The 60,920-nt window shown below is 35.4% G+C and overlaps 3 protein-coding genes and 2 long non-coding RNA genes across 9 annotated transcripts; all 5 read left to right on the top strand.

Moving 5' to 3' along the window:
* Window positions 1–3,860: 3,860 nt before the first annotated feature.
* On the top strand, window positions 3,861–17,956 carry pimr82 (Pim proto-oncogene, serine/threonine kinase, related 82). Of its 3 annotated transcripts, XM_073931695.1 has the most exons (15): window positions 6,615–6,892; window positions 9,697–9,818; window positions 10,694–10,777; window positions 10,898–10,952; window positions 11,052–11,127; window positions 11,201–11,377; window positions 11,721–11,937; window positions 13,429–13,508; window positions 15,587–15,850; window positions 16,150–16,244; window positions 16,329–16,379; window positions 16,460–16,835; window positions 16,955–17,131; window positions 17,350–17,438; window positions 17,593–17,956. In XM_073931695.1, the coding sequence occupies exons 9-15, from the start codon at window positions 15,601–15,603 to the stop codon at window positions 17,602–17,604; spliced, it is 1,050 nt and encodes a 349-aa protein (XP_073787796.1). In that variant the 5' UTR covers window positions 6,615–6,892; window positions 9,697–9,818; window positions 10,694–10,777; window positions 10,898–10,952; window positions 11,052–11,127; window positions 11,201–11,377; window positions 11,721–11,937; window positions 13,429–13,508; window positions 15,587–15,600; the 3' UTR covers window positions 17,605–17,956. The 3 variants fall into 3 exon arrangements, with proteins under 3 accessions (XP_073787797.1, XP_073787796.1, XP_073787795.1); XM_073931696.1 differs by lacking the exons at window positions 9,697–9,818; window positions 10,694–10,777; window positions 10,898–10,952; ... (1 more) ...; window positions 11,201–11,377; window positions 11,721–11,937 and having other exon boundaries at window positions 3,861–6,892; XM_073931694.1 differs by lacking the exons at window positions 6,615–6,892; window positions 9,697–9,818; window positions 10,694–10,777; ... (3 more) ...; window positions 11,721–11,937; window positions 13,429–13,508 and adding an exon at window positions 14,176–15,092.
* Window positions 17,957–27,454: 9,498 nt separating this feature from the next.
* On the top strand, window positions 27,455–31,533 carry pimr78 (Pim proto-oncogene, serine/threonine kinase, related 78). 3 transcript variants are annotated; one of them, XR_012395058.1, is made up of 8 exons: window positions 27,455–28,657; window positions 29,256–29,519; window positions 29,821–29,915; window positions 30,000–30,050; window positions 30,131–30,506; window positions 30,576–30,802; window positions 31,000–31,088; window positions 31,242–31,533. XR_012395058.1 is itself a non-coding variant. In XM_073931698.1 (8 exons), exons 1-8 carry the CDS (start codon window positions 28,465–28,467, stop codon window positions 31,251–31,253), a joined length of 1,257 nt encoding a protein of 418 aa, XP_073787799.1. In that variant the 5' UTR covers window positions 27,455–28,464; the 3' UTR covers window positions 31,254–31,533. The 3 variants fall into 3 exon arrangements, 2 of the variants coding, with proteins under 2 accessions (XP_073787799.1, XP_073787800.1); XM_073931698.1 differs by having other exon boundaries at window positions 30,626–30,802; XM_073931699.1 differs by having other exon boundaries at window positions 28,412–28,657; window positions 29,256–29,579; window positions 30,626–30,802.
* A 6,784-nt stretch (window positions 31,534–38,317) lies between these two features.
* Window positions 38,318–40,188, top strand: LOC137488514 (uncharacterized). Its single transcript, XR_011007580.2, has 3 exons — window positions 38,318–38,417; window positions 38,979–39,167; window positions 39,420–40,188. It is a non-coding gene; the product is annotated as an uncharacterized lncRNA (long non-coding RNA).
* A 6,213-nt stretch (window positions 40,189–46,401) lies between these two features.
* LOC137488559 (serine/threonine-protein kinase pim-2-like) lies at window positions 46,402–49,575 on the top strand. Its single transcript, XM_073931693.1, has 8 exons — window positions 46,402–46,697; window positions 47,292–47,555; window positions 47,853–47,947; window positions 48,029–48,079; window positions 48,160–48,535; window positions 48,655–48,831; window positions 49,029–49,117; window positions 49,271–49,575. The coding sequence occupies exons 1-8, from the start codon at window positions 46,505–46,507 to the stop codon at window positions 49,280–49,282; spliced, it is 1,257 nt and encodes a 418-aa protein (XP_073787794.1). The 5' UTR covers window positions 46,402–46,504; the 3' UTR covers window positions 49,283–49,575.
* A 5,905-nt stretch (window positions 49,576–55,480) lies between these two features.
* LOC141379089 (uncharacterized) lies at window positions 55,481–57,132 on the top strand. Its single transcript, XR_012395068.1, has 4 exons — window positions 55,481–55,531; window positions 56,144–56,182; window positions 56,508–56,594; window positions 56,700–57,132. It is a non-coding gene; the product is annotated as an uncharacterized lncRNA (long non-coding RNA).
* The last annotated feature ends 3,788 nt before the right edge of the window (window positions 57,133–60,920 follow it).

Raw genomic sequence — 60,920 nt, 5'->3', positions numbered from 1 at the left:
AAAAAAAAGTTCCTGTAAAGTCAAGATCTACTGGTCTGACATTTCCTCATCTATAAGATTGAATAAAAACGTAAGTTCAGACAGTATCAGTCAGAGGCCACTAGAGGACAGACACTAGCCATTCTGCTGGAAAAGCAAAGACAATTGGTTCATTTCAGAACAAGTGTTGAAACCGCATAAGGCCTAAATGACCTTTAACCTTTGATCGGTTTTCCCTCAAGACTCAGTTTTATTACTTGAATTTTTAAAATTTTTTTTGATTTTTTCCACACTGTTCTTAACCCTGGATTACCTAGTAAATTATAAGCAGTGTGAAAGAAAAAGCTAGATTTACCCAGCGCTGAGAATGACCCAGAGTTGACCTTTTCAAGTTTTAAAATCCAAGACACAATTAACAGATGTAAGACTGTGTCGCGGGACCAACGGGATTCAACTAAAATAAAGTGGACAGAGTTTGTCGGCCATGCTGCTTACAATCTCAAAACATCAACAATCACACTCTTACGTAACATCATTAACTGTGTCATACATATAGGCGTTATAACCTGATTAACTTAAGAAATAAACTAAGAAAATTTCTGTGTGTGTGTGTATATATGCGTGCGTGTGTGTGTTGAGACATTCTGAACGATATCTCAATATCTCAAGCATTCAAACATCAGACAGCTTCTAGGCTTTTCGCACACTTAACCCTCTACCGCATGGTGTTGCCATATGGCAACATGATATTTGTGTTCATTCCCCTGTCACTGTTTCTTTAAGACCAACATTGAATTGTTTTAGTTGGAAAGAGAAGACCTTAGTGTGGCCAATGATGTGCTTTGGTTAAGTTACATGACATGGGGCCCTATCATACACCCAGCGCAATGTGGCGCAAGGCGCGGCGCAGTAGTCTTTTAGTAGTTTCAGCTTGGCGCAGGAGTCGATTTGAGGCGTTGTGCTACGCTGTTTAAATAGCAAATGCATTAGCGCTTATATGTGCGCCCATAGGCGTTCTGGTCTAAAAAGGAAGGCGTTCTGAGGCGCACGGCTGGCGCGTTGCTATTTTGAGAAACTATAATAGATTTTTCATTAGACCAAAACAAACCCGGTCTAAACTCCGGCGCAGAGTTGCGCCTCGCTTACGCACTGCTTAATACGCACAAGAAAGCAATAGGCAAATATCTTTACATATGAAAAAAATTAATATTAAGGATATATAGGATATAATAAGAATAGATATAGGATATAAATATAAAGGATTAAAATATTACAAAACATTATTTTTTAGCCTACATAAATATGAAAAATCACTGCTTTATGTCTTCTTCATCTCGGGAGGCTTTTTCAGTTCATTCTTAACAATTTGCTTTTGTATAATGTTATTATTATTAGCAGTATTAATTATTATATCCATATTTATATTTGTTTTATTAAAAACAAGCTTAAATTTGCCCACCTGTCAGGTTTTAGACCATAAGGGGCACAGCATGTGTTTTAGGATATAACTCAGGTTTTTGAGCACATTTTGTTATTATTATTCATTTATTCACTTGCTGGAAATTAGAACTGAATTTAGAAATAGTTTTAAAACGAATATATTTGCGCTTAACAAGCAAAATTATTTATTTATAGACTAATTGATGTCTGTGTGTAAAGGTTTCTCTATTTAAGAGCGAATGTGAAAGTAGATCCATTATCTTTCATTCTCACGCAGTAGATGCTCTGTTTAACAGTTTTCGGTTTAAAAACTGTTAACTGTTAACTTTTTTAACTGTTTGCTAGTGAAATGCTCAGTTTTTCCACTTAGACTTACTTTGCGTCCTGTAAAAAGCGAATGCGCTCTTGGCGAGACGCAGCAGGCTCTTAAAGGGAATGGGAGATGAGACTCTAATTGGTTTATTCTCAAAACACACTTATAACTCATTAAGAAAATAAACTCAACCCTTTTAGACCATGTACCACATCGCAAAGCAGATTTTCCCGTCCTTAAATTAGCAAAAATGCGTTCTGACACACCCTGAAAGCATTTGCGCCCTGCGTTTTACGCTCTGCGCACGGACCGTCAAAATAGAGCCCATGCAGTGTTTTTCTGTGGCGTGATTTCTGGCAGACTGGCGTTCATTGTGAGTAGTTGCTGAATGCAAACGTAAACGTCAATAAAGACAAAGCATCAACTCATGTCAGATCAACAAAGAAATCTTTAACATCATCTCCAGTAAGTTACGATGACATATTCACTACTCATTTTTTTTTTTTATCAATTAAGTTTTCTGTAAATCGTTTAAATGTATGTGTTTCCAAGTGGCAACACTGTGGAATAGTGGAACGTGCAATATTGCAATGGGTTAGCTAGCTAGGTCAGCTGTGAACTTTTAAGTTGCAACAATAACAACATGAATGCTAGTAATATATTGTTGATTAGGTGTATGTTAATGACATTTGCATTATGGATAAAATCTAGTTTTAATGGCAATACTACTTTTGAATAGATATGAGAATGATGCAGACTGGACATTTGGTAAGAGCAGTGATGGAGACAGTTCGAGTAAGTTAGCTCTGAGGCAGATAAGACAGGCGTAGTAAAGTATAGTGTAATTTATAAACATTGTTAGCTAGTAGCTACTTTATTCTGATGTATCTGGATATACTAGACTTGTTATTTATTTGTTATAATATTTACTGGAGAAACTATTTATCTTTACTGTATGTTATATACATGACAATAACATATTAGCTTTTTAGTAATATTAATCAAAAAAAAATTTAATAAATGAAAGCTATTGGAATATCAGCTGTTGGAAAGTATGTACTGTATAAGGTGTCATTTATAAGTTAAGCTCCTTACCCAAGGCTGAGTGTACTCTCAGCAGTCTTATTAAAACTGCTTTAAAATGGTACAATATACATCCAAACTGGCAGCTTATGTACAAAGAAATTCACTTCAAAAGATAAAAAAGGCAAATAACTCAGGAAACAGTTGTTTCCAATCCTCCACTCAAAAGCTCTCCATGACCTCTGACCTGGCTGGTTAGATAAAATACTTTGTAAGAAGTCTACATTGCTGTTTTCTCAGTTATTTGCCAGGGCTTGAGATGAGACTAGAAAATTGAAGAATACTGAAGACGTCGATCAATGCTTGGAGTATGGATGGAAATTATACATCAAATATAAAGAAACAAGAGACAGATGGTAAGGGTGGATTCAGGAGCAAGTCAAAATAAGACAGGAAAATAAGACAAACAACATAAAAAGGTCTTTTAGTGGCGATACCTTCAATACTTCATTGACTGTTTCAAATGCCAGTAGCGGATCTGCTGGTGCTCTTTATAGTTAATTACAAACTTTGACATAGTTAATCAGTATGAGACAAAAATATTGAATAATACTCCAGTCTACACACTGGTCCAAAACTTCCAACTCATGTGTAATAGCAGCAAGAGCAGAGAGCTATTTTTTATATCATCACCTTGAAATTATAAGGTTGTATATGACATTTTTGTCAAAACTGAGTTATTCACATATTCTTATTAAATGACAACTTATCTACATTGTGGCATTTTATTTATAAATTCTCAACATTTTAAAGCTTTGTATTTAGAAAGCAAAAAAGGTTTATCTATAAAGTCGAACTCTAGCTTAACTCTATACGGTTCTTTGTCTTCTTCTTCATTCTTTTATATCACATTTTACCTGTTTTTATGTTTTTTTTTACTCATTTTATTATTTGTTTTTATTTTTATTTTACTTGTTTCTTTTATTCTTGTTTATGTAAAGCACTTTGAATTGCCACTTTGTATGAAATGTGCAATATAATCAAACTTGCCTTGCCTTGCCTTGAGCCAATCAGCATTTCCAATGCACGCATAAGAGCCAATCAGGATCAGCTATCTTTGCCATTTCGCCGGACTGCTTTGTTGACAATGTGAAAGACCAGAATGAAACACAAAATCAGAGTTGACTAAATAATGCAGCACCACATAAAATTGAGCAGAAACCTGAAACTTAAAATGTGTGTAAATATGATGATTTAGAGGCGTTTTTGACATTGAGATGAAATGTTACACATTGTTGAAAAAGAGACAGTTATTAAAAAATGTAGTATTTTCTTTTCGGCTTTGTCCATTCATTAATCTGGGATTGCCACAGGCGCGCACCCTACTTAATGATAGATGCGCACATCTACTTTAGTGAACAGAACCTGCATAGGCTGTGGATAACAGGTAATAAAGTTGTAAATAATAATCAGTTTGTGGCACAGAGTGATCGTTTAGGAGCTGCGCGCAAAATATGAACAGCACTTAGCAGTGAAAATGAAACCGAAATCGTGCACATCATTGAATTATAACACATTTTAGAGTTATGATTGCGACAAGCATTTGATATGTTTTTTCTTTCATAGCGAACACACAGTTGTGCATGAAAATAAATGTTTACAGTGTCAGTATAACTACTCTAGTCTATATAATGTTGATTTTACCAGTGAATAAATGGTCTAATAATTTTGTCAATGACAGATTGCAAGCATAGGCCTATAGCTCAAACATAATTCAACATCAGAATTATTATAAGTAGAATAGAATTATTAATAGAAACCAGTAGACCTACACACCATAATGTTGTTTTACCATGTTTGATAAAAAACAATAATAATTGCAGACTCATATTAACCTTTATTTTACATCTACAGAGTCGTGAGAAAATCGTGAACTTTATTTTAAGCAAAAAATCGTGATTCTCATTTTAGCCAAAATCATGCAGCTCCAGTTCACAGTATGTTAAAAGGTAAACTGAATTATATACATTCATTCTGCATGGTGCTAGTTCAAAGTTAATACGTTGACCTTAAAATTAAAGGGGATGGAAATGTTGTATATTTCGTGGCATTGTTATTTCACTACAGCACCCAGAATGCATTGTGATGTGTACCGAAAATGCCTGGTTGTTGTAGTTGTTATCGAAAAGAGCAAAGTAAAATGGAGAGCAGTCGAGCCAGCCTTTGTGTCATCTTATTCTTTATGCAACGTTCATTATCCACACGTATATATTAGTTTTAGAGGCATATAGATCTCTTTTTGATCTGTTTTATTTTTATGCAGTGCTTTAGCCTATATGTTCATTTCTATGGCCTAAAATGACAGGTTGAAGGGTTGGTCCTCTAATTGCACTTTATATTGAGAAAGCTATGTTCATCATGCTCACTTCATTATGTTGTGAACCACTTGAATTTAAAGTCAATAAAATAATGGCAACAATAAGAAAAGAAAACAAACGGCATCTTGTCATGGCATATATAGGCTTGTTGTGTCTAATATCAATATACCCAAGCTATTCACAGATATTGCCAGATAATCACTGTACCTCACCCATACTTTAAACAGACTGAGGGGGCTTTCACACCTAGACTTTTGTTTTGGAAACTGTCTCGTTTGCCCAGTTAGCGCTGTTCGTTTGGCATATGTGAATTCAGCAATCACGCTCGGATCTGCGCCAAATCAATCGCTTTGAGATTGCTTGAATGAGGTGGTCCCAGCTGAAATTAAACGAACTCTGGAGCAGATAGATTGTAGTGAGAAAACGATACAATCCAAGCCCGTTTATATCACATTGTTTTATGGATATGTAAAAGGCATACGGCTATATGAAGAGGAAATTATGAGTAGGGGGGGAGGTCATAAACCGTGCAACTCTGACCAATGTCAGGAGTTTACTCACATATGACTTGTTTTAGCTCTTTTGGTCTGTTTAGAAACTTTGCAGTTTTAAAGCGAACCGCACCAAGAGCAGTGCAACAATGTAACAATTGTAATGTCTGTTTTGGAACAACTGAATCGATTCACAGGTGTGAAAGCACCCTCAGATCATTTGTGATTCTGACTGTCATCCTTTCTTGCATTGTCTTGAGCCTTCACGTTGCAAATTATATATTGTTAGTAGCCTGCATTGGTCACAGTCATAATGCTACATCATATTGCTTTCTAATGGATGTAAAATGCTCTGCAGTACATTTAGTTAATTTACAATTAAAAGTTTTAAATCTACAGTTATTTTGGTGAAAGTAACTAAAAAGTAATATAAGAGTCATGTAAAATATTACAATTCAGAAACACTAATGTTATAAGTTAAAGGATTACTTTAAAATAACAGTAACAAGTAATGTGTAATGTGATTGTTTGGAAGTAACTTGCATAACACTGTTTGTTAGCATGGTTCTAGTTTGAATTAGTGTGTTATTAGCATGATTTAAGCATGGATTAGCATGCTATTAGCATGATTCTAGTACAAATTAGCATGTTATTACCATGGTTCTAGCATGGATTAACATGTAATTAGCATGATTAGAGCATGGGTTAGCATGATTCTAGTATGAATTAGCATGTTTTAGCATGATTCTAGTATGAATTTGCATGTTTTAGCGTGATTATAGCATGAATTAGCATGTTATTATCATGAATCTAGGATGGATTACCATGTTATTAACATGATTCTAGCGAGGATTTTCATGTTGTTAGCATGATTGCAGTGTGAATTAGTGTAGGGCAATGGTCACCAAACTTGTTCCTGGAGGGCCGGTGTTCTGCAGTTATTAGCTTCAACCCTAATCAAACACACCTGAACAAGCTAATCAAGGTCTTATAGGTATACTTGAAACATCCAGGCAGGTGTGTTGAGGTAAGTTGGAGCTAAATCCTGCAGGGACACCGGCCCTCCCGGACCAGGATTGGTGACCCCTGGTGTAGGGTTTTCATGTCTATACGTCATGTCTATGTGCAATATGTTGTTGACATCCATCCATGAAAGAATAATCCAGATTTAACTTCTTAATATTATTTATTTGTTCGCTTTCATCACAACGCACTGGTAAAACATCAGCGTCCCAAGGGGGAAGGAAATCACATAAAAGTACTCGGAAGTAAGTTCAACATTCACAACCGGAGTCAAAATAAAAGTCCCGTTTGTTAACACTTGCGCACAACGAACTTTTGCACATTTTTGGCTTACAACAGTAAGTAATTACAAACTTTTAGTTTGGATGTCATTATTATGTCATTACATTATAATTATTATGTAACAACATCGTATTTGCCTTGTTATAACAATGTAATTAGATGGATTACAGTAGGGCAGAGCGGAGCAAAAAGTAACACTTGGTCAAACAATAAACAAAGTATTGGGGTTAGACAAACCATTTATTTTTACCAACAAATCACAAGCCTCTCCTACAAATGAGCTCAGAAATTATGATCGCCGAACCTATGGTTTCTGTGCAGTGTTGCCAAAAGTGCCAGAAGTAAAAATGTTACTATTTACCCCACCTGCGGGGCAAGTTGTAACAGACAGAAGGTTAGTTGTAACACATGCTTAAAAAGACAGATTACACACAATTTAAATCCAGTTTACTTTAAATAGTAGCCCCTTTCACACATACAGAGCTTTCCCGAAAATTGCCGGCAATTTTCCGGAAAGGTTGTATGTGTGAACAGGTCCTTTGTGAAAATACCGGTAAATTCGTTCTGGCTATTTTCCAGAAAGAGAAGTTGTAACATTACCGGCAATTTGCCGGAAGGCTGCGCTGTGTGAATGCAGAAGGAAGATTCCCGTAATAAGCGCGTGCACGTCTAGAACGTGCTGACGTGAGACGTCTGCTTTAGCCAATCACAACAGTCAGACGCATTTACGTCCGCGCGGTTTCTGAGGATAAAAGCCTTTGAATATTTTTCCAGACACATTTAGCTGCTAGAAGTTAGTCAGATCACGTTTATATGTTCTTCTTAATGCCAACTGTGTAAATAATCATCGATGAGATGCTTATGATAAGTCGTTGTTTGTTTACCTTCAAGCTTTGCGTGTGCCTGTGATACAGCCTATGAGCGCCTGCACACGCACATATTATGAACATCTCGACATGCGAAAGTGATCCTGCGAAAGTTGTTCACAATATTAATCATCCACAGAGTTTGTAATTTAGTCAAATGTTTACAAATACAAGCGCAGCCGTTTAAAGCTCATTTGTGGTGAATGATGTCAGAATTTACCGGTATTTTGGAATGGATGTGTGAATGCTCTTTTCCGGAAAATTTCCGTAACGTCCTCGCCTGTGTGAACAGCGCTTTTTTGAATATACCGGTAAAGTCGTTCCGGAAATTTTCCGGATATTTACCGGTATCACTGTGTGAAAGGGGCTAGTATCTATATTTTCTCAGTACCTAGCTCAATTTATTTTTATTCTACATAGCACAGTATGTTTATTTATTTATTGGATAAATACATTTGAATTTATTTGGATTATTATCCATTATTATACAATGCCTTTATTTGGAGTATTAGCAATAAAATATTTTTTGTCTATCAAAAAAAAAAAATCTATTAAAAATCATTTTATTAAAAAAGTCAAAATAAAAAAATATTGTGTTAGTTTAATTGGTGTTCAACAGTGTGTGGCTTAATTTTAACACCCTGTTACAACTAACACCACTGTGTCATGTTTTCCTCAAAACTAGCTAGCAGTCACTGTGTGTTTCTTACATCTTTCAAAATGGTTTTATCTTTTAGCCTAGAAGACGGTGATCACAACAATACAAGATTTCACGTTCATACTTTCACAGATTTTTTTTAATTAAAAAATATTGACTATAATAAAAAATACCTTTATGCTGCAAAAATGGTTTCTCTTGTGTTTCTCATCCAAACTTCACCGAACTTATTCAATAATAGCCAGGAAGACATCTGCTGACACTGTGGGGAAAACCTCGGAAGTATGCCATGATCAAGCCTGAGCAAATACCTTAAAACTCTGTGTTACACTTAACCCCACATTACTTTGTGCCCTGCGCTCCCCTATTGTAAATGTCTTCTTGTATACTTCATGTACAGTACAGTACACTCTCAGAAAAAAAGGTACAATGAGGGTACAATTTTGTTCCTAGAGGGAACAAAATCTAAAATTGTACCTTTAAAGGTCATATATTGGTCCTTGGGGTACAATTTTGTACCCAAACGGGCTATAAAGGTACAAATGCCCAGATTTAGGTTTGAAAGGTACATTTTTGTACCTTTTATAGCACATTTGGATACAAAATTGTACCGTAAAGGACCAATTTGGCACCTTTAAAGGTACAATTATATATTTTGTTTCCCTATAGGAACAAAATTGTACCCTCAGCTCATGATAAGATCAAGACACTATATAACACTAATTTAAATGTATTAATACTAAACATTAATACTAAAATACATAATTTAAAAATATAATAAATAAATAAATTGATTGAATTAAATATTTTAATAATTTTTTTCATGTATTTAAATTACATTTTTTCTCAAAAATGTTAATAATTTAATTTATAATTGAAGGTAATTTTAATTATTAAAAACGTAAATACTGGTCTTTGCTTACTGTTTAAGACCCTATAGTATATGGGATGTAGAATAAGAACCATGCAGAGTGACAGCATCTTCATACAGGTGGTGATGTTGCTGTGTCTTTAAGAATTTGGCTTGTTGAGACGTTATAGTAGTGTTTGTGAGGCGGTCTGTCGAGTATGCTGGCTGTGTACACAGAACTTCGCACGCTTTTCAAAGAAAAGTCTATTTTGGAGACCACACTTTTCAGCTAAGAATGTATTAATGATATATTTTCAGTCTCATTTTTACATGTGAAGCCGTGTTCTGTTGATTTTGTCTGACTCTCGGGTCTCGGCTTTCCCCTGCTTTAAGTGCTCCGGACTGCCTGGTGTACGTTGGCCTGCAGGATGGAGCTTGCTAAGATGTCTGCAGCTTATTAAAGAAGTTAATACAATGTGATATCGAACTCACCGAGGGACATAACGTTGTAGACGGTGAGTACTATATGCTGTTAGTTTTCTCGGTGTAAAAGTTCCCTTTATCGCCTACGTTACATATTTGCGCCTTATATCTTACGTTACGTTACTGCTTTATTAAAAAGTGTTGCCACGGCGGAATATAATCGCAACCCAGATAGCAAAATACACTCGGGCCAGTTGCGGCTAGATTCTCGCCTGCCTGAGTCCATCTGCTGTAACGTTAACGTTAACTCGGGCCAGATGCGGCGGCAGAAGCGAGCCGACGCTGCCGTATCAGTGCACCTGAATCGGGCCATGAGTAATGTGCGGTGTGGCCCGGAGCTTGCGCGACTAAAGTCTTCATATACCTTGATATAAAACCTTTTGTTAATAATACTGGAAATTTGTAATTATCGATAATGTTTTATATTTTGAGGCCATTTTCTAGCCACGGTTGACCGCGGAAATGTAATTTTAGACGGTTATATAAGTTACACCGCCATTTTGTGAAGAAAAATCATAATTTTGTCACCGGCAAAGCGACTGATTATGTAAACATGGCTAGTTACAAACGTGGCGTGAGTATGCTTGTACATATCTACGTTTCAGTGTCTAAGTTACATTAATGTTGAGGAGTGTCCACAAACTCTCATGTCCAGAGTTGTTGGTGCTTTACTATCGTTTAACGTTATACTTATGTTAATGTAGAATTATTAACATACCACGTTGTATAAATCGACGTTTTAAGTTATACTTTGTTCTTTAATGTAATAATTTGTCTCATCTGTTCTGAAACTAGTACCTTGAGCTATTTTACCTATTTTATTAATATCTCAAAATAAATAAATAAATAGTTATTGCTTTATCTGATTGCTTTCCAGAAGTTTTTGAAGTTTCCAATTGTCTTTCAGGACAAGATTGAACAACAGAATGCAGCCTAACAGCATCAGACCAATGAAGGCATGTCATATGAAAGCATGGCTCAGTTACAAGATGTAAGTATGTCTCATTATCTATACCATGGTTTTAATGGCTTACATACTATTTTAAATTTGTAGGTTTTTACTTACAAACAAAAACAAATGTACACCCACGTGTTTAAAATAATTTTCTAGGTTTTCATCGAAAGATGAGAGATCAACTGAAGAATGCTATGGACCTGACTCTGAGGTACTCTTTCTAAACTTTCTCCACTTGATTAATATTATTAAATTCTAGCTTTGTATGGATTCCTTCATATTTGTTTGTATGCCACATCTTATGTTCCAGGAATTGATTTTACAGCAGCACTTCTCATGTTGCCAGCCTTGTGAAGCGAGACACTTCAACATTTTGTTGTGCTCGGGTGCGTATGTTGTTTCTGTTTAGTATATGCTGTGATAAATGCATTTTATAATGCTTGATATTCTTTATATTAGGATGACGCAGTGGGTAGTGCTGTCACCTTACAGCAAGAAGGTTGCTGGTTCGAGCCTCGGCTGGGTCAGTTGGCATTTGTGTGAGGAGTTTGCATATTCTTCCAGTGTTCGTGAGGGTTTCCTCCAAGTGCTCCGGTTTCCCCACAAGTCCAAAGACATGCGCTATAGCTGAATTTGGTAAGCTTATTTGTCTGTAGTGTATAAATGTGTGTGTGAATAAATGTGTCTGGATGTTTCGTAATACTGGGTTGCAGCTAGAAGGGCATCTGCTGCATAAAACATATGCTGGATAAGTTGGTGGTTCATTCCACTGTGGCGACCCCAGATTAATAAAGGGACTAAGCCGAAAAGAAATTGAATGAATGAATGAAATTTATATTAGTCTTTTAATCTGTGATACTTTTTTTTTTTTTTTTTAATCAGTGAATATTAATTATTTTACTTTCTATGCATGTTGATTTTCTCTTCATCAGTGATAAAGTGACTGATATTAATGTAATTATTGCTTTGTCATTTACAGTGAACCATCTTCACCACATCCAACAGTTCAAGTACAGGAGGACACCACCGACTGGACAACTGTGTTAACAAGACGAGTCACGGCAGTCTTCAGAGTTGATGGGATTGCGATTGGCCGGGCTAATGAAGTGGACGAATATACATTTTTGACATATCCATCTTATTGGAAGAACACCTTGATGTTTCTGCAGTGGAATGTTTTGAATGAACAGTTGACGGTACGAGCCTCGATCTACTCCAGTTACCAGAGTGATCAACCTTGTTTTTTGTTTCTCTACATGCTCTTGGGATAATCACAATCATCAAGTTAATCCAGCACATTGCTGTCATTCATGCATAAAGAAAGTTTTTAAATAACTTGTGGTCCTAATGACTATCAAAGAACATTTTCCAGATATGAGTGCCTTACATGTCATGTTTATCAAAAGCTTAAACACATATTGTGTTACAACAAATTACAACTCCACTTGAAGATGATGAGGAGTAATCTACTGATGTTGAGGAAGAGGCTACTGATGTTTTTGGTTTTCTGCACTGTTGAAGCAATTTATAGAGAAACGTTGCCTTCATTCTGAAATTCAGAGAAAATGTTGATGACAAATTATTTATAATGACCGAGTATTCTGACTAATGACAAATACTTTGGACTTTATAAAGTGCAGTACTTGATGTAGCCTGTGTAATGTGTTTATAAATCTTAAACAGTATTCTTGTGGTCTTTGTATTAAGTGTAGATTATTTAGTTTCTATTTGTTATCTAAATTGTTTTTTTTACTGTTTTATATGTCTGCTTTATACTTGCTGTGTAATTTTATTTCTTAACACATTCAATTGTGAGTTGTAATGAAATATTTCTACATTAATAAATAAAAATGGACATCTGTGAACTTAAAAAATATATTTATTTATTTGTGCATGCAGTCACCAAAAGATCAAAATGCCTGGGTCAGTACCCTGAAAATACTATATAATATAAAAAAGTACATTTTTGTACCTTCAGTGTCTAAAATTTTGTTCCTTGGGGGTACAAAATTGTCCCTTTAAAGGGTAAAAATGTAGAAGGTACAATTTTGTACCTTTAAATAGAGGTACAAATTTGTACCCTTAAGGGTATCACCCCAGTGACGGGCCATTTGTACCCTAAAAGGTACAATTTTGTACCTTTTTTTCTGAGAGCGTATGTTTTATATTGTGTGTTGAAGAGTACAATTGCAAAGAAACATAGAAATGACTAAAACTAGAGATTTTAGTAGTTTTCAGAAATCGTGATTTTACATTCAGTATTGAAGATTTCAAATGCAAAAATGTTGAAATATAAGACTTTTAGAGATGGTAGCAATCAAGAGATATAGTATCATATTCCAACTCATTATGTGCTGTGAATGATTTTTACAGCGTTAAAGGGATTATCTTCAAGACAATACTTTCTGTATAAAACTTAAAATCAAAGAGAAACAAAAGTTACATGTTTTATGTTTAGTAGACGTGAATGAGTCGACAGAGAAGCTGACCTAAACTTGCTCAGAGAAACGCTGTTGCTGTCAAACATGGTTTACTACACTATAAGCCAGTTTAATGGTGAAGGGATTGATCCAATAGGCCTATTGATTAGCATTTTGTAGTATTTTCAAAATATTTTATTATATATAATATTTTATTTTTAAATATTTGAGCTCTCACACAGCTCTCCCACCTTCTACTTACAACAGGGGTTGAGGAGGTTATCAAGCCATCCAGCTTGAAAGACGGAGAGGAAAAGACAAAAGTCTCTGCACAGGCCTGCCCTGAGGTAAAAGTGACACTCATCTGAGAGGTCAAATATTTCATACACAAAACATTTTAAAGACATAAATGCAAACAAACTATTTTAAACACTGCTTGGTGACTACAGCTGACAATGCTTGATTAAAAGTTTTGAATGAGCACATGACACTATTCAGGCATTATTCATTTAGTAGTTATGATGAAATGTTTGCTACTGGAAATAAACACATTTTGTAGTATTCTTGGAATTTTATCAAAACATGATCTTATTTAAAACTGTTAACATTAAATGTAATTAAATACATGACCAGCACTTGAGCATTACTTAGGGTCTGTCAGTAGTGATCACCTGCCTGATTTTTGTCAAAAGGTGGAGGTTGTACAAAATTTGATAGAGGTGGTCACCTCCCTCCTACTTGTCTTTGCAGGAAAAACATTGAGTTATTGTAATAAGATGTGAGTGTTTCCAACAATAATAGAAAATAGTGAAAGCTATATATATTTCACATATACACGTTACAGGATTAATATGAATTCTTCTCTCCAACAAAGATGACACTAAATATAGTCTTAATGCTTATACATATAAAATATCTTAGCAATTCCATGCAAATGTCAACCTTGCCATGAAAAATTTAAGTTTTTACCACAATACGGAACCCGTTTCTGTTGTTTTTTTTTTTTTTAAGCAAGTATTTTACAGAACTTTAAAAATGCTCAAAAATGTCTCTGTCAGCTTTTTCAAACAATTATATTTGATTTACCAAAGTCACACAAGTGGCAATTTCACATCGGTCACATCCATAACGACACTTTTTCCTCATAAAGGCAAAAATATTACATAAAATAAAATCAGTCATTTTTGTTTTATAGAGAGCCAACTCTTATCATTTTGATGATTATTACTTATTTTGGGTCGTGCAGTTTAATTCACAGAATTTCTACAAAGTATTTTCATTTAAAGTACAAAACATGTTTATAGAACGATATTTTTCTGATCCCATAACTCTGTGGTCAGTTGTTCTGGAAAATATAAACAGTTTAATACAGTGTTAAACAAATATTTTCTATGTGAAAGTTCCTGGACAATAATGTTTCAGAATCAGTTGGTGTTGTATTTACAAGTTTATTTCTTGTATTTATGTAGATATTTGTGGTGAAAATACTGTTCCTTAATTTTGAGAAGTGAAAGATTAAAGATTATAGCTTGTATCTGCCTGTCTGTCTATTATATATCTAGTTTAGATAGCTTGTCAAATATGGTGTTGGGATTTTGAATGTAAACAAGTGTTCCGGAATGCGCTGTCATAGAAACAGAAGAACGCAGCATTAAAAGTAGAAGACAGTTCAGAATCTCCTCATTGCATCTTCTCATTGCAGTTGGTAATAGTAGTGTTCCCAGTGAATTCTGTTAGTATGGCATTGAAAAGAAAGCGTTGTTCTCAAGATACTCAAGTGTATGATTTCCATACTCGTACCACTCCAACATCCAGCGCCAATGTGGCTGAGAACCATTCACCCGTTGGTGTTGGTGAGGAGATTGAGATACAAGTGAGAAAGAAGAGGAGGTGGGAGAGTTTTGAAAAGCCGCTCTCCCTTTACGCTGAGGGTAAATCCAGTCACTGTTTGTCAATCTGACCATGCTTTGTGTTTACTAGATCTCTGTACAGTAAAGTAACTAAAAACCGAACACATACAATAAAAAATAACTTTATAACTTGTTTTAGGTTTGTAAAACAAATCTAAGTAGAACCAATTGTTTGGTAATCAAAGTTTCTCATATTTTATCCACTAAAAGATAAATCTTTACAACAATCTGTATTGTACATAAATCATTTAAATAATTGCAGATTATTAATAATATCAATGAAATATAAAAATGGTATAAATATCAATATTCAATGGACTCAATAATGGGCATAAAATGTGTATGATTCAGATTTGTTGAGGGCAAATTATGAGCATTCACTATAAGAAACCCAATTCATGACTGTTTCTGATCTCTAAGATGAAGTGTGTCTTTACACTTTACATCAAAATACAAATCAATTTTATAAGCCATTATCATTATCATTAATGCATGTCTTACATCTCTAAATACAGATGACAACCAGTGGATGACTTTTCTCTGTGGCCAAAAGAGAAAACGAAGTTGTGACAGCTCTTATGTGAATGATTTCCATCCTCATACACCTCCGATATCCATCACCAGCCTTCAGTCCACTGATGTTGCTGAGGAAAATGAGAGAAAGAGGAGAAGGACTGACAGTCCTGAAAAGCTGCTCTCCTGTAAAGTCCAGAAGTCCAGCAGCAGCTCTAGTGAGGAGGACCAGACTCCTGTTCAGATCCACAAGAAGAGTTCTGAAGGTAAATCTAGTGGCCATTTGAGAATGTGTGGCCTTCTCTCATGATCGTCTTCAGTATGAAGTAGAGTACATTACAATAAATTCTATAAATATAAATATATTTTTTAAAAGCACTCTAAAAGTTTCAATCACTGTTTTCTGTATTTTGAAGTGTCCACCATATCAGTATTGTGCAGGTTCATTTTCACGATGTATTGAATTATTGAATATAGGCATATGTCTATTCCACCTGAAACATTACACACATGTCTGTCAGTGCTTGACATTTCACATCAGCTGCAATTATTCATCTTTTAACAGGTGACATTCTGGACCAGTATGAACTCGGCAAGGAGATTGGAGAGGGAGGATTTGGCAGCGTCTATGAAGGGAAGCGCTTGGAGGATGGCCTTGAGGTGAACAATCCCTTTAACATATATTATGTTCACTTTTTAGTGCACTTGATGTGATTATAACAGAAGTGTTGTTTTGTTGAACAGGTGGCAGTAAAAATTGCCAGAAAGCCACCGAACATGAAATACATCAACATCGTAAGTAGACTTAAACGTGTAAAGGCACTGACAACAGTATATTTGGGGAAGCAACACCGCCTAACTAATCTTTCTTCTAGGCTGGTCATCCTGAGCCCCTTCCTTTAGAGATCGGCCTGTTGATACTGGCTCATAGAGGCGGCAAGGTTCCAGAGATCATTGAGCTGCTGGACTGGCAGGACCAGCAGGATCGTTACATCATGATCCTGGAACGACCTTCACCATGTGTAGATCTGTTGGACTTCATAATGTCTCTCGGCTCCATCACTGAACGCCAGGCTCAAAAGATCATGGAGCAGGCAACAACGGCCGGTCTCATGTGCTGCAGACGTGGGGTATTCCACCGGGACATAAAGCTGGAGAACCTGCTGGTCAACACGGACACGCTTGAGGTCAAGCTTATTGACTTTGGCTGTGGAGCTCTTCTCCAGGAATCTGGCTATGACAGTTTCTGTGGTATGTATTAAACTTAACACCTGTAGTCTGGACTGTCAATTTGACCAATCATGTATTTTCATGTTACAGAGAAAACATGCTTTAGTGTTTCATGCTGAGACCAAATCTTGTTCCTTCAGGCACAAAGGAGTACTTCCCACCGGAGTACTACCTGGACGACGAATACCATGCAGAACCATCCACTATATGGTCTTTAGGAGTTCTGTTATTCCTGCTGCTGTGTCAACGATTTCCTGAAGTCACGGACACGCAGAAGATTGATGATGGAAACTGGACTGAGCCTGGATTGTCAAAAGGTAAGACGTCATTAATCACATCATAGACGAGCAGTTGTAGTTTAAATCACACAGAATGATGGATTAAAACTAAGAGTTGGATATTGGATAATGGTGACAATGTTCTGATTCTAAAGGAGAGTAGAGTCAGATCTTATAGATGAATAAAATGACAGCAGATGTAAAGTTGAAGTTGATAATGTGTTTCTCTCACTTCTTCCCACCGTCGTTCTGCACAGAATGTTGTGATTTGATTCAAGCTCTCCTGCAGGAAAACCCAAGCCAGCGGATTCCTCTGGAAGAAATCATTCTCCATCAATGGTTTAAGGTACTGAACTGTAGATCAGCTTCTAATGATTTGGAAAATAGATTCTCTTTTAATTTGAAAAAGTTTTTTTTTTTTTGATGGATTTTATGGTTTTTGTTTATTGTGACGAATCTGAATCAATAACCTTGATTTGGTGTGTGTCTGTATGTTTCAGGTCAAGGAATAAGAAATAAGGAATGTAGTGCAAATGGATGGGAAAGATTATTTGCACTAATGAGCACCACAGTTCCTGACGCTAAAAAGTTACAGATTCAACAGGAGAGTTTAATGAAGGACACAGCAGCAACAAAGAATCCTAAAAAAAAGGTCACAGCAACAACAGAGGATCCAGAAAAAAAGATCAAGCCTCAAGAAAAGATCCTGGAAAAGACACAGAAGATCCTGAGAAGAGGGCACAGCCCCAACAACGAAAACATTTGTAAATAAAAACATGAATAAAAAAAGACTTTGTCGCACCAGTCCTGTTTTCATCAAAAATACCTTAAATCAGCCAAGATGCTGAAAAGCATACAGCAGTGAATGAAACACTTAAACACATCAATTGAACAATTAAACACCAGGAAAGCTAAACACATACACACTCTCACACACACTTATAAACTGATGTGACTGTAACTGAGCAAGGTTTTGGCAAAAATTTTGAACAAATTTAGTAATTACAGCACAATGTATACCTATGTATAGCCCTGGGGAACACCCGAAGAAACTGTAAAATGCTGAGAAGTGAATGATTTGAGTTGAATGAACTGAGTGCGGCCAGAGAGATAAGATTTAAACCAGTCAAGTGGGGTATTGATGATGCCAAGAGTGGATAGACTATTGATGAGGATGCTGTGAGAAATAGTGTCAAAGGCCGCACTCAGGTCTAGGAGAATGAGAATAGATATTAGTCCAGAATCAGCTGCCATAAGAAGGTCATTGGTGATTTTAATCAGGGCAGTTTCTGTGCTGTGGAGTGGACGGAAACCAGACTGGAACTGTTCATACAGGTGGTTCTGAGAGAAGTGGCATTGGAGTTGTATTGCTACTATTTTTTCAAGGATTTTGGAAATAAATGGTAGATTAGAAATAGGTCATAAATTATTAAAATTAGATGGGTCTGAACCAGGTTTTTTTAGTATTGGACAGTTTGGACAGTAGTATTACAGTTCCAGAAGAGAAGAGTGAATAATGGCTGAAATGAGAGGGATGAGAGAAGGGAGACAGGCTTTAACTAGAACAGTGGGGAGAGGATCTAAATGAGAGGAAGATGATTTAGATTTGGAAATAAGATTAGAAATTTCTGAAGTTGTGGGAAGTTGAAAAGAGGAGAATAAAATTTCAAATAGTGGAAGTTCAGATGTAATGCTCGGAAAGGATTGTGAACCAAGATGCTGGTGAATATTAAAAATTGTTTCATTAAAAAAGGTCATAATAGAATTACAGAAATCTGTTGAGTGAAGATGAGATGGTAGTGAGTCTGGGGGGTAAGTGAAAGACTTGTAAAGTGAAAACAGAGAAGCAGTGTTACCTTCATTGGAGCATATAAGATTGGAGAGATAGTTGGATTTAGTTTGGATGATGCAATTTTTATATTGTGTGATGTGATCTTTACATGTCTTTGTGGACAGTAAGGCCAGTTTTTCTAGAAAGTCTTTCGATTTGTCTGCCTTTGGCTTTCATGCGCCGAAGTTCTGGCGTAAACCACGGGGCAGACTGAGAAAAGCAAACAGATCTTGTTTTTAAGGGTGCAAAAGAATTAAGAATATATTGAAGTCCAGTGTTGTAATGAGAAACTCAGTCATCTGGTGGTGAAAGGTTAGTAATGTCAGGAAGATAGTTAATACTAGCAGAAAAGGATTCTAGATCAATATGTTTTATGTTACGGAAGGAAATAGTACAGAGAGGTTTGGTGGAAGAAAGAGGGAGTGCAAAATTAAATGAGAGGAGAAAATGATCCGTTATTGGGAGTTCATCAGCAGAGAGGTCAATGGGTGAGACACCAGAGCAGCAGATGAGGTCGAGGGTGTGTCCTTTAGAGTGTGTGGGGACATTGACATGCTGTTGAAGTCCAAAGCTCTCAAGACAGGATATAACATCTCTTGTAAAAGAGTTATTAAAATTATCCACATGAATATTAAAATTTCCTAAAACTATAATATTGGGTGAGAGGGTGGTAGTATGTGTTAAAAAAGCAGCATCATTTAAAAAGTCATTTAAAAAAAAAAGTCATTTAAAAGTCATTTAAAAATTCGTTATTTAGTTTGGGGGGATGAAAAAATTATGGCAACATATGTAGGTGTGGATCCAGAAAGTTTGGAAATCATAGATTCAAATGAAGGGAATGAAGGAACGGGAACCGGTGAGATTTTTAAACTCTCGCGGTAAATAGAGACCTCCTCCCCGATCTCCTCCGCGGGGTTGACAGGTGTAAACAAACCCTCCAGGAGTGGATTCGTTAAGTTGGGTGAAATCGCTGGGTTGTTGCCAAGTCTCAGTTAGACACAGAAGGTCAAGGTTGCGTTCACTGAGGACATCCTGGACAAGATGCCCCTTGCTCGTAATGGAGCGGATGTTTAAAAGACCGAAGTTGATATTGATAAAGCTGTCGGAAAGTACAGCAGTGGTGTTAGCCGACCGGGCTGGGTTGGCTAAAACTCTGTGACTGACAGTCCGACCGGTGTTTTGTGGAGGACGACGAAAATTGGACCAAATGGACTTTATTTGTGACGATGAGCCCTGATGAGCACTCCGTCTTGATCCACGATGGATATATCTTTGGTGGGGCAGGAATGCGATGTCCGGGTGGAGGTGCAACACAGCTGGCAAAGGCGCTGAGAGATGGAGCCGCACACGGTGTAGTTCAGCAGCCGAGTACTGCAACAATCCAATCGCGGGCAGGTAGACAAGCGTCAGGAAACACCAGGCAAACACAAGCCACAAGTACAGTTTGCCGGATAATAACTTGTACATTGTGAAGCAGAGGCGGATGCAGATGCTGACAGCTTAAGCCCCTTTCACACATACAGACCTTTCCGGAAAATTACCGGCAATTTTCCGGAAAGGTTGTATGTGTGAACAGGTCCTTTTTGAAAATACCGGTAAATTCATTCTGGCTATTTTCCGGAAAGAGAAGTTGTAACATTACCGGCAATTTGCCGGAATGCTGCGCTGTGTGAACGCAGAAGGAATATTTCCGGAATAAGCTTGTGCACGTCTAGAACGTGCTGACGTAAGACTTCTGCTTTAGCCAATCACAACAGTCAGACGCATTTACGTCCGCGCGGTTTGTGAGAATAAAAGCCTTTGAATATTTTTCCAGACGCATTTAGCTGCTAGAAGTTAGTCAGATAACGTTTATATGTTCTCCTTAATGCCAACTGTGCAAATAATCATCGATAAGATGCTTATGATAAGCCGTTGTTTGTTTACCTTCAAGCTTTGCGTGTGCCCATGAAACAGCCTGTGAGCGGCAGCACACGCACATATTATGAACATCTCGAAATGCGAATATGATCCTGTGAAAGTTGTTTACAATATTGATCATCAAAAGAGTTTGTAATTTAGTCAAATGTTTACAAATACAAGCGCAGCCGTTTAAAGCTCATTTGTGGTGAATGATGTCAGAATTTACCGGTATTTTGGAATGGATGTGTGAATGCTCTTTTCCGGAAAATTTCCGTGATGTCCTCGCCTGTGTGAACAGCGCTTTTTTGAACATACCGGTAAAGTCGTTCCGTAAATTTTCCGGATATTTTTCGGTATCACTGTGTGAAAGGGGCTTTAGACACGCAGGTGAGCAGAAACCAGAAGGACAGGCGCAGAGCAGGTAAAATCCATAAAACTCAAGCTGGCTGCAGAATTGTCCAAATTGTTTTGTTAAAACAGTTCAACTGTAATGTTGATCATTGAACGAGATTTTAAATGTTTAAAAAATTTACCGGTGTGCAGCGGCAACAGATCATGCCAGCGTTCACTCAGACCGGATGAATTAATTACAAACTTTTAGTTTGGATGTCATTATTATGTCATTACAGTATAATTATTATGTAACAACATTGTTACATTGTTATAACATTGTAATTAGATGGATGACAGTAGGGCAGAGTGGGGCACAAAGTAACACTTTTTGGTTTTGGTCAAATAATAAAGAAAGTATTGGGCTTAGACAAACCATTTGTTTTTACCAACAAAACACAAGCCTCTCCTACAAATGAGCACTAAAAGTAGGATCGCCGAACCTATGGTTTCTGTGCAGTGTTGCCAAAAGTGCCACGAGTAAAAATGTTAATATTTAACCCACCTGCGGGGCAAGTTGTTACAGACAGAGGGTTAGTTGTAACACATGCTTAAAAAGGCAGATTACACACAATTTAAATCCAGTTTACTTTAAATAATAGCTATATTTTTTCAGTACCTAGCTCAATAGATTTTTTTATTCTACATAGCACAGTGTGCTTATTTATTTATTGGATAAATACATTTGAATTGATTTAGATTATTATCCATTATTATACAATGCCTTGTAGTATTAGCAATAATATATATATATATTTTTTTTTATATTATATTTTTATTTCCTTAAAGCAAGACAGAGCGATACAAAAAGCAACAGCAATTATAAAGACAATACAGAAAAAGCAAAAAAAAAAATAAAAAAAAAGGGACATAAGACAGAAAAAAAGAAGGTTTTAAAATCATTATTACATCAGTTCCTCTAATACTATACATGGGTCAACAATGTTACACATATATATCTAGGCCAGTGGGCGAAAGCAATATGGTGATCTTGCAGACGATAACAGGGTTATACCTTTAAATTGTTATTCTGGGCATTTGACAAATAATTAAAAAAGGGTTTCCAGGTGGCTTCGAAGCCGGCAATGTTGTCAGAAAGATTGTGTCTTAATCTCTCTAAATGTAAAGTGGTGGAAAATTCTAAAAGCCAGGATTTAAAAAGTGGTTTTGATGCCTTTTTCCATAAATAAAGAATAATTGGTCACACTTTACAATAAGGTTCATTAGTTAATGTTAAGTAATGCATTTACTAACATGAACAAACAATGAACAATACATTTACTACAGTATATATTCATGTTAATAAACGTTAGTTAATGAAAATAAAGTAGTTTATTGTTAGTTAATGTTAACTCATGGTGCATTAACTAATGTTAACAAGCATGGACTTGATGTTAATAATGCATCAGTAAATGTTCAATTATGATTAATAAATGCTGTACATGTGTTGTTCATGATTATTTCATGTTAGTAAATGCATTAACTAATGAACCTTATTGTAAAGTGTTACCGAATAATTTTTTTTAGCTAACACCATTCCATATTGAACAGCTTTTTTAAATTGTTGACTGAACCCACAAAGTGAGTCAGACCAACCAAAAACAGCGATTGCTGGATCAGGGGCTTGGTCACAAGAATAAGCCTCAGAGTAGAAGTTGAAAATTTCGCTCCAAAACTCAAAAAGTCTTGGGCATGACCAAAAAAGATGTCCTAAAGAACCTTCCGCAGATTCACATTTGTTAAATTTAGAGGAGATGGAGGGGTAGAATTTATTAAGCTTAACCCTAGAATAATGAAGCCGATGTACTACTTTATATTGGATTAGTTGATGTCTGGAGTTAATAGAACATGTATTTATGACAGATATTTATGATAGACAGTCTATTTATGATAGACTTTTCCCAGTCCTCATTGTTAATTTGAATGTCTAAATCTTTCTCTCAGGAGTCTTCCAAATACAAGGTAGATATGTCAAACTGATTATTAAAAACGTCTATAAAATGGGAAATCAAATTAGAGGCATTAGGAGAGGCAGAAAGTAATTTATATATATATCATGTTCATCTGCTAATAGTTCAAAGTGGGAGATGGATGTACGAATATAGTTTCTCAGCTGTAGATATCTAAAAAAATCTGACGGTAAAAGATCAAATTTTTGTTTCAGGTAAGGGAATGTAGCAAAATTTCCATCGATGTACAAGTCTTTTACAGTGACCATTCCTTTACTGGACCAAACTGAAAATGTGGAGTCATTGAGTGATGGCTTAAAGGCGTGGTTATGAGCAATAGGGGTGGACAATGTGGTAGATGGCAACTTAAACGCTTTCCGGATCTGACACCATATTTTGAGAGAGCTGCTAAGTATAAAGTTTGTGTTGACTACTTTTATCGATGGTGAAGGCGCCGCAAAAAGTAGAGAGAAAAGAAAGTAGTTTGTTACACTCTGTTCGATGGTGAGCCAAGATGGAATGTCACCTGCAGGATGAGATGTTTTCCAGTAAGATAAGACTCTGCAGTTCGCAGCCCAATAATAATACTGGAAGTATGGCAGGCCAATTAAAAATCATTTTATTTAAAAAGTTCTCAACACTCAAAATTCAAAAATATTGTGTTAGTTTAATTGGTGTCCAACAGTATGTGGTTTAATTTTAACACCCTGTTACAACCCCGCTGTTTCATGTTTTCCTCAAAACTGGCTAGCAGTCACTGTGTGATTCTTACATCTTTCAAAAGGGTTTTAGCTTTTAGCCTAGAAGACGGTGATCACAACAATATAAGATTTCACGTTCATACTTTTACAGATTTTTTTAAATAAAAAAAATATTGACTATGATAAAAAATACCTTTATGCTGCAAAAATGGTTTCTCTTGTGTTTCTCATCCAAATTTCACAGAACTTTTTCAATAATTGTCAGGAAGACATCTGCTGACACTGTGGTGAAAACCTCGGAAGTATGCCATGATCAAGTCTGAGCAAATACCTTAAAACTCTGTGTTACACTTAACCCCACGTTACTTTGTGCCCTGCGCTCCCCTATTGTAAATGTCTTCTTGTATACTTCATGTACAGTACAGTATGTTTTATATTGTGTGTTGAAGAGTACAATTGCAATGAAATATAGAAATGACTAAAAATTGAGATTTTAGTAGTTTTCAGAAATTGTAATTTTACATTCAGTATTGAAGATTTCAACTTCAAAAATGTTGAAATATAAGACTTTTAGAGATGGTAGCAATCAAGAGATACAGTATCATAATCCAAATTATTATGTGCTGTGAATGATTTTTACAGCATTAAAGGAGTCATCTTCAAGACAATACTTTCTGTATAAAACTTAAAATCTAGACTAAAATCAAGGACAACAAAAGTTACATGTTTTATGTTTAGTAGAAGTGAATGAGTCGACAGAGAAGCTGACTTAAACTTGCTCAGAGAAACGCTGATGCTGTCAAACATGGTTTACTACACTAAGCCAGTTTAATGGTGAAGGGATTGATCCAATAGGCCTATTGATAGAAGGTTTGTGAAGACATTTCATGCTCCCTTAATTAGCATTTTGTAGTATATTAAAATATTTTATTATGTATAGTATTTTATTTTAATACATTTAAGCTCTCACACAGCTCTCCCACCTTCTACTTACAACAGGGGTTGAGGAGGTTATCAAGCCATGCAGCTTGAAAGACGGAGAGGAAAAGACGAAAGTCTCTGCATGGGCCTGGCCTGAGGTAAAAGTGACACTCATCTGAGAGGTCAAATATTTCATACACAAAACATTTTAAAAACATAAATGCAAACAAACTATTTTATACACTGCTTGGCGACTACAGCTGACAATGCTTGATTAAATGTTTTGAATGAGCACATGACACTATTCAGGCATTATTCATTTAGTAGTCATGATGAAATGTTTGCTACTGGAAATAAACACATTTTGTATTATTGTTGGAATCTTATCAAACCATGATCTTATTTAAAACTGTTAACATTAAATGTAATTAAATACATGACCAGCACTTGAGCATTACTTAGCGTCTGTCAGTAGTGATCGCCTGCCTGATTTGACGAGGTTGTTCAAAATTTGATAGAGGTGGTCACCTCCCTTCTACATGTCTTTGCAGGAAAAACACAGTTATTGTAATAAGATGTGAGTGTTTCCAACAAAAACAAAAAATAGTGATAGCTATATGGCTTGGGCGGTATCCAAATTTTGATACCGTCAAACCGCCTCCATATTTTACCCCGGTATCCGGTATTACCGGCGTAATAAAAAAAAATTATGACGTAAGGCTCAGACAGCGTCACCAAACTGTTAGCTTGTGCCTAAACCATTCAGAAACTGAATACCTTATATGCGACCTTATGTTCGCGGTCACCTGTTTGTCTTGTTAGTATTCTTGCGCGGGACACTCCTCTCATTCGCATGCAGACACACACACACACACACACACACACACACACACAAAGAGAGAGAGAGCGCGCCAAGCGATGCACAGCACCGCTCTCGCTCTCGCTCTCTCTCTCTCTCTCTCTCTCTCTCTCTCTCTCTCTCTCTCTTTCTCTTTCTCTCTCAATTCAATTCAGTTCAATAATAATAATAATAATAATAATAATAATAATAAGTATTTATTCAGAAAATCATATCAATAATGATTTACAGCAGCGGGAATGCAGCGAGCTGTAATCGGGCCATAAAAATTAGGCATGATGAAGCCTGAGTCCGACAGGTACATTTTGATGAACAGCTTTATAAAGCCCGAACCCGTTTACAGCCTGACATTATACAAATGTGCTCATGCACACAGCTCTATTGCCTTTTTTTAAGAATGGGTCATTTATATGTTTTAACATAATTTATTTGTAACAAATGTAGACTATATGCCACTTGGAAGTTGGAACAAAAAAATAAAATAAGTCCTCTGTAACATCGTAACATCGCAACACTCTAAATAGGTCTAACTTAGGTATACATACCCTTAGCCATTAAATTGGCTAACACACCAATGAAAATAAATCTTGCTTAACAAATCAAATTAAAATAAACTATAAATGATGACGGGCATTTTGGCAATAACGAAATTAAGATAAAGGCTGTGCAAGATTTGTTTCGCCACTTTTCTTCACAATCTGGCATTAAGGTAAAGCTGAATTTAAAAATTTTTTTGCCAAGCCTGTATACTCTGTCTACATTATGATTATATGGTATAATTAATATTCATTTATAATTTAAAAACCCTTTACTCACCAAGATTAGGCTACATGTTTTTTTTTTTTTTTTGTGGAGGAACATTATTAAATCCACAGGCTTTCAGCAGAACTGAACACCCTTTCCTGCTGCTACAGGCCGAGATGCAGAGTTCTGATCTGGCTAATTTTGCAAGTTTTGGGTAGGATTATTTGTTCATCATCTGCCGGGAACATCCATTTTATTTGCCATAACAGTAGTTTTAATGTAGCAAGTCACCCCATCTTTGACACTGTCCGCTTGCGGTTTGCGCTCTACCGTAATACGCAGTGTATAAGCGACCGCCGAAATACCTTGGCGACTTGAATAACCGTTCCTTCTGAGCTAGTGACTGACTTGACCGCCGTCAAAATTAGCTTTTTTTTTACTTCTCCGTCATCATTTGCTTCACCTTTGCAGGGATGGATTTTAATGCAGTGATTTGGATTTTTTCTGGTCCCTCCGGGCTTGGGCAAAGATCTTCAGCTCTAATGCAGACCTCTAGTTTATATTTACCACAACTCCCATCTGTTCAGTCGAAACCGGAAATACTGCCAAACTGCAGGTCACTTTGCAGCGCGACTTGTCACCTCACCTCTCCCCCTCCCTCCCTCTCCCTCTCCCCTCCCTCCCTCTCCCTCTCCCTCTCCCTCCTCCACACTGTCCTGTGATGGCAATCACACATACGTTTTTGTGGGCATTAAATAAAGGATATTTAATATTTTATGACGGTATAACAGTATTGAAACTGACACCGTTGCTATTTTTAGATCCCGCGGTATACCATAATACCGTAATACCGCCCAAGCCAAGCTATATATATTTCACAGATACACGTTACAGGATTGATATGAATTCTTCTCTCCAACAAAGATGACACTAAATATAGTATTATTGTTTATACATATGACATATAAGAATAATTAATGCAATTGTCAACCTTGCCATAAAAAAAAAATTAAGTTTTCACCAAAAAAACGGAACCCGTTTTTTTTTTTTTTTTTTTTTGTCTAAGCAAGTATTTTACAGAACTTTAAAAATGCTCAAAAATGTCTCTGTCAGCTTTTTCAAACAATTATATTTGATTTACCAAAGTCACACAAGTGGCAATTTCACATCGGTCACATCCATAACGACACTTTTTCCTCATAAAGGCAAAAATATTACATAAAATAAAATCAATCATTTTTGTTTTATAGAGAGCCAACTCTTATCATTTTGATGATCCTTAATTCTTTTGGGTCGTGCAGTTTAATTTAAAGAATTTCTACAAAGTATTATCATTTAAAGTACAAAACATGTTTATAGAACGATAATTTTCTGATCCCATAACTCTGTGGTCAGTTGTTCTGGAAAATATAAACAGTTGAATACAGTGTTAAACAAATATTTTCTATGTGAATTTATGTTTTGAGTTTTTACTGCAAATGTCACATTTTCAGCTAAAATCTACTGTATATAATTAAGCTTAAAATTACTTTGTTTCATTTAGTTACTGGATATATAATAATTTTAGTCTTAGTTTTATGTTTTACTTCACACATATGTCACATGACTAAATGTAGGCCTAATAATGTTATTTTGAGGTTGTTCTGTTAGCAATTACAACATTTAATATAATTTTCTTTAATTAAATCAAAATTATTTGAGATTATCTAATCTTAAAATGACAGTGTTTTATTTAGTTCCTGGAAAATAATGTTTCAGAATCAGTTTGGTGTTGTATTTACAACTTTATTTCTTGTATTTATGTATATATTTGTGGTGAAAATACTGTTCCTTATTATTGAGAAGTGAAAGATTAAAGATTATAGCTTGTATCTGCCTGTCTGTCTATTATATATCTAGTTTAGATTGCTTGTCCAATATGGTGTTGAGATTTTGAATGTAAACAAGTGTTCCGGAATGCGCTGTCATAGAAACAGAAGAACGCAGCATTAAAAGTAGAAGAGAGTTCAGAATCTCCTCATTGCGTCTTCTCATTGCAGTTGGTAATAGTAGTGTTCCAAGTGAATTCTGTTATTATGGCATTGAAAAGAAAGCGTTGTTCTCAAGACACTCAAGTGTATGATTTCCATACTCGTACACCTCCAACATCCAGCGCCAATGTGGCTGAGAACCATTCACCTGTTGGTGTTGGTAAGGAGATTGAGATACAAGTGAGAAAGAAGAGGAGGTGGGAGAGTTTTGAAAAGCCGCTCTCCCTTTACGCTGAGGGTAAATCCAGTCACTGTTTGTCAATCTGACCATGCTTTGTGTTCACTAGATCTCTGTACATGTACATATAGGCCCAGACAGATTCTGTGGACATGTTTTGCTATTTCTGCTGAGAATTTTGTTTAAAAAGTCTGCAGATTTATGAGGAATAATTTTGAGAGTAAAGTAACTAAAAACTGAACACATACAATAAAAAATAATAATAATTTAACTTTTTTTAGGTTTATAACACAAATTTAAGTAGAACAAATTGTTTGGTAATCAAAGTTTCTCATAATTTATCCACTAAAAGAGAAAACTTTAACAACAAACTGTACTGTACAGAAATCATTTAAATAATTGCAGATTATTAATAATATCACTGAAATATAAAAATGGTATAAATATCAATATTCAATAGACTCAATAATGGGCATTAAATGTGTATGATTCCGATTTGTTGAAGGCAAATTATGAGCATTCACTATAAGAAACCCAATTCATGACTGTTTCTGATCTCTAAGATGAAGTGTGTCTTTACACTTTACATCAAAATACAAATCAATTTTATAAGCCATTATCATTATCATTAATGCATGTCTTACATCTCTAAATACAGATGACAACCAGTGGATGACTTTTCTCAGTGGCCAAAAGAGAAAACGAAGTTGTCACAGCTCTCATGTGAACGATTTCCATCCTCATACACCTCCAATATCCATCACCAGCCTTCAGTCCACTGATGTTGCTGAGGAAAGTGAGAGAAAGAGGAGAAGGACTGACAGTCCTGAAAAGCTGCTCTCCTGTAAAGTCCAGAAGTCCAGCAGCAGCTCTAGTCAGGAGGATCAGACTCCTGTTCAGATCCACAAGAAGAGTTCTGAAGGTGAATCTAGTGGTCATTTGAGAATGTGTGGCCTTCTCTCATGACCCTCTTCAGTATGAAGTAGAGTACATTACATTAAGTTCTGTAAATATAAGTATATATTTTTTAAAAGCACTCTAAAAGTTTCAATCACTGTTTGCTGTATTTTGAAGTGTCCACCATATCAGTATTGTGCAGGTTCATTTTCACGATGTATTGAGTTATTGAATATAGTCATATGTCTATTCCACCTCAAACATTACACACGTGTCTGTCAGTGCTTGACATTTCACATCAGCTGAAATTATTCATCTTTTAACAGGTGACATTCTGGACCGGTATGAACTCGGCAAGGAGATTGGAGAGGGAGGATTTGGCAGCGTCTATGAAGGGAAGCGCTTGGAGGATGGCCTTGAGGTGAACAATCCCTTTAACATATATTATGTTCACTTTTTAGTGCACTTGATGTGATTATAACAGAAGTGTTGTTTTGTTGAACAGGTGGCAGTAAAAATTGCCAGAAAGCCATCGAACATGAAATACATCAACATCGTAAGTAGACTTAAACATGTAAAGGCACTGACAACAGTATATTTGGGGAAGCAACACCGCCTAACTAATCTTTCTTCTAGGCTGGTCATCCTGAGCCCCTTCCTTTAGAGATCGGCCTGTTGATACTGGCTCATAGAGGCGGCAAGGTTCCAGAGATCATTGAGCTGCTGGACTGGCAGGACCAGCAGGATCGTTACATCATGATCCTGGAACGACCTTCACCATGTGTAGATCTGTTGGACTTAATAATGTCTCTTGGCTCCATCACTGAACGCCAGGCTCAAAAGATCATGGAGCAGGCAACAACGGCCGGTCTCATGTGCTGCAGACGTGGGGTATTTCACCGAGACATAAAGCTGGAGAACCTGCTGGTCAACACGGACACGCTGGAGGTCAAGCTAATTGACTTTGGCTGTGGGGCTCTTCTCCAGGAATCTGGCTATGACAGTTTCTGTGGTATGTATTAAACTTAACACCTGTAGTCTGGACTGTCAATTTGACCAATCATGTATTTTCATGTTACAGAGAAAACATGCTTTAGTGTTTCATGCTGAGACCAAATCTTGTTCCTTCAGGCACAAAGGAGTACTTCCCACCAGAGTACTACCTGGACGACGAATATCATGCAGAACCATCCACTGTATGGTCTTTAGGAGTTCTGTTATTCCTACTGCTGTGTCAACGATTTCCTGAAGTCACGGACACGCAGAGGATCGATGATGGAAACTGGACTGAGCCTGGATTGTCAGAAGGTAAGACGTCATTCATCACATCATAGACGAGCAGTTCATGGATTAAAACTAAGAGTTGGATATTGGATAATGGTGACAATGTTCTGATTCTAAAGTAGAGTAGAGTCAGATCTTATAGATGAATAAAATGACAGCAGATGTAAAGTTGAAGTTGATAATGTGTTTCTCTCACTTCTTCCCACCATCGTTCTGCACAGAATGCTGTGACTTGATTCAAGCTCTCCTGCAGGAAAACCCAAGCCAGCGGATTCCTCTGGAAGAAATCATTCTCCATCAATGGTTTAAGGTACTGAACTGTAGATCAGCTTCTAATGATTTGGAAAATAGATTCTCCTTTCATTTGAAAAATGTTTTTTTTTATTGTACATTTTATGGCTTTTGTTTATTGTGACGAATCTGAATCAATAACCTTGATTTGGTGTGTGTCTGAATGTTTCAGGTCAAGGAATAAGCAATAAGGAATGTAGTGCGAATGGATGGGAAAGATTATTTGCACTACTGAGCACCACAGTTCCTGACGCAAAAAAAGTACAGATTCAACAGTAGAGCTTAAAAAAGGACACAGCAGCAACAAAGAATCCCAGAAAAAAAGGTCACAGCAACAACAGAAGATCCAGAAAAAAAAGATCAGGCCTCAAGAAAAGATCCTGGAAAAGACACAAAAGATCCCGAGAAAAGGGCACAGCCCCAACAATGAAAACATTTGTAAATAAAAACATGAATAAAATATACTTTGTCGCACCAGTCCTGTTTTCATAAAAAATACATCAAATCAGCCACGATACTGAAAAAGCAGACAGCAGTGAATGAAACACTTAAACAAATTACTCGAACACTTAAGTACCAGGACAACTAAACACATACACACTCACACACACACTTATAAACTGATGTGACTGTAACTGAGCAAGGTTTTAGGAAATTGTGAACAAATTTAGTAATTACAGCACAATGTAGTAAAAAGTGGGTAGAGGACTGTGCAGACACTCTCTCACACACACACACACACATACACACACAGAGGCTTGAACATATCTCTTTAAGAAGATATATAAGTAATGATGTTTATACTGTACAGACTGTATTTTTTATTCTTCTACAATAACCTCGGGGTCATTTTCCTCTCGGGGACCAAAAAAAAAGTTCCTGTAAAATCAAGATCTACTGGTCTGACATTTCCTCATCTATAAGATTGAATAAAAACGTAAGTTCAGACAGTATCAGTCAGAGGCCACTAGAGGACAGACACTAGCCATTCTGCTGGAAAAGCAAAGAAAATTGGTTCATTCCAGAACAAGTGTTGAAACCGCATAAGGCCTAAATGACCTTTAACCTTTGATCGGTTTTCCCTCAAGACTCAGTTTTATTACTTGAATTTTTTAAAAAAATTAGGATTTTTTCCACACTGTTCTTAACCCTGGATTACCTAGTAAATTATAAGCAGTGTGAAAGAAAAAGCTAGATATACCCAGCGCTGAGAATGACCCAGAGTTGACCTTTCCGAGTTTTAAAATCCAAGACACAATTAACAGATGTAAGACTGTGTCGCGGGACCAACGGGATTCAACTAAAATAAAGTGGACAGAGTTTGTCGGTCATGCTGCTTACAATCTCAAAACATCAACAATCACACTCTTACGTAACATCATTAACTGTGTCATACATATAGGCGTTATAACCTGATTAACTTAAGAAATAAACAAAGAAAATTTCTGTGTGTGTGTGTGTATATATGCGTGCGTGTGTGTGTTGAGACATTCTGAACGATATCTCAATATCTCAAGCATTCAAACATCAGACAGCTTCTAGGCTTTTCGCACACTTAACCCTCTACCGCATGGTGTTGCCATATGGCAACATCATATTTGTGTTCATTCCCCTGTCACTGTTTCTTTAAGACCAACATTGAATTGTTTTAGTTGGAAAGAGAAGACCTTAGTGTGGCCAATGATGTGCTTTGGTTAAGTAACATGACATGGGGCCCTATCATACACCCGGCGCAATGTGGCGCAAGGCGCGGCGCAGTAGTCTTTTAGTAGTTTCAGCTTGGCGCAAGAGTCGATTTGAGGCGTTGTGCTACGCTGTTTAAATAGCAAATGCATTAGCACTTATATGTGTGCCCATAGGCGTTCTGGTCTAAAAAGGAAGGCGTTCTGAGGCGCACGGCTGGCGCGTTGCTATTTTGAGAAACTATAATAGATTTTTCATTAGACCAAAACAAACCCGGTCTAAACTCCGGCGCAGAGTTGCGCCTCGCTTACGCACTGCTTAATACGCACAAGAGAGCAATAGGCAAATATCTTTACATATGAAAAAAAATTAATACTAAGGATATATAGGATATAATAAGAATAGATATAGGATATAAATATAAAGGATTAAAATATTACAAAACATATTATTTTCTAGCCTACATAAATATGAAAAATCACTGCTTTTATGTCTTCTTCATCTCGGAAGGCTTTTTCAGTTCATTCTTAACAATTTGCTTTTGTATAATGTTATTATTATTAGCAGTATTATTTATTATATCCATATTTATATTTGTTTTATTTAAAAACAAGCTTAAATTTGCCCACCTGTCAGGTTTTAGACCATAAGGGGCACAGCATGTGTTTTAGGATATAACTCAGGTTTTTGAGCACATTTTGTTATTATTATTAATTTATTCACTTGCTGGAAATTAGAACTGAATTTAGAAATAGTTTTAAAACGAATATTTGCGCTTTACAAGCAAAATTATTTATTTATAGACTAATTGATGTCTGTGTGTAAAGGTTTCTCTATTTAAGAGCGAATGTGAAAGTAGATCCATTATCTTTCATTCTCACGCAGTAGATGCTCTGTTTAACAGTTTTCTGTTAAAAAACTGTTAACTGTTAACTTTTTTAAGTGTTTGCTAGTGAAATGCTCAGTTTTTCCACTTAGACTTACTTTGCGTCCTGTAAATAGCGAATGCGCTCTTGGCGAGACGCAGCTGGCTCTTAAAGGGAATGGGAGATGAGACTCTAATTGGTTTATTCTCAAAACACACCTATAACTCATTAAGAAAATAACTCAACCCTTTTAGACCATGCGTCACATCGCAAAGCAGATTTTCCCATCCTTAAATTAGCAAAAATGCGTTCTGACACACCCTGAAAGCATTTGCGCCCTGCGTTTTACGCTCTGCGCATGGACCGTCAAAATAGAGCCCATGCAGTGTTTTTCTGTGACGTGATTTCTGGCAGACTGGCGTTCATTGTGAGTAGTTGCTGAATGCAAACGTAAACGTCAAAAAAGACAAAGCATCAACTCATGTCAGATCAACAAAGAAATCTTTAACATCATCTCCAGTAAGTTACGATGACATATTCACTACTCATTTTTTTTTTTATCAATTAAGTTTTCTGTAAATCGTTTAAATGTATGTGTTTCCAAGTGCCAGCACTGTGGAATAGTGGAACGTGCAATATTGCAATGGGTTAGCTAGCTAGGTCAGCTGTGAACTTTTAAGTTGCAACAATAACAACATGAATGCTAGTAATGTATTGTTGATTAGGTGTATGTTAATGACATTTGCATTATGGATAAAATCTAGTTTTAATGGCAATACTACTTTTGAATAGATATGAGAATGATGCAGACTGGACATTTGGTAAGAGCAGTGATGGAGACAGTTCGAGTTAGTTAGCTCTGAGGCAGATAAGACAGGCGTAGTAAAGTATAGTGTAATTTATAAACATTGTTAGCTAGTAGCTACTTTATTCTGATGTATCTGGATATACTAAACTTGTTATTTATTTGTTATAATATTTACTGGAGAAACTATTTATCTTTACTGTATGTTATATACATGACAATAACATATTAGCTTTTTAGTAATATTAATCAAAAAAAAATTTAATAAATGAAAGCTATTGGAATATCAGCTGTTGGAAAGTATGTACTGTATAAGGTGTCATTTATAAGTTAAGCTCCTTACCCAAGGCTGAGTGTACTCTCAGCAGTCTTATTAAAACTGCTTTAAAATGGTAAAATATACATCCAAACTGGCAGCTTATGTACAAAGAAATTCACTTCAAAAGATAAAAAAGGCAAATAACTCAGGAAACAGTTGTTTCCAATTCTCCACTCAAAAGCTCTCCATGACCTCTGACCTGGCTGGTTAGATAAAATTCTTTGTAAGAAGTCTACATTGCTGTTATTTGCCAAGGCTTGAGATGAGACTAGAAAATTGAAGAATACTGAAGACGTCAATCAATGCTTGGAGTATGGATGGAAATTATACATCAAATATAAAGAAACAAGAGACAGATGGTAAGGGTGGATTCAAGAGAAAGTCAAAATAAGACAGGAAAATAAGACAAACAACATAAAAAGGTCTTTTAGTGGCGATACCTTCAATACTTCATTGACTGTTTCAAATGCCAGTAGCGGATCTGCTGGTGCTCTTTATAGTTAATTACAAACTTTGACATAGTTAATCAGTATGAGACAAAAATATTGAATAATACTCCAGTCTACACACTGGTCAAAAACTTCCAACTCATGTGTAATAGCAGCAAGAGCAGAGAGCTATTTTTTATATCATCACCTTGAAATTATAAGGTTGTATATGACATTTTTGTCAAAACTGAGTTATTCACATATTCTTATTAAATGACAACTTATCTACATTGTGGCATTTTATTTATAAATTCTCAACATTTTAAGGCTTTGTATTTAGAAAGCAAAAAAGGTTTATCTATAAAGTCGAACTCTAGCTTAACTCTATAAGGTTCTTTGTCTTCTTCTTCATTCTTTTATATCACATTTTACCTGTTTTTATGTTTTTTTTACTCATTTTATTATTTGTTTTTATTTTTATTTTACTTGTTTATTTTATTCTTGTTTATGTAAAACACTTTGAATTGCCACTTTGTATGAAATGTGCAATATAATCAAACTTGCCTTGCCTTGCCTTGAGCCAATCAGCATTTCCAATGCACGCACAAGAGCCAATCAGGATCAGCTATCTTTGCCATTTCGCCGGACTGCTCTGTTGACAATGTGAAAGACCAGAATGAAACACAATATTAGAGTCGACTAAATAATGCAGCACCACATAAAATTGAGCAGAAACCTGAAACTTAAAATGTGTGTAAATATGATGATTTAGAGGCGTTTTTGACAATGAGATGAAATGTTACACATTGTTGAAAAAGAGACAGTTATTAAAAAATGTAGTATTTTCTTTTCGGCTTTGTCCATTCATTAATCTGGGATTGCCACAGGCGCGCACCCTACTTAATGATAGATGCGCACATCTACTTTAGTGAACAGAACCTGCATAGGCTGTGGATAACAGGTAATAAAGTTGTTAATAATAATCAGTTTGTGGCACAGAGTGATAGTTTAGGAGCTGCGTGCAAAATATGAACAGCACTTAGCAGTGAAAATGAAACCGAAATCGTGCACATCATTGAATTATAACACATTTTAGAGTTATGATTGCGACAAGCATTTGATATGTTTTTTCTTTCATAGCGAACACACAGTTGTGCATGAAAATAAATGTTTACAGTGTCAGTATAACTACTCTAGTCTATATAATGTTGATTTTACCAGTGAATAAATGGTCTAATAATTTTGTCAATGACAGATTGCAAGCATAGGCCTATAGCTCAAACATAATTCAACATCAGAATTATTATAAGTAGAATAGAATTATTAATAGAAACCAGTAGACCTACACACCATAATGTTGTTTTACCATGTTTGATAAAAAACAATAATAATTGCAGACTCATATTAACCTTTATTTTACATCTACAGAGTCGTGAGAAAATCGTGAACTTTATTTTAAGCAAAAAATCGTGATTCTCATTTTAGCCAAAATCATGCAGCTCCAGTTCACAGTATGTTAAAAGGTAAACTGAATTATATACATTCATTCTGCATGGTGCTAGTTCAAAGTTAATACGTTGACCTTAAAATTAAAGGGGATGGAAATGTTGTATATTTCGTGGCATTGTTATTTCACTACAGCACCCAGAATGCATTGTGATGTGTACCGAAAATGCCTGGTTGTTGTAGTTGTTATCGAAAAGAGCAAAGTAAAACGGAGAGCAGTCGAGCCAGCCTTTGTGTCATCTTATTCTTTATGCAACGTTCATTATCCACACGTATATATTACACTGTAAAAACGCCAACTTTCAAAAAGTCCTCTGAACAAAGATTAATAAGTTAACTGAATTTAAATATTTTCATTTGATATGCTGACAAATAATAGTTAGTTTGTTCAACAAATATGGTGCTTCAATGTGAAAAACTTAAAATATTTCGTTGAACTAATACAAAATTCTTAGTTTTGCGTTGATGCGTGCCCTTCTTGTTGGCGCATGCACCTTATAAGCTTCTGGCGCATGCGCAATTTACTTCCATAGCTCACTGCAGGGGGTACCTGTCACGTGCGCGCGACAAAACGAACCATCTTTCTTTCTGCGGAGCTACGTGTCAATCGTTTTCATAATCGATTGTATATAATTGTATACATGTTTTTTGTGCGATGTGCTACCCATCTGACTGCCCGATCTATTTTACCAGTGTATTAATGATGTGAGAGACCGTGATAGAGCGGTTAAGAGTAGTGGTGGGCACAGCGAGGCTTCGTGAAACACTGAAACAGTCGAAGCAAATGTTTTGAAGCTTCGAAACGTTTCGAAACCTCACTCTACAGTGACATCTGGTCATTTTTTTATATATATTGCACTGAAACAGCTTCAGCAAAGAACGATTGAACAAATTGAGGGATTAAACCCCACTTTGTGAAAGAAGAATCCTTCAAGTAACATAGTACAGTGGTTAAGGTGTCAGACATCCATGCAGGAGTAGTAGGTTTCGAAGCCAGTCTGTAGCAGTTGTTTTAAAATGCTTTAATACCAGTTGGTGATGCTTTGCTCTTGTATCGTTTTGTTTCAACATTGGTCTGATATCCGAATTAACAATTTGTGAATAAATATGTCTTGTTTTTGTCTTAAAACAGGGTTGTTGCTAGATCAAAAACGGTGGCCTGAAGTTATCAAGAATTATTTATATTATTCATTAAATTTCCCATTTATTGTATTTTATTAATGTCTACCCAAACCCTAAACCCAACCATACTGTAAAAATATTTATTATTGTTTTACAGTGTTACAAAAATAATGCTAAATTGATGGCGTAACTGTAGCTGTATCCTATTTAGGCTACACAAAACAGAAACATGATTAAAATACATAAAACCATGATTTCAGAGTATTTGTACAAGTCGGGATTCGAACCCAAAACATCATGCTGAGCATAGAATCAATAAGCAAACCCTCAGTGCTCTAAGCCATATGAGACAGAGATACTTTGGAGACCTTGGCAGTCAAATTAGGATTCACCAGGTCTCGAAACGTTTCTAAGCTGATCGATGCTTTGAATCGCTTTAGTCACGTGACTAGGTGTTTCGAAACACTTTAGTCACGTGACTTGGATGCTTCGGATCATGCTTCGGTGCAGTGATTCGAAACACTTGCGCTTCGGGATCTCGACACTGTGTCAAAACATCAGTTTCACGTCAGCCATCCCTAGTTAAGAGCAGGCCAACGACGTTTCTGCTAAATCATAGGTATGCATGTCTTTTTTGTTGTCATCTAACGTTATATTATTTGATATGTTGGCTTTGATGTGCGCGTGTATCCTAATACGGAACTATTTGTTATAATTTAGCCGTGAGTTACTTGTTTCGTGCACTTGGTTTTGGCTATTTACATCAATAAAAGTTTAGAGTGAATGTATTTGAAACAAATAGCGATTTCAATCGAGTCATTTGCTTTAATAACTCACGATTAATACAATGAGTATCAGATAACATACCAGATCAGGTATCCAAGTCAAATATAACATTATGTCCTGTTTATCTAGATTGCTGTCAGCATTGCGCACATCATAACCTTTTTTCCCTTCGAACCAGAGCCAGTGGAACAAACGGTGACGTGTTTAACTGTGTAATTTGTGTGAAAATCGTGTGATTTTCATGTAATTCATTGCTTGATTTGCTTGTATATTAGTTAGCTCGACTAAATGTCTATCATATTCAGACCAACTTGCTTTAACAGTCAGCTAGCTTTTATTTACATAAAAAATATAAAGGGCTAAATATATATTTTTCTTTCTTTTTGCTCAAAAGGACTGAAATATTGACAATGACATAATTCAATGCAAGATTTCCTTGAGGAGGTGAGACTTGCTATCATCAGTGAAATTTGACGGTCATTCACCAGCAGATGCAAGAAACCTTTTCTCTTTGCCCAAAAGAAGTTGTTGAGATTTAGCCAGGAAGAAATTAGAGAGAGATAACCTGGACTTTAAGGAAGAGGTAAGTCACTATATTGCAATTGCTTTGGTTTCATTCAAGGTAGTAATGATAATGCTAAAAATAACAAACAACATTATTATTATAGGTAATTCAAAATACATCTGTATTCAGCATTTGAACATTTAAATATTTACATTTACAAATATATATATATATATATATATATATATATATATATATATATATATATATATATATATATATATGTATTATGTGTAAATATTAATATGTATGTTTTTTTGTATATTGTAGATCTGCACAGAGTTTTCTCAGATCTGTAATGTAGATCTCCTGAGACAGTTAATCGAGTGACTTGATAAATATACAGCACCTCTCCTGAAACTCTACAGAAAAGAAGGGATTCAATGGGTCCAGAGATGGATGAACCAGCGCAATGAACTTGTTTTACGCAGCGGATGCCCTTCCGGCTGCAACCCATCTCTGGAAAACATCCATACACACTCATTCACACATACACTACGGACAATTTTAGCCTACCCAATTCACCTGTGCCACACGTCTTTGGACTGTGGGGGAAACCGGAGAACCCAAAGAAACCCACGTGAACGCAGGGAGAACATTCAAACTCCACACAGTAACGGCAACTGACCCAGCTGAGACTCGAACCAGCGACCTTGGTGGGAGGCGAAAGCACTTCTTACTGTGCCACTGTTTGAATGTTTTGAGGTCTGTTTTTGGACTTTATGTACTTTGTTGACAAAAGTGCAGTACACTTTAAATACTGTTTGAATGGAGTGGCTTTTAGGGTTTACTCTGATTAGATGATTGTATATTCACCTGGTTTGAGTGTTTGGACACACTAATAGCTTGGTTTTAGTAAGGTTGCCAGTTATTTTATGTTGAGGCAGTGTACAATCTTTTCAAATCTGGAAACATTCAGTACTAGTTGTGTACAAACTACCCCAATGCTGAACACGGCTAATGTCAAATGCTGATTTTGTATGCAAATGTTTTGGATTGTGATTTGAACACAGTTAAAAATAAAAAAAAGTGAATTGACTATTCTTGTGTATTTAATTTGAATCCTAAAAATTAATAGTGAATGCATAATGAATCAGTTTGTTTTATTTTGTTCAGTAAACTAAAAAAATCTTGTTGGGTAAACATAATCATTTTTGTTCAGAAACAAAAGATCTTGTTGAATAAACGTGAAAATTTTTGTTCAGTAAACAAAAGATCTTGTTGAATAAACATGAAAACTTTTATTCAGCAAACAAAAGACCTTGTTGAGTAAACATGATCATTTTTGTTCAGTAAACAAAAGATCTTGTTGAATAAACATGAAAACTTTTGTTCAGCAAACAAAAGATCTTGTTGAGTAAACATGATCATTTTTGTTCAGTAAACAAAAGATCTTGTTGAATAAACGTGAAAATTTTTGTTCAGCAAACAAAAGATCTTGTTGAGTAAACATGATCATTTTTGTTCAGTAAACAAAAGATCTTGTTGAATAAACATGAAAACTTTTGTTCAGCAAACAAAAGATCTTGTTGAGTAAACATGATAATATTTGTTCAGCAAACAAAAATATGTTGTTGGTTAAACAAGGAATTCAACAAAATATTTTAAGTCGACTTAGTTAACTCAAAAAGCTGTGTGTGATCGGTTGCCTTATTATTTTATGTTTATTCAACTTTTTTTTTTTACAGTGTAGTTTTAGAGGCATATAGATCTCTTTTTGATCTGTTTTATTTTTAAGCAGTGCTTTAGCCTATATGTTCATTTCTATGGCCTAAAATGACAGGTTGAGGGGTTGGTCCTCTAATTGCACTTTATATTGAGAAAGCTATGTTCATCATGCTCACTTCATTATGTTGTGAAACACTTGAATTTAAAGTCAATAAAATAATGGCAACAATAAGAAAAGAAAACAAACGGCATCTTGTCATGGCATATATAGGCTTGTTGTGTCTAATATCAATATACCCAAGCTATTCACAGATATTGCCAGATAATCACTGTACCTCACCCATACTTTAAACAGACTGAGGGGGCTTTCACACCTAGACTTTTGTTTTGGAAACTGTCTCGTTTGCCCAGTTAGCGCTGTTCGTTTGGCATATGTGAATCCAGCAATCGCGCTCGGATCTGCGCCAAATCAATTGCTTTGAGATTGCTTGAATGAGGTGGTCTCAGCTGAAATTAAACGAACTCTGGAGCAGATAGATTGTAGTGAGAAAACGATACAATCCAAGCCCGTTTATATCACATTGTTTTATGGATATGTAAAAGGCATACGGCTATATGAAGAGGAAATTATGAGTAGGGGGGAGGTCATAAACCGTGAAACTCTGACCAATGTCAGGAGTTTACTCACATATGACTTGTTTTAGCTCTTTTGGTCTGTTTAGAAACTTTGCAGTTTTAAAGCGAACCGCACAAAGAGCAGTGCAACAATGTAACAATTGTAATGTCTGTTTTGGAACAACTGAATCGATTCACAGGTGTGAAAGCACCCTCAGATCATTTGTGATTCTGACTGTCATCCTTTCTTGCATTGTCTTGAGCCTTCGCATTGCAAATTATATATTGTTAGTAGCCTGCATTGGTCACAGTCATAATGCTACATCATATTGCTTTCTAATGGATGTAAAATGCTCTGCAGTACATTTAGTTAATTTACAATTAAAAGTTTTAAATCTATAGTTATTTTGGTGAAAGTAACTAAAAAGTAATATAAGAGTCATGTAAAATATTACAATTCAGAAACAGTAATATTGTAAGGTAAAGGATTACTTTAAAATAACAGTAACAAGTAATGTGTAATGTGATAGTTTGGAAGTAACTTGCATAACACTGTTTGTTAGCATGGTTCTAGTTTGAATTAGTGTGTTATTAGCATGATTTAAGCATGGATTAGCATGCCATTAGCATGATTCTAGTACAAATTAGCATGTTATTACCATGATTCTAGCATGGATTAACATGTAATTAGCATGATTAGAGCATGGGTTAGCATGATTCTAGTATGAATTAGCATGTTTTAGCATGATTCTAGTATGAATTTGCATGTTTTAGCGTGATTATAGCATGAATTAGCATGTTATTATCATGAATCTAGGATGGATTACCATGTTATTAACATGATTCTAGCGAGGATTTCCATGTTGTTAGCATGACTGCAGTGTGAATTAGTGTAGGGCAATGGTCACCAAACTTGTTCCTGGAGGGCCGGTATCCTGCAGATTTTAGCTCCAACCCTAATCAAACACACCTGAACAAGCTAATCAAGGTCTTATAGGTATACTTGAAACATCCAGGCAGGTGTGTTGAGGTAAGTTGGAGCTAAATCCATCAGGGACACCGGCCCTCCAGGACCAGGATTGGTGACCCCTGGTGTAGGGTTTTCATGTCTATACGTCATGTCTATGTGCAATATGTTGTTGACATCCATCCATGAAAGAATAATCCAGATTTAACTTCTTAATATTGTTTATTTGTTCGCTTTCATCACAACGCACTGGTAAAACATCAGCGTCCCAAGGGGGAAGGAAATCACATAAAAGTACTCGGAAGTAAGTTCAACATTCACAACCGAAGTCAAAATAAAAGTCCCGTTTGTTAACACTTGCGCACAACGAACTCTTGCACATTTTTGGCTTACAACAGTAAGTAATTACAAACTTTTAGTTTGGATGTCATTATTATGTCATTACATTATAATTATTATGTAACATTGTATTTGCCTTGTTAAAACAATGTAATTAGATGGATGATAGTAGGGCAGAGCGGAGCAAAAAGTAACACTTGGTCAAATAATAAACAAATTATTGGGGTTAGACAAACCATTTGTTTTTACCAACAAATCACAAGCCTCTCCTACAAATGAGCTCAGAAATTATGATCGCCGAACCTATGGTTTCTGTGCAGTGTTGCCAAAAGTGCCAGAAGTAAAAATGTTACTATTTACCCCACCTGCGGGGCAAGTTGTAACAGACAGAAGGTTAGTTGTAACACATGCTTAAAAAGGCAGATTACACACAATTTAAATCCAGTTTACTTTAAATAATATCTATATTTTCTCAGTACCTAGCTCAATTTATTTTTATTCTACATAGCACAGTATGTTTATTTATTTATTGGATAAATACATTTGAATTTATTTGGATTATTATCCATTATTATACAATGCCTTTATTTGGAGTATTAGCAATAAAAAAAAAATTTTGTCTATCAAAAAACAAAAAAAAAAATCTATTAAAAATCATTTTATTAAAAAAGTTGTCAAAATAAAAAAAAAATGTTGTGTTAGTTTAATTGGTGTTCAACAGTGTGTGGCTTAATTTTAACACCGTTACAACTAACCCCGCTGTGTCATGTTTTCCTCAAAACTGGTTAGCAGTCACTGTGTGTTTCTTACATCTTTCAAAATGGTTTTATCTTTTAGCCTAGAAGACGGTGATGCTGCAAAAATGGTTTCTCTTGTGTTTCTCATCCAAACTTCACCGAACTTATTCAATAATAGCCAGGAAGACATCTGCTGACACTGTGATGAAAACCTCGGAAGAATGCCATGATCAAGCCTGAGCAAATACCTTAAAACTCTGTGTTACACTTAACCCCACGTTACTTTGTGCCCTGTGCTCCCCTATTGTAAATGTCTTCTTGTATACTTCATGTACAGTACAGTATGTTTTATATTGTGTGTTGAAGAGTACAATTGCAAAGAAACATAGAAATTACTAAAACTAGAGATTTTAGTAGTTTTCAGAAATCATGATTTTATGTTGAGTATTGAAGATTTCAAATGCAAAAATGTTGAAATATAAGACTTTTAGAGATGGTAGCAATCAAGAGATATAGTATCATATTCCAGCTCATTATGTGCTGTGAATGATTTTTACAGCGTTAAAGGGATCATCTTAAATACAATACTTTCTGTATAAAATGTGTGTAAAATCTAGACTAAAATCAAAGAGAAACAAAAGTTACATGTTTTATGTTTAGTAGATGTGAATGAGTCGACAGAGAAGCTGACTTAAACTTGCTCAGAGAAACGCTGTTGCTGTCAAACATGGTTTACTACACTAAGCCAGTTTAATGGTGAAGGGATTGATCCAATAGGCCTATTGATAGGTTTGTGAAGACATTTCATGCTCCCTTAATTAGCATTTTGTAGTATTTTCAAAATATTTTATTATATATAGTATTTTATTTTAATACATTTGAGCTCTCACACAGCTCTCCCACCTTCTACTTACAACAGGGGTTGAGGAGGTTATCAAGCCATCCAGCTTGAAAGACGGAGAGGAAAAGACAAAAGTCTCTGCACGGGCCTGGCCTGAGGTAAAAGTGACACTCATCTGAGAGGTCAAATATTTCATACACAAAACATTTTAAAGACACAAATGCAAACAAACTATTTTATAAACTGCTTAATGACTACAGCTGACAATGCTTGATTAAAAGTTTTGAATGAGCACATGACACTATTCAGGCATTATTCATTTAGTAGTCATGATGAAATGTTTGCTACTGGAAATAAACACATTTTGTATTATTATTGGAATTTTATCAAAACATGATCTTATTTAAAACTGTTAACATTAAATGTAATTAAATACATGACCAGCACCTGAGCATTACTTTGGGTCTGTCAGTAGTGATCGCCTGCCTGATTTTTGTCAAAAGGTGGAGGTTGTACAAAATTTGATAGAGGTGGTCACCTCCCTCCTACTTGTCTTTGCAGGAAAAACATTGAGTTATTGTAATAAGATGTGAGTGTTTCCAACAATAATAGAAAATAGTGATAGCTATACATAATTCACATATACACGTTACAGGATTGATATGAATTCTTCTCTCCAACAAAGATGACTCTAAACATAGTCTTAATGCTTATACATATGACATATAAGAGCACTTGTAATGCAAATGTCAACCTTAGCATGAAAGAAATTAAGTTTTCACCAAAATACGGAACCCGTTTCTGTTTTTTTTTTTTTTTTTTTGTCTAAGCAAGTATTTTACAGAACTTTAAAAATGCTCAAAAATGTCTCTGTCAGCTTTTTTAAACAATTAAATTTGATTTACCAAAGTCACACAAGTGGTAATTTCACATCGGTCACATCCATAACAACACTTTTTCCTCTTAAATGCAAAAAAAATATCGTAAAATAAAATTAATCATTTTTGTTTTATGGAGAGCCAACTCTTATCATTTTGATGATCATTACTTCTTTTGGGTCTTGCAGTTTAATTCACAGAATGTCTAAGTATTTTCATTTAAAGTACAAAACATGTTTATAATTAATAAACATATAAATATTTTCTATGTAAATTTATGTTCTGAGTTTTTACTGCAAATGTCACATCCATAACACTGGAATTGCTCATATATAAATATAAATCTAACTTATTTTCAGCTAAAATCTACTGTATATAATTAAGCTTAAAATAACTTTGTTTAATTTTGTTACTGGATAATAATGTTAGTCTTAGTTTTATGTTTTACTTCACACATATGTCACATGACTAAATGTAGGCCTAATAATGTTATTTTAAGTTTGTTCTTTTAGCAATTACAACATTTATTATTATTTTTTTCAATTAAAGCAAAATTATTTGAGATTATCTAATCTTAAAATAACAGTGTTTTATTTAGTTTCTGGACAATAATGTTTCAGAATCAGTTGGTGTTGTATTTACAAGTTTATTTCTTGTATTTATTTAGATATTTGTGGTCAAAATACTGTTCCTTATTATTGAGAAGTGAAAGATTAAAGATTATAGCTTGTATCTGCCTGTCTGTCTATTAATTCAATTCAATTCAATAATTGCTTTATTGGCATGACAATTGTTACAAATGTATTGCCAAAGCAGTTATAAAGTTTACATAAAAAGTAACATACATATATAATAATAAAAAAAGATTATATTTATATATAATTATTAAATAAAATATCAACAATACATCATATTATTCAATATATCACATTGATATTCAATTTATTATATAATTACTCAACATTGATTATTCATACAAATCAATACAAAAATAGATCAGAATAAACTGTACATTTTTAGGATAAAACAGTAATAAAAACAATAAAAATCAGTATATTTACAATGATTAATTTATAATCATTTAGGTGTGTGTGTGTGTGTGTGTGTGTGTGTGTGTGTCTATTATATATCTAGTTTAGATAGCTTGTCCAATATGGTGTTGGGATTTTGAATGTAAACAAGTGTTCTGGAATGTGCTGTCATAGAAACAGAAGAACGCAGCATTAAAAGTAGAAGACAGTTCAGAATCTCCTCATTGCGTCTTCTCATTGCAGTTGGTAATAGTAGTGTTCCCAGTGAATTCTGTTATTATGGCATTGAAAAGAAAGCGTTGTTCTCAAGGAACTCAAGTGTATGATTTCCATACTCGTACACCTCCAACATCCAGCACCAATGTGGCTGAGAACCTTTCACCCGTTAGTGTTGGTGAGGAGATTGACATACAAGTGAGAAAGAAGAGGAGGTGGGAGAGTTTTGAAAAGCCGCTCTCCCTTTACGCTGAGGGTAAATCCAGTCACTGTTTGTCAATCTGACCATGCTTTGTGTTCACTAGATCTCTGTACATGTACATATAGGCCCGGACAGATTCTGTGCACATGTTTTGCTATTTCTGCTGAGAATTTTGTTTAAAAAGTCTGCAGATTTATGAGGAATGATTTTGAGAGTAAAGTAACTAAAAACTGAACACATACAATAAAAAATAACTTTATAACTTGTTTTAGGTTTTTAAAACAAATCTAAGTAGAACCAATTGTTTGGTAATCAACGTTTCTCATAATTTATCCACTAAAAGAGAAATCCTTACAACAATCTGTATTGTACATAAATCATTTAAATAATTGCAGATTATTAATAATATCACTGAAATATAAAAATGGTATAAATATCAATATTCAATGGACTCAATAATGGGCATAAAATGTGTATGATTCAGATTTGTTGAAGGCAAATTATGAGCATTCACTATAAGAAACCCAATTCATGACTGTTTTTGATCTCTAAGATGAAGTGTGTCTTTACACTTTACATCAAAATACAAATCAATTTTATAAGCCATTATCATTATCATTAATGCATGTCTTACATCTCTAAATACAGATGACAACCAGTGGATGACTTTTCTCTGCGGCCAAAAGAGAAAACGAAGTTGTCACAGCTCTTATGTGAACGATTTCCATCCTCATACACCTCCAATATCCATCACCAGCCTTCAGTCCACTGATGTTGCTGAGGAAAGTGAGAGAAAGAGGAGAAGGACTGACAGTCCTGAAAAGCTGCTCTCCTGTAAAGTCCAGAAGTCCAGCAGCAGCTCTAGTCAGGAGGATCAGACTCCTGTTCAGATCCACAAGAAGAGTTCTGAAGGTAAATCTAGTGGTCATTTGAGAATGTGTGGCCTTCTCTCATGATCCTCTTCAGTATGAAGTAGAGTACATTACAATAAGTTCTGTAAATATAAATATATTTTTAAAAAGCACTCAAAGTTTCAATCACTGTTTGCTGTATTTTGAAGTGTCCACCATATCAGTATTGTGCAGGTTCATTTTCACGATGTATTGAATTATTGAACATAGGCATATGTCTATTCCACCTCAAACATTACACACGTGTCTGTCAGTGCTTGACATTTCACATCAGCTGCAATTATTCATCTTTTAACAGGTGACATTCTGGACCAGTATGAACTCGGCAAGGAGATTGGAGAGGGAGGATTTGGCAGCGTCTATGAAGGGAAGCGCTTGGAGGATGGCCTTGAGGTGAACAATCCCTTTAATATATATTATGTTCACTTTTTAGTGCACTTGATGTGATTATAACAGAAGTGTTTTGTTGAACAGGTGGCAGTAAAAATTGCCAGAAAGCCATCGAACATAAAATACATCAACATCGTAAGTAGACTTAAACATGTAAAGGCACTGACAACAGTATATTTGGGGAAGCAACACCGCCTAACTAATCTTTCTTCTAGGCTGGTCATCCTGAGCCCCTTCCTTTAGAGATCGGCCTGTTGATACTGGCTCATAGAGGCGGCAAGGTTCCAGAGATCATTGAGCTGCTGGACTGGCAGGACCAGCAGGATCGTTACATCATGATCCTGGAACGACCTTCACCCTGTGTAGATCTGTTGGACTTCATAATGTCTCTCGGCTCCATCACTGAACGCCAGGCTCAAAAGATCATGGAGCAGGCAACAACGGCCGGTCTCATGTGCTGCAGACGTGGGGTATTTCACCGAGACATAAAGCTGGAGAACCTGCTGGTCAACACGGACACGCTTGAGGTCAAGCTAATTGACTTTGGCTGTGGAGCTCTTCTCCAGGAATCTGGCTATGACAGTTTCTGTGGTATGTATTAAACTTAACACCTGTAGTCTGGACTATCAATTTGACCAATCATGTATTTTCATGTTACAGAGAAAACATGCTTTAGTGTTTCATGCTGAGACCAAATCTTGTTCCTTCAGGCACAAAGGAGTACTTCCCACCAGAGTACTACCTGGACGACGAATATCATGCAGAACCATCCACTGTATGGTCTTTAGGAGTTCTGTTATTCCTACTGCTGTGTCAACGATTTCCTGAAGTCACGGACACGCAGAGGATCGATGATGGAAACTGGACTGAGCCTGGATTGTCAGAAGGTAAGACGTCATTCATCACATCATAGACGAGCAGTTCATGGATTAAAACTAAGAGTTGGATATTGGATAATGGTGACAATGTTCTGATTCTAAAGTAGAGTAGAGTCAGATCTTATAGATGAATAAAATGACAGCAGATGTAAAGTTGAAGTTGATAATGTGTTTCTCTCACTTCTTCCCACCATCGTTCTGCACAGAATGCTGTGACTTGATTCAAGCTCTCCTGCAGGAAAACCCAAGCCAGCGGATTCCTCTGGAAGAAATCATTCTCCATCAATGGTTTAAGGTACTGAACTGTAGATCAGCTTCTAATGATTTGGAAAATAGATTCTCCTTTCATTTGAAAAATGTTTTTTTTTATTGTACATTTTATGGCTTTTGTTTATTGTGACGAATCTGAATCAATAACCTTGATTTGGTGTGTGTCTGTATGTTTCAGGTCAAGGAATAAGGAATAAGGAATGTAGTGCAAATGGATGGGAAAGATTATTTGCACTACTGAGCACCACAGTTCCTGACGCTAAAAAAGTACAGATTCAACAGTAGAGCTTAAAAAAGGACACAGCAGCAACAAATAATCCCAGAAAAAAGGTCACAGCAACAACAGAAGATCCAGAAAAAAAAGATCAGGCCTCAAGAAAAGATCCTGGAAAAGACACAAAAGATCTGGAGAAGAGGGCACAGCCCCAACAATGAAAACATTTGTAAATAAAAACATGAATAAAATATACTTTGTCGCACCAGTCCTGTTTTCATAAAAAATACATCAAATCAGCCACGATACTGAAAAAGCAGACAGCAGTGAATGAAACACTTAAACAAATTACTTGAACACTTAAGTACCAGGACAACTAAACACATACACACTCACACACACACTTATAAACTGATGTGACTGTAACTGAGCAAGGTTTTGGGAAATTGTGAACAAATTTAGTAATACAGCACAATATAGTAAAAAGTGGGTAGAGGACTGTGCAGACACTCTCACACACACACACATACACACACAGAGGCTTGAACATATCTCTTTAAGAAGATATATAAGTAATGATGTTTATACTGTACAGACTGTATTTTTTATTCTTCTACAATAACCTCGGGGTCATTTTCCTCTCGGGGACCAAAAAAAAGTTCCTGTAAAGTCAAGATCTACTGGTCTGACATTTCCTCATCTATAAGACTGAATAAAAACGTAAGTTCAGACAGTATCAGTCAGAGGCCACTAGAGGACAGACACTAGCCATTCTGCTGGAAAAGCAAAGAAAAATGGTTCATTTCAGAACAAGTGTTGAAACCGCATAAGGCCTAAATGACCTTTAACCTTTGATCGGTTTTCCCTCAAGACTCAGTTTTATTACTTGAATTTTTAAAAATTTTTTTGATTTTTTCCACACTGTTCTTAACCCTGGATTACCTAGTAAATTATAAGCAGTGTGAAAAAAAAGCTAGATTTACCCAGCGCTGAGAATGACCCAGAGTTGACCTTTTCGAGTTTTAAAATCCAAGACACAATTAACAGATGTAAGACTGTGTCGCGGGACCAACGGAATTCAACTAAAATAAAGTGGACAGAGTTTGTCGGCCATGCTGCTTACAATCTCAAAACATCAACAATCACACTCTTACGTAACATCATTAACTGTGTCATACATATAGGCGTTATAACCTGATTAACTTAAGAAATAAACTAAGAAAATGTCTGTGTGTGTGTGTATATATGCGTGCGTGTGTGTGTTGAGACATTCTGAATGATATCTCAATATCTCAAGCATTCAAACATCAGACAGCTACTAGGCTTTTCGCACACTTAACCCTCTACCGCATGGTGTTGCCATATGGCAACATGATATTTGTATTCATTCCCCTGTCACTGTTTCTTTAAGACCAACATTGAATTGTTTTAGTTGGAAAGAGAAGACCTTAGTGTGGCCAATGATGTGCTTTGGTTAAGTTACATGACATGGGGCCCTATCATACACCCGGCGCAATGTGGCGCAAGGCGCGGCGCAGTAGTCTTTTAGTAGTTTCAGCTTGGCGCAGGAGTCGATTTGAGGCGTTGTGCTACGCTGTTTAAATAGCAAATGCATTAGCGCTTATATGTGCGCCCATAGGCGTTCTGGTCTAAAAAGGAAGGCGTTCTGAGGCGCACGGCTGGCGCGTTGCTATTTTGAGAAACTATAATAGATTTTTCATTAAACCAAAACAAACCCGGTCTAGTTGCGCCTCGCTTACCCACTGCTTAATACGCACAAGAGAGCAATAGGCAAATATCTTTACATATGAAAAAAAATAATATTAAGGATATATAGGATATAATAAGAATAGATATAGGATATAAATATAAAGGATTAAAATATTACAAAACATATTATTTTCTAGCCTACATAAATATGAAAAATCACTGCTTTTATGTCTTCTTCATCTCGGGAGGCTTTTTCAGTTCATTCTTAACAATTTGCTTATGTATAATGTTATTATTATTAGCAGTATTATTTATTATATCCATATTTATATTTGTTTTATTAAAAACAAGCTTAAATTTGCCCACCTGTCAGGTTTTAGACCATAAGGGGCACAGCATGTGTTTTAGGATATAACTCAGGTTTTTGAGCACATTTTGTTATTATTATTAATTTATTCACTTGCTGGAAATTAGAACTGAATTTAGAAATAGTTTTAAAATGAATATTTGCGCTTAACAAGCAAAATTATTTATTTATAGACTAATTGATGTCTGTGCGTAAAGGTTTCTCTATTTAAGAGCGAATGTGAAAGTAGATCCATTATCTTTCATTCTCACGCAGTAGATGCTCTGTTTAACAGTTTTCTGTTAAAAAACTGTTAACTGTTAACTTTTTTAACTGTTTGCTAGTGAAATGCTCAGTTTTTCCACTTAGACTTACTTTGCGTCCTGTAAATAGCGAATGCGCTCTTGGCGAGACGCAGCAGGCTCTTAAAGGGAATGGGAGATGAGACTCTAATTGGTTTATTCTCAAAACACACATAACTCATTAAGAAAATAAACTCAACCCTTTTAGACCATGCACCACATCGCAAAGCAGATTTTCCCATCCTTAAATTAGCAAAAATGCGTTCTGACACACCCTGAAAGCATTTGCGCCCTGCGTTTTACGCTCTGCGCACGGACCGTCAAAATAGAGCCCATGCAGTGTTTTTCTGTGGCGTGATTTCTGGCAGACTGGCGTTCATTGTGAGTAGTTGCTGAATGCAAACGTAAACGTCAATAAAGACAAAGCATCAACTCATGTCAGATCAACAAAGAAATCTTTAACATCACCTCTAGTAAGTTACGATGACATATTCACTACTCATTTTTTTTTATCAATTAAGTTTTCTGTAAATCGTTTAAATGTATGTGTTTCCAAGTGGCAACACTGTGGAATAGTGTAACGTGCAATATTGCAATGGGTTAGCTAGCTAGCAAGGTCAGCTGTGAACTTTTAAGTTGCAACAATAACAACATGAATGCTAGTAATATATTGTTGATTAGGTGTATGTTAATGACATTTGCATTATGGATAAAATCTAGTTTTAATGGCAATACTACTTTTGAATAGATATGAGAATGATGCAGACTGGACATTTGGTAAGAGCAGTGATGGAGACAGTTCGAGTAAGTTAGCTCTGAGGCAGATAAGACAGGCGTAGCAAAGTATAGTGTAATTTATAAACATTGTTAGCTAGTAGCTACTTTATTCTGATGTATCTGGATATACTAGACTTGTTATTTATTTGTTATAATATTTACTGGAGAAACTATTTATCTTTACTGTATGTTATATACATGACAATAACATATTAGCTTTTTAGTAATATTAATAAAAAAAAATGTAATAAATGAAAGCTATTGGAATATCAGCTGTTGGAAAGTATGTAAAAGGTGTCATTTTTAAGTTAAGCTCCTTACCCAAGGCTGAGTGTACTCTCAGCAGTCTTATTAAAACTGCTTTAAAATGGTACAATATACATCCAAACTGGCAGCTTATGTACAAAGAAATTCACTTCAAAAGATAAAAAAGGCAAATAACTCAGGAAACAGTTGTTTCCAATTCTCCACTCAAAAGCTCTCCATGACCTCTGACCTGGCTGGTTAGATAAAATACTTTGTAAGAAGTCTACATTGCTGTTTTCTCAGTTATTTGCCAAGGCTTGAGATGAGACTAGAAAATTGAAGAATACTGAAGACGTCGATCAATGCTTGGAGTATGAATGGAAGTTATACATCAAATATAAAGAAACAAGAGACAGATGGTAAGGGTGGATTTAGGAGCAAGTCAAAATAAGACAGGAAAATAAGACAAACAACATAAAAAGGTCTTTTAGTGGCGATAATTCAATACTTCATTGACTGTTTCAAATGCCAGTAGCGGATCTGCTGGTGCTCTTTATAGTTAATTACAAACTTTGACATAGTTAATCAGTATGAGACAAAAATATTGAATAATACTCCAGTCTACACACTGGTCAAAAACTTCCAACTCATGTGTAATAGCAGCAAGAGCAGAGAGCTATTTTTTATATCATCACCTTGAAATTATAAGGTTGTATATGACATTTTTGTCAAAACTGAGTTATTCACATATTCTTATTAAATGACAACTTATCTACATTGTGGCATTTTATTTATAACTTCTCAACATTTTAAGGCTTAGTATTTAGAAAGCAAAAAAGGTTTATCTATAAAGTCGAACTCTAGCTTAACTCTATAAGGTTCTTTGTCTTCTTCTTCATTCTTTTATATCACATTTTACCTGTTTTTATGTTTTTTTTACTCATTTTATTATTTATTTTTATTTTTATTTTACTTGTTTATTTTATTCTTGTTTATGTAAAGCACTTTGTATGAAATGTGCTATATAAATAAACTTGCCTTGCCTTGAGCCAATCAGCATTTCCAATGCAAGCATAAGAGCCAATCAGGATCAGCTATCTTTGCCATTTCGCCGGACTGCTTTGTTGACAATGGGAAAGACCAGAATGAAACACAACATCAGAGTCGACTAAATAATGCAGCACCACATAAAATTGAGCAGAAACCTGAAACTGAAAATGTGTGTAAATATGATGATTTAGAGGTGTTTTTGACATTGAGATGAAATGTTACACATTGTTGAAAAAGAGACAGTTATTAAAAAATGTTTTATTTTCTTTTCGGCTTTGTCCATTTATTAATCTGGGATTGCCACAGGCGCGCGCCCTACTTAATGATAGATGCGCACATCTACTTTAGTGAACAGAACCTGCATAGGCTGTGGATAACAGGTAATAAAGTTGTAAATAATAATCAGTTTGTGGCACACACTGTAAAAATAAACGTTATTTTACAGGTAATTGTCTGTATTTTTTTACAGAATTTTTCAGTTTTTTCATTATACAGTGAAATACCTGTTGTTTTACAGATATGTTCTGTAATAAAAAAAATCGTACATAAAATTTACAGTTATTGCTTGTATTTAGGTATTACATTCTTTTTCTGTTTTTTAAAGGAAATGTTCTGTGTTTTAATAGAGTAACACGTAATTTTACGTTAATATTTACAGATTATTCATGTAAAAATAAACCGGAAAAAATAAATGTTATTTTACAGATAATTGTCAGTATTTTTTGCAGAATTTTCCTGTTTTTTCATTATACGGTGAAATATATATTTTTACAGATATTTTCTGTATTTAAAAATTCCAACATTTAATTTACAGATAATTGTTAGTATTTTGGTGTTACATGTTTTTTTAGGTGGCGCAGTGGGTAGCACGATCACCTCACAAGAAGGTCGCTGGTTCGAGCCTCCGCTGGGTCAGCCCAGCAAGCAATAGCCGTCATTTCACCGGCTAGGTGAAATGTAGACCAGATCTAGTCCAGCTACGTGTAGCCCAATTTTAGGCCGAATTAAATTTAATTAAATTTGGTTGTATGTTGTTTTTGTTTTTTTTTTGCTAAATAAAGCTTATGATATGTATGATACTTTATCATGTAAGAAAAGTCAACAACGTTTATGAGGTTCCTGCAAGTAATAAACGTAGTTTCAGTTTCTCTGTGTGAATTATAGACCCAATCTAGCCTGGCTATATCTAACCCATCTCTAGGCCAAAAAAACTTAAATTTGCTCACCTGTCTTTTTTGGCAAATACTTTGTGATATGATGTGATATGATATTCCTTCACGTAAGGAAAGTCAATCTCATTTACAAGGTGTTTGGGCTTTGAAAAATAAATGTTATTTTCATAGTCTGCCTTAAATTAGCCCGTCATCCGGCTGGCTATTTATAGCCCACTGATAGCCTAAACTGATCCACTGTAGTATTTGGCAGTGCAGCGCGTGCATCACGCAAGCATTATCAGTACTACATCTACTAGTGTTAAGGTGTAATTTTGTGACATGTTCTATTTATGGCAATAATTTAGCTTTGAATTAGATGGGCTTTATCCACCTCGCAAAATTGACATAAAAAATAATTGTAGGCTTACTGCTTTTTTATTTTTAATTAAAAATGAAAATGGTATAATATATCTTATTTATAATATGTTACATATATCTTACGGTAAATCAAGCCAGATCTAATCAGTTAAGAAAAATCGGCGCAGTTCCATACTCCACACGATAGATGGCGGTGTTGGTGAAATGGATCAACAAATCAAGAGGAAGAAGCTGTTGTGGTTTGAAATTTGTACCCTGTAAGGTAAGTGTAATCTGCTTTAATATCATGTTGTTTTGCTATGTTTTTTTTTTATATGTGCAAGTTTTAATTTAGTATTACACTAATATCAATGCACAGACACTCTTTATTCCAAAAATCTTAGACAAACATTAAAACGGTGTGAGGGAGTGTTACTTTACTTTTCTTTTAAACATCTCAAAATTAAACATTTATTAAGCAAAATTCGGTGATTAAGTGCTTTTATTGTGTACATTGCGAGTCGTCTTCATTAAATTGCCCTATAAAGTCAATGAAAAAGTATGTTAAGTCATGAGATGAAACTTCTGCAGTTTTAGCTTTTAAATCATGTTTGCTTTGATTTCATATCAAGAGACTTTTAAACACAAACACCAAGTTAATTCTGTTTTTATAGAATCAATTCAAGTTTATGTGTTTTTTTACTGATTTGTATTTTGTAAATAAACTTTACTATGTTATGGAAAATGTATTGTTTTAGTAATGAGTAATTGTATTTTGACTTGTCTCTGTAAAATCTAGTATTACAGTAGGCTGAGCTGACTTATTTTTATTATCATTGTTTGTTATTATTACAATGCTTCTCTAATATTTGTAACTATTTGTTTTTCTCCACAGATATTTGAGTGTGTCTGTGTATAATGAGCAGTCTAGCAGGTATGAGTTGCTGGAAATGTTTTAGATTAAAACATTTACACTATGACCACATTTGCTGGTTTCCCTGTCCATATGCAGATTGCTCATGTACTTTCACAAGCTGGATGAAGCTTTCGAGTCACATCAAACACACAGAATGAATATTAAACAATATGTATATGCATTATCCATATAACTGCGGTTGACATAAAGAAACATTGAATATAACACACTCATGCTAAAATAGTTAAAATAAGTGAATAAATAATTGAATTTAAATGTGTAAATAAGTAATAAGCTTTAAGCTGTAAACCATTTTATGTTAATAGCTGTTATTTTTTTCTAGTTTTAATACGTAACCAAGCATGATTGTGTACTGAAGACCTGCCTCATTTGAAGAGTGTGCATCTGAAGACTTGTAAAAGAATATGTGGTAAGTGTGTCAACCCATCTTCCTTTCATAAACGTATTTTTAAAACTCAAAGTCAAATGACCGACTTTAGAACTCATCTCAGTATTTTTTTCCCTTTTTCTCCAGGACTAAAAGTGCAGTTGCTGAATCTCAAAATGCACACACAGCAGTGGAGATCTATATCGTTTGGGCTGAGGATGCTGGTCCTGGGGACAGACCTACAGATGTTGGTGTAGAAATTTGCAGAACCTGTGTATCATATGGATTGGATGGACTTTTTGGGTTCATGTACACTTAAAGGATTTTTTAACCAGAAATAAAAATGTTTAATTATTCATGTCGTACCAAACATTGATTTGTCATTGAAGTACAAATTAAGATACTTCAGGTGAAATCTGAGAGCTCTCTCATTCTCTATAGACAGCAATGGTGCCAACTTGTTTAAAGTCTAGATAAATACCTAAAACATCCTCAAAACAGAATTCAGAATTCAATCAGAATATTTTTAAGCTACAAGAATAATTCTGAGTGCATATAAAGCAAAAATAACAGCCTTTGAGTTTCTTCTGTGGAACACAAGATGTTTTGAAGAAAGCTGAATACCTGTAACCATTGACTCCCATGTTGTTGTTGTTGTTTTTTTTTTTTATATATATACAGGTTTTCAGCTTTCTTCAAAATATCCTCTTCTGTGTTTAACAGGAAAATATCTTAGTTTTTATCTTTTTTGTTTTGTCATAACTTTGTCATTTTTATATATTTTTATTTTGTATTGGTTAATGTTGCTTTTATTAATAAAAGTTTTGTTTAATTAGTTTGAATGGATTGTTTTTTGAGAACCTGTTAACTAAAAATGTTGATATTTACATGTGTATTTTTGTTGTTTATTAAATGTATATACAGTCATTCATTAGCTGAAATTTTGATGACTTGTTTATGCTTGGACTGTACTTAGACGTCTATTAGATTTTCACTGACAGCCCAAATTTAACCATTATTTAGCCTAGACCAAAATTCACTGGCTATTAGACGTATACATGCAGTCGTTGAAAAGGCATCTAAATCACGTCTAGTTTAATCTTGGGCTATGGTTAGACGTTTATTAGATTTTCACTGACAGCCCAAATTTAGCCTAGACCTCTAGGCTATGTTTAGACGTCTAATAGACATCTTTTAAACCAAAAATGCTTGCTGGGATACTGTACACTGTGAAAGACAAAACAAATGCTCATTTTAATTATTATATTAATTTTCTATAATATTTATGAAGTATGCTATTATATTATTTTTCTCCTAGTGACTAATCACACATATCACTTATGTGTTTGCATGTTATGACCTGTAAATATTTTTTCTAATCAATATTTACAGTTGCAATGTAAAGTCAACAAAAAAGTTAACTAAACATTACATGGCCTACATCTGTGTTCGTATCACGATTAGCATAGCAATCATTTTACGACAACAAAACACGACTGAAAGGTGACTGCTAAACACGTGAAGAAAGCGCACCATCTGAACGGAGGCGCGGCCGCGCAAATTCACTTTTCTGCTGTGAAGAGGAAACTCCACATCTGTGAGGTAAAGCTTGACTCTGAAGTACCTATTGACATATTCAAATATACAACTCTCAAAGTGTACGTTTTGATAGACAAGGCGAGTAATGTTGGACATACGTTATGTTTGCTAAGTAAGTTATCGTTAAGGTTGCAGCTGATTTTTTGCTGCAAATTCAACGTTGCCAAAAAAATAAAAAATCCTAATTGCCTAACGTTAATTAGAAACTTATGCTTCTGTTGTTTTCTGTGGCCGTGTTTTTGACACACAAGTTAGCTGGTTAACTAGGCTAACTCTAAAGATTTGCTTAAATAACAGCAATAAAATATGTCACATTAAGTTACGTTGCTTCGTTGAGCTTTTTAACGACAAAGATACCGTCTAAAGTGTTAGAAAAGATAATGGTTTGGTTTAAAACAAGTCAGCATTGAGTCTGGCATAAATTGAACGGAAATTAACGTTAGTTGATATAAAGCTGAAATGCAACGGGGGAAATAGTCACTTAAACTGTGCTATTATAGTCACATTGTAAGGGGAAAACTTTATTCTAAATTAACGTTACAAGCTGCATTTAATTACCGAAAAGCTTAACTATACTACAAATTTCACAGAATTTTTCATAAAGATTACAGGCATTTGACTTTTCTGTATAAAACGGGAGTTTGTGATTTTTTTTTCAGTGATTTGTGTTCCGTTATACTTGGATAATTTTTACATAGCAAGCATTTGCAAACTTCTGTCTCTTTTTTTCACCCTCAGTTGTTTGATTCAAGAATTTAAACGTGAAACTACCTGAAGCAAATATATCTCTATTACACTGAAGTGAGTATGCAACATGGCAAGTATTTCAAAAACTTTCACATGTCCTATATGTGGCATTGCTTCAAAAACACTGAAAGGGTATGTAAATCACCAACAGTTACACAAAAATGAAGCTCATAGTGAATATGCCTGTTGTGTAGCTGGTTGCAAATCAAGATTTACAAAGTACAATTCCTTTAAAAGTCATATTTTGCGCCACCATACACAGTCATCCATATTGCAGTGGGAAACAGTACAGGGTCCACGGATATGTCAAAATCCACTTTGTCAGAAACAGTGCAATGATCTGAAAGATCTCTTAAATCATTTAAAATCACATGTTTTGAAGAAAGAAGAGGTTAAGTGCCCATTTAAAATGTGTGGCAAAACCTTTTCATTGAGGTCCTCCTTTACTGCTCACCTCTCTAGATATCATAAAAATGCTACATCTGCACAGGTATCCGATGTGCTTTTTGTTCATTCTGTGCAGAGTGAGTCACTTGATGTTGCTCAAAAAGCACCAGAGGTAAGAATTGATGAGCCAGAGGATATCCTGTGCCCACCTGATATGAAAGGGCTATATATGAGGAATTTATCTCTGTTTTATATGAAGTTACAAGCCAAATACCTTATACCTTCCTCCACTATTCAAATGATTGTGGAACAAATAGACAGTCTTAACTCTGTGTGCCACCAGTATGTAGTTGATCTACTTCAAGGTGCTCTGCAAGCAAATACTCATTTGAGTGAGTCGGAAATTAAAGATGTTGTGTCAAGTTTAAGTGACGATAACTTGCATGCATCCTGTAGCTCTGCACTCTCTACTGAGTATTCAAGGATGCAGTATTTTAAGAAAAACTTCTCCTATGTGCATCCACAAACTATTAGTTTAGGTACTGATGAAAACCGAAAGGAACAATTTGCTCAGTATATCCCAATAAAAGAGACTTTGCAGACTTTGTTGAAAGACTCAACTGTGTGGCAAGAATGTACAAAGTCAGTCCATGACAATCCACACATTTTGAACGATGTAAATGATGGTTCTGTATACAAGAGTAATGCTCTGTTTGGGGAGTCAGGTATAAGCATAAGGCTCATACTATATCAAGATGCTTTTGAGATTGTGAACCCACTTGGGTCAGCGAAAAAAAAATACAAGATTCTTGCAGTTTACTTTACACTGGCCAACCTTGACCCATTTTATCGTTCCAGCACTGACAACTTGCAACTTGTGCTCTTGTGTAGAGAGGAACACTTTAAATATTTTGGCCATGACAAAGTGTTCTCCACAATGTTGTCAGATATAAAGGAACTGGAGACAAAAGGGCTTGTCATTTCTGGACATGTTGTTAAGGCAACTATTTTTTGCATTGCAGGAAATAATTTAGGGTCGCACCAAATTGGAGGTTTCACAGAGAATTTCAGTGTGTCCACTTCTGTAGATATTGCTTGGCAACTAGAAATGAGCTCCATGAATTGCAAAAATGTGCCCCTCCCAGAACAGTGCAAAACTACAATGAGGCAGTACAAGAGGTACGCAGTGGTTCCCTGACAGAAAGCAGAGGTGTAAAACTTGATTCTGTTTTCAACTCCCTTACTTACTTTCATGTATGTCAGCCTGGCCTCCCACCTTGTATTGCTCATGATGTATTTGAAGGAGTTGTGGCATATGACCTGGCCATTTACATCAAGTACTTTGTGAAAGTGAAGAAATTTTTCACCTATAGTCAGCTAAACCGAAGAATCAAGCAGTTTAGCTATCATGGATCAGATGCCACATCCACTCCGTCAGTGGTTGCAGAAAAAGGAGATAAATTAGGTGGCAAAGCCACAGAAAACTGGTGTCTCCTGAGGCTTCTTCCTATTCTAATTGGTGAAAAAATTACAAACACTGATGATCCAATATAGGATACATCTTAAGCAGCTTGTAGAATTGATATGTGCCCCTAAAATATCTCACTCTCAAGTTGCTTTGCTCAATGTTTTCAT

The sequence above is a fragment of the Danio rerio genome, chromosome 19, assembly GCF_049306965.1.
Source record: "Danio rerio strain Tuebingen ecotype United States chromosome 19, GRCz12tu, whole genome shotgun sequence".
Taxonomy (NCBI): domain Eukaryota; kingdom Metazoa; phylum Chordata; class Actinopteri; order Cypriniformes; family Danionidae; genus Danio; species Danio rerio.
Note: the sequence above shows the minus strand (reverse complement) of the source record. Positions and strands in the feature narration are given on the sequence as shown.

Bases quoted from the DNA above. Each gene is read 5' to 3' on its own strand.
- pimr82 (XM_073931694.1), top strand. From the start codon at position 14,900: ATGGCATTGAAAAGAAAGCGTTGTTCTCAAGATACTCAAGTGTATGAT. The intron at 15,093-15,586 runs GTAAATCCAGTC...CTCTAAATACAG, and splicing joins GCTCTCCCTTTACGCTGAGG to ATGACAACCAGTGGATGACT. The intron at 16,245-16,328 runs GTGAACAATCCC...TTTGTTGAACAG, and splicing joins GCTTGGAGGATGGCCTTGAG to GTGGCAGTAAAAATTGCCAG.
- pimr78 (XM_073931698.1), top strand. From the start codon at position 28,465: ATGGCATTGAAAAGAAAGCGTTGTTCTCAAGACACTCAAGTGTATGAT. The intron at 28,658-29,255 runs GTAAATCCAGTC...CTCTAAATACAG, and splicing joins GCTCTCCCTTTACGCTGAGG to ATGACAACCAGTGGATGACT. The intron at 30,507-30,625 runs GTATGTATTAAA...TTGTTCCTTCAG, and splicing joins TGGCTATGACAGTTTCTGTG to GCACAAAGGAGTACTTCCCA.
- LOC137488559 (XM_073931693.1), top strand. From the start codon at position 46,505: ATGGCATTGAAAAGAAAGCGTTGTTCTCAAGGAACTCAAGTGTATGAT. The intron at 46,698-47,291 runs GTAAATCCAGTC...CTCTAAATACAG, and splicing joins GCTCTCCCTTTACGCTGAGG to ATGACAACCAGTGGATGACT. The intron at 48,832-49,028 runs GTAAGACGTCAT...CGTTCTGCACAG, and splicing joins TGAGCCTGGATTGTCAGAAG to AATGCTGTGACTTGATTCAA.